Source organism: Oncorhynchus mykiss, chromosome 2 (assembly GCF_057628025.1).
Source record: "Oncorhynchus mykiss isolate SJ-2025 chromosome 2, ASM5762802v1, whole genome shotgun sequence".
NCBI lineage: Eukaryota > Metazoa > Chordata > Actinopteri > Salmoniformes > Salmonidae > Oncorhynchus > Oncorhynchus mykiss.
In genome coordinates, this window is record NC_143023.1 from 104,000,079 (window position 1) to 104,068,159 (window position 68,081).

At 49.2% G+C, this 68,081-nt stretch overlaps 1 protein-coding gene across 1 annotated transcript; it reads right to left on the reverse strand.

The window, feature by feature from the left end:
• Positions 1-24,336: 24,336 nt before the first annotated feature.
• Positions 24,337-42,320, reverse strand: LOC110501429 (kunitz-type serine protease inhibitor bitisilin-3). The gene is made up of 6 exons (XM_021578996.3): positions 42,126-42,320; positions 37,529-37,735; positions 27,158-27,334; positions 26,824-26,868; positions 25,273-25,351; positions 24,337-25,118 (listed from the first exon to the last, which is right to left on the reverse strand). The coding sequence occupies exons 1-6, from the start codon at positions 42,193-42,195 to the stop codon at positions 25,034-25,036; spliced, it is 663 nt and encodes a 220-aa protein (XP_021434671.3). The 5' UTR covers positions 42,196-42,320; the 3' UTR covers positions 24,337-25,033.
• Positions 42,321-68,081: the final 25,761 nt, after the last annotated feature.

A 68,081-nucleotide genomic window follows, 5' to 3' on the forward strand; every position in this document is an offset into this window, starting at 1 on the left:
CCCCTGTTTGGACAGTAACACACCACTGTTGGATAGGAACACCCCCTGGTTGGACAGTAACACATCACCGTTTGATAGGAACACCCACTGGTTGGACAGTAATACACCACCCTTAGATAGGACCACCCCCTGGTTGGACAGTAACACACCACCGTTGGATAGGAAGACCCCCTGGCTGGACAGTAACACACCACCCTTGGATAGGAACACCCCCTGGTTGGAAAGGAACACCCCCTGGTTGGACAGTAACACATAACTTTTGAATAGGAACACCCCTTGGTTGAATTGGAACACCCCCTGGTTGGACAGTAACACACGCCGTGGTTGGCCAGTAACACAACACCGTTGGATAGGAACACCCCCTGGTTGGACAGTAACACACCACCGTTGGATAGGAACACCCCCTGGATGGATAGGAACACCCCCTGGTTGGATCGTAACACACCACCGTTGGATATGAACACCCCCTTGCTGGACAGTAACATATCACAGTTGGATAGGAACACCCCCTGGTTGGATAGGAACACCCCCTGGTTGGACAGTAATAGACCACCCTTAGATAGGAACACACTCTGGTTGGACAGTAACACACCACTGTTGGATAGGAACACCCCCTGGTTGGACAGTAACATACCACTGTTGGATAGGAACACCCCCTGGTTGGACAGTTACACATCACTGTTGGATAGGAACACCCCCTGGTTGGACAGTAACATACCACTGTTGGATAGGAACACCCCCTGGTTGGACAGTAACACATCACTGTTGGATAGGAACACCCCCTGGTTGGACAGTAACACACAGCGGTTGGATAGGAAAAACCCCTGGATGGACAGTAACACACCACTGTTGGATAGGAACACCCCCTGGTTGGATAGGAACACCCCCTTGTTGGATAGGAACACCCCCTTGTTGGATAGGAACAACCCCTTGTTGGATAGGAACACCCCCTGGTTGGACAATAACACACCCCATGGTTGGATAGGAACACCCCCTGGTTGGACAGTAACACACCACCGTTGGATAGGAACACCCCCTGGTTGGACAGTAACACAACACCATTGGATAGGAACACCCACCTTGCTGAACAGTAACACACCACAGTTGGACAGGAACACCCCCTGGTTGGACAGTAACACACCACCGTTGGATAGGAACACCCCCTGGTTGGACAGTAACACAACACCATTGGATAGGAACACCCCCTGGTTGGATAGGAACACCCCCTGGTTGGACAGTAATACACCACCCTTAGATAGGAACACACTCTGATTGGACAGTAACACACCACCGTTGGATAGGAACACCCCCTGGTTGGACAGTAACACACCCCGTGATTGGATAGGAACAACCCCTGGTTGGATCGGAACACACCACTGTTGGATAGGAAATCTCCCTTGCTGGACAGTAACACATCACTGTTGGATAGGAACACCCCCTGGTTGGATAGGAACACCCCCTGGTTGGACAGTAACACACCACTGTTGGATAGGAACACCCCCTGGTTGGACAGTAACACATCACCGTTTGATAGGAACACACCCTGGTTGGACAGTAACACACCACTGTTGGATAGGAACACCCCCTGGTTGGACAGTAACACACCACCCATGGATAGGAACACCCCCTGGTTGGACAGTAACAAACCACCCTTAGATAGGAACACCCCCTGGTTGGACAGTAACAAACCACCGTTGGATAGGAAGAACCCCTGGCTGGACAGTAACACACCACCCATGGATAGGAACACCCCTTGGTAGAATTGGAACACCCCCTGGTTGGACAGTAACACACGCCGTGGTTGGATAGGAACACCCCCGGTTGGATCGGAACACACCACCGTTGGATAGGAACACCCCCTGGTTGGACAGTAACACACGCCGTGGTTGGATAGGATCAACCCCTGGTTGGACAGTAATACAACACCATTGGATAGGAAATCCCCCTGGTTAGACAGTAACACACCACCTTTGGATAGGAACACCCCTGGTTGGACAGTAACACACCACTGTTGGAAAGGAACACCCCCTGTAAGGACAATAACACACACCCTGGTTGGATAGGAACACCCCCGGTTGGATCGGAACACACCACCGTTGGATAGGAACACCCCCTGGTTGGACAGTAACACACGCCGTGGTTGGATAGGATCAACCCCTGGTTGGACAGTAATACAACACCATTGGATAGGAAATCCCCCTGGTTAGACAGTAACACACCACCTTTGGATAGGAACAGCCCCTGGTTGGACAGTAACATACCACCGTTGGATAGGAACACCCCCTGGTTGGATAGGAACACCCCCTTGTTGGATAGGAATACACCACCGTTGGACAGTAACACACCACCGTTGGATTGGAAGACCCCCTGGTTGGACAGTAACACACCTCATGGTTGGATAGGAACACCCCCTGGTTCGACAGTAACACCCAATGGTTCGACAGTAACACACCCCATGGTTGGACAGTAACACACCACCGTTGGATAGGAACACCCCCTGGTTGGACAGTAACACACCACCGTTGGATAGGAACACCCCCTGGATGGATAGGAACACCCCCTGGTTGGACAGTAACACACCACCGTTGGATAGGAACACCGCCTTGCTGGACAGTAACACATCACAGTTGGATAGGAACACCCCCTGGTTGGATAGGAACACCCCCTGGTTGGACAGTAATACACCACCCTTAGATAGGAACACACTCTGGTTGGACAGTAACACACCACTGTTGGATAGGAACACCCCCTAGTTGGAGAGTAACATACCACTGTTGGATAGGAACACCCCCTGGTTGGACAGTAACACATCACTGTTGGATAGGAACACCCCCTGGTTGGACAGTAACACACAGCGGTTGGATAGGAAAAACCCCTGGATGGACAGTAACACACCACTGTTGGATAGGAACACCCCCTGGTTGGATAGGAACACCCCCTTGTTGGATAGGAAAAACCCCCTTGTTGGATAGGAACACCTCCTTGTTGGATAAGAACACCCCCTGGTTGGACAATAACACACCCCATGGTTGGATAGGAACACCCCCTGGTTGGACAGTAACACACCACCGTTGGATAGGAACACCCCCTGGTTGGACAGTAACACAACACCATTGGATAGGAACACCCACCTTGCTGGACAGTAACACAGCACAGTTGGACAGGAACACCCCCTGTTTGGACAGTAATACACCACTGTTGGATAGGAACACCCCCTGGTTGGACAGTAACACAACACCATTGGATAGGAACACCCCCTTGCTGGACAGTAACACATCACAGTTGGAAAGGAACACCCCCTGTAAGGACAATAACACACACCCTGGTTGGATAGGAACACCCCCGGTTGGATCGGAACACACCACCGTTGGATAGGAACACCCCCTGGTTGGACAGTAACACACGCCGTGGTTGGATAGGATCAACCCCTGGTTGGACAGTAATACATCACCATTGGATAGGAAATCCCCCTGGTTAGACAGTAACACACCACCTTTGGATAGGAACAGCCCCTGGTTGGACAGTAACATACCACCGTTGGATAGGAACACCCCCTGGTTGGATAGGAACACCCCCTTGTTGATAGGAATACACCACCGTTGGACAGTAACACACCACCGTTGGATTGGAAGACCCCCTGGTTGGACAGTAACACACATCATGGTTGGATAGAAACACCCCCTGGTTCGACAGTAACACCCAATGGTTCGACAGTAACACAACCCATGGTTGGACAGTAACACACCACCGTTGGATAGGAACACCCCCTGGTTGGACAGTAACACACCACCGTTGGATAGGAACACCCCCTGGATTGATAGGAACACCCCCTGGTTGGACAGTAACACACCACCGTTGGATAGGAACACCCCCTGGTTGGACAGTAACACACCACCGTTGGATAGGAACACCCCCTGGATGGATAGGAACACCCCCTGGTTGGACAGTAACACACCACCGTTGGATAGGAACACCCCCTGGATGGATAGGAACACCCCCTGGTTGGACAGTAACATACCACTGTTGGATAGGAACACCCCCTGGTTGGACAGTAACACACCACTGTTGGATAGGAACACCCCCTGGTTGGACAGTAACATACCACTGTTGGATAGGAACACCCCCTGGTTTGACAATAACACATCACTGTTGGATAGGAACACCCCCTGGTTGGACAGTAACATACCACTGTTGGATAGGAACACCCCCTGGTTGGACAGTAACACATCACTGTTGGATAGGAACACCCCCTGGTTGGACAGTAACACACAGCGGTTGGATAGGAAAAACCCCTGGATGGACAGTAACACACCACTGTTGGATAGGAACACCCCCTGGTTGGATAGGAACACCCCCTTGTTGGATAGGAACACCCCCTGGTTGGACAATAACACACCCCATGGTTGGATAGGAACACCCCCTGGTTGGACAGTAACACAACACCATTGGATAGGAACACCCACCTTGCTGTACAGTAACACACCACAGTTGGACAGGAACACCCCCTGGTTGGACAGTAATACACCACTGTTGGATAGGAACACCCCCTGGTTGGACAGTAACACAACACCATTGGATAGGAACACCCCCTTGCTGGACAGTAACACATCACAGTTGGACAGGAACACCCCCTGGTTGGATAGGAACACCCCCTGGTTGGACAGTAATACACCACCCTTAGATAGGACCACACTCTGATTGGACAGTAACACACCACCTTTGGATAGGAACACCCCCTGGTTGGACAGTAACACACCCCGTGATTGGATAGGAACAACCCCTGGTTGGACAGTAATACACCACTGTTGGATAGGAACACCACCTGGTAGGACAGTAACACACACCCTGGTTGGATAGGAACACCCCCGGTTGGATCGGAACACACCACCGTTGGATAGGAACACCCCCTTGCTGGATCGTAACACATCACCGTTGAATAGGAACACCCCTGGTTGGACATTAATACACAACTGTTGGACAGGAACACCCCCTGGTTGGATAGGAACACCCCCTTGTTGGATAGAAATACACCACCGTTGGACAGTAACACACCACCATTGGATAGGAACAACCCCTGTTTGGACAGTAACATACCACTGTTGGATAGGAACACCCCCTGGTTGGACAGTAACACATCACTGTTGGATAGGAACACCCCCTGGTTGGACAGTAACATACCACTGTTGGATAGGAACACCCCCTGGTTGGACAGTAACACATCACTGTTGGATAGTAACATCCCCTGGTTGGACAGTAACACACCCCGTGATTGGATAGGAACAACCCCTGGTTGGACAGTAATACACGATGGTTGGATAGGAACACCCCCTGTTTGGACAGTAACACACCACCGTTGGATAGGAACACCCCCTGGTTGGACAGTAACACAACACCATTGGATTGGAACACCCACCTTGCTGGACAGTAACACACCACAGTTGGACAGGAACACCCCCTGGTTGGACAGTAATACACCACTGTTGGATAGGAACACCCCCTGGTTGGACAGTAACACAACACCCTTGGATAGGAACACCCCCTTGCTGGACAGTAACACATCACAGTTGGACAGGAACACCCCCTGGTTGGATAGGAACACACTCTGATTGGACAGTAACACACCACCGTTGGATAGGAACACCCCCTGGTTGGACAGTAACACACCCCGTGATTGGATAGGAACAACCCCTGGTTGGACAGTAATACACCACTGTTGGATAGGAACACCACCTGGATGGACAGTAACACACACCCTGGTTGGATAGGAACACCCCCGGTTGGATCGGAACACACCACCGTTGGATAGGAACACCCCTGGTTGGAAATTAATACACAACTGTTGGATAGGAAATCCCCCTGGTTGGACAGTAACACACCACCTTTGGATAGGAACACCCCCTGGTTGGATAGGAACACCCCCTTGTTGGATAGAAATACACCACCGTTGGATAGGAACACCACCTGGTTGGATAGGAACACTACCTGGTTGGACAGTAACACACCACGGTTGGATAGGAACACCCCCTGGATGGACAGTAACACACCACTGTTGGATAGGAACACCCCCTGGTTGGATAGGAACACCCCCTGGTTCGACAGTAACAAACCCCATGGTTGGATAGGAATACCCCCTGGTTGGACAGTAACACACCACCATTGGATAGGAACAACCCCTGGCTGGACAGTAACACATCACTGTTGGATAGGAACACCCCCTGGTTGGACAGTAACATACCACTGTTGGATAGGAACACCCCCTGGTTGGACAGTAACACATCATTGTTGGATAGGAACACCCCCTGGTTGGACAGTAACATACCACTGTTGGATAGGAACACCCCCTGGTTGGACAGTAACACACCACTGTTGGATAGGAACACCCCCTGGTTGGATAGGAACACCCCCTTGTTGGATCGGAACACCCCCTTGTTGGATAGGAACACCCCCTTGTTGGATAGGAACACACCCCGTGATTGGATAGGAACAACCCCTGGTTGGACAGTAATACACCACTGTTGGATAGGAACACCACCTGGTAGGACAGTAACACACACCCTGGTTGGATAGGAACACCCCCGGTTGGATCGGAACACACCTCCGTTGGATAGGAACACCCCCTTGCTGGATAGTAACACATCACCGTTGAATAGGAACACCCCTGGTTGGACATTAATACACAACTGTTGGATAGGAACACCCCCTGGTTGGATAGGAACACCCCCTTGTTGGATAGAAATACACCACCGTTGGACAGTAACACACCACCGTTGGATAGGAACACCACCTGGTTGGATAGGAACACCCCCTGGTTGGATAGGAACACCCCCTGGTTGGACAGTAATACACCACCCTTAGATAGGAACACACTCTGATTGGACAGTAACACACCACCGTTGGATAGGAACACCCCCTGGTTGGACAGTAACACACCCCGTGATTGGATAGGAACAACCCCTGGTTGGACAGTAATACACCACTGTTGGATAGGAACACCACCTGGTAGGACAGGACCCACCCTGGTTGGATAGGAACACCCCCGGTTGGATCGGAACACACCACCGTTGGATAGAAACACCCCCTTGCTGGATAGTAACACATCACCGTTGAATAGGAACACCCCTGGTTGGACATTAATACACAACTGTTGGATAGGAAATCCCCCTGGTTGGACAGTAACACACCACCTTTGGATAGGAACACCCCCTGGTTTGATAGTAACACCCCCTTGTTGGATAGAAATACACCACCGTTGGATAGGAACACCACCTGGTTGGATAGGAACACTACCTGGTTGGACAGTAACACACCACGGTTGGATAGGAACACCCCCTGGATGGACAGTAACACACCACTGTTGGATAGGAACACCCCCTGGTTGGATAGGAACACCCCCTGGTTCGACAGTAACACCCCCTGGTTCGACAGTAACACACCCCATGGTTGGATAGGAATACCCCCTGGTTGGACAGTAACACACCACCATTGGATAGAAACAACCCCTGGCTGGACAGTAACACATCACTGTTGGATAGGAACACCCCCTGATTGGACAGTAACATACCACTGTTGGATAGGAACACCCCCTGGTTGGACAGTAACACACCACTGTTGGATAGGAACACCCCCTGGTTGGATAGGAACACCCCCTTGTTGGATAGGAACACCCCCTTGTTGGATAGGAACACCCCCTTGTTGGATAGGAACACACCCCATGGTTGGATAGGAACACCCCATGGTTGGACAGTAACACACCACCGTTGGATAGGAACACCCCCTGGTTGGACAGTAACAAAACACCATTGGTTAGGAACACCCCCTTGCTGGACATTAACACACCACAGTTGGACAGGAACACCCCCTGGTTGGACAGTAATACACCACTGTTGGATAGGAAATCCCCCTGGTTGGACAGTAACACACCACCTTTGGATAGGAACACCCCCTTGTTGGATAGGAACACACCCCGTGATTGGATAGGAACAACCCCTGGTTGGACAGTAATACACCACTGTTGGATAGGAACACCACCTGGTAGGACAGTAACACACACCCTGGTTGGATAGGAACACCCCCGGTTGGATCGGAACACACCACCGTTGGATAGGAACACCCCCTTGCTGGATAGTAACACATCACCGTTGAATAGGAACACCCCTGGTTGGACATTAATACACAACTGTTGGATAGGAACACCCCCTGGTTGGATAGGAACACCCCCTTGTTGGATAGAAATACACCACCGTTGGACAGTAACACACCACCGTTGGATAGGAACACCACCTGGTTGGATAGGAACACCCCCTGGTTGGATAGGAACACCCCCTGGTTGGACAGTAATACACCATCCTTAGATAGGAACACACTCTGATTGGACAGTAACACACCACCGTTGGATAGGAACACCCCCTGGTTGGACAGTAACACACCCCGTGATTGGATAGGAACAACCCCTGGTTGGACAGTAATACACCACTGTTGGATAGGAACACCACCTGGTAGGACAGGACCCACCCTGGTTGGATAGGAACACCCCCGGTTGGATCGGAACACACCACCGTTGGATAGAAACACCCCCTTGCTGGATAGTAACACATCACCGTTGAATAGGAACACCCCTGGTTGGACATTAATACACAACTGTTGGATAGGAAATCCCCCTGGTTGGACAGTAACACACCACCTTTGGATAGGAACACCCCCTGGTTGGATAGGAACACCCCCTTGTTGGATAGAAATACACCACCGTTGGATAGGAACACCACCTGGTTGGATAGGAACACTACCTGGTTGGACAGTAACACACCACGGTTGGATAGGAACACCCCCTGGATGGACAGTAACACACCACTGTTGGATAGGAACACCCCCTGGTTGGATAGGAACACCCCCTGGTTCGACAGTAACACCCCCTGGTTCGACAGTAACACACCCCATGGTTGGATAGGAATACCCCCTGGTTGGACAGTAACACACCACCATTGGATAGAAACAACCCCTGGCTGGACAGTAACACATCACTGTTGGATAGGAACACCCCCTGGTTGGACAGTAACATACCACTGTTGGATAGGAACACCACCTGGTAGGACAGGACCCACCCTGGTTGGATAGGAACACCCCCGGTTGGATCGGAACACACCACCGTTGGATAGAAACACCCCCTTGCTGGATAGTAACACATCACCGTTGAATAGGAACACCCCTGGTTGGACATTAATACACAACTGTTGGATAGGAAATCCCCCTGGTTGGACAGTAACACACCACCTTTGGATAGGAACACCCCCTGGTTGGATAGGAACACCCCCTTGTTGGATAGAAATACACCACCGTTGGATAGGAACACCACCTGGTTGGATAGGAACACTACCTGGTTGGACAGTAACACACCACGGTTGGATAGGAACACCCCCTGGATGGACAGTAACACACCACTGTTGATAGGAACACCCCCTGGTTCGACAGTAACACCCCCTGGTTCGACAGTAACACACCCCATGGTTGGATAGGAATACCCCCTGGTTGGACAGTAACACACCACCATTGGATAGAAACAACCCCTGGCTGGACAGTAACACATCACTGTTGGATAGGAACACCCCCTGGTTGGACAGTAACATACCACTGTTGGATAGGAACACCCCCTGGTTGGACAGTAACACACCACTGTTGGATAGGAACACCCCCTGGTTGGATAGGAACACCCCCTTGTTGGATAGGAACACCCCCTTGTTGGATAGGAACACCCCCTTGTTGGATAGGAACACACCCCATGGTTGGATAGGAACACCCCCTTGTTGGATAGGAACACACCCCGTGATTGGATAGGAACAACCCACAACTGTTGGATAGGAACACCCCCTGGTTGGATAGGAACACCCCCTTGTTGGATAGAAATACACCACCGTTGGACAGTAACACACCACCGTTGGATAGGAACACCACCTGGTTGGATAGGAACACCCCCTGGTTGGATAGGAACACCCCCTGGTTGGACAGTAATACACCATCCTTAGATAGGAACACACTCTGATTGGACAGTAACACACCACCGTTGGATAGGAACACCCCCTGGTTGGACAGTAACACACCCCGTGATTGGATAGGAACAACCCCTGGTTGGACAGTAATACACCACTGTTGGATAGGAACACCACCTGGTAGGACAGGACCCACCCTGGTTGGATAGGAACACCCCCGGTTGGATAGGAACACCCCCGGTTGGATCGGAACACACCACCGTTGGATAGGAACACCCCCTTGCTGGATAGTAACACATCACCGTTGAATAGGAACACCCCTGGTTGGACATTAATACACAACTGTTGGATAGGAACACCCCCTGGTTGGATAGGAACACCCCCTTGTTGGATAGAAATACACCACCGTTGGACAGTAACACACCACCGTTGGATAGGAACACCACCTGGTTGGATAGGAACACCCCCTGGTTGGATAGGAACACCCCCTGGTTGGACAGTAATACACCATCCTTAGATAGGAACACACTCTGATTGGACAGTAACACACCACCGTTGGATAGGAACACCCCCTGGTTGGACAGTAACACACCCCGTGATTGGATAGGAACAACCCCTGGTTGGACAGTAATACACCACTGTTGGATAGGAACACCACCTGGTAGGACAGGACCCACCCTGGTTGGATAGGAACACCCCCGGTTGGATAGGAACACTACCTGGTTGGACAGTAACACACCACGGTTGGATAGGAACACCCCCTGGATGGACAGTAACACACCACTGTTGGATAGGAACACCCCCTGGTTGGATAGGAACACCCCCTGGTTCGACAGTAACACCCCCTGGTTCGACAGTAACACACCCCATGGTTGGATAGGAATACCCCCTGGTTGGACAGTAACACACCACCATTGGATAGAAACAACCCCTGGCTGGACAGTAACACATCACTGTTGGATAGGAACACCCCCTGGTTGGACAGTAACATACCACTGTTGGATAGGAACACCCCCTGGTTGGACAGTAACACACCACTGTTGGATAGGAACACCCCCTGGTTGGATAGGAACACCCCCTTGTTGGATAGGAACACCCCCTTGTTGGATAGGAACACCCCCTTGTTGGATAGGAACACACCCCATGGTTGGATAGGAACACCCCCTTGTTGGATAGGAACACACCCCGTGATTGGATAGGAACAACCCCTGGTTGGACAGTAATACACCACTGTTGGATAGGAACACCACCTGGTAGGACAGTAACACACACCCTGGTTGGATAGGAACACCCCCGGTTGGATCGGAACACACCACCGTTGGATAGGAACACCCCCTTGCTGGATAGTAACACATCACCGTTGAATAGGAACACCCCTGGTTGGACATTAATACACAACTGTTGGATAGGAACACCCCCTGGTTGGATAGGAACACCCCCTTGTTGGATAGAAATACACCACCGTTGGACAGTAACACACCACCGTTGGATAGGAACACCACCTGGTTGGATAGGAACACCCCCTGGTTGGATAGGAACACCCCCTGGTTGGACAGTAATACACCATCCTTAGATAGGAACACACTCTGATTGGACAGTAACACACCACCGTTGGATAGGAACACCCCCTGGTTGGACAGTAACACACCCCGTGATTGGATAGGAACAACCCCTGGTTGGACAGTAATACACCACTGTTGGATAGGAACACCACCTGGTAGGACAGGACCCACCCTGGTTGGATAGGAACACCCCCGGTTGGATAGGAACACTACCTGGTTGGACAGTAACACACCACGGTTGGATAGGAACACCCCCTGGATGGACAGTAACACACCACTGTTGGATAGGAACACCCCCTGGTTGGATAGGAACACCCCCTGGTTCGACAGTAACACCCCCTGGTTCGACAGTAACACACCCCATGGTTGGATAGGAATACCCCCTGGTTGGACAGTAACACACCACCATTGGATAGAAACAACCCCTGGCTGGACAGTAACACATCACTGTTGGATAGGAACACCCCCTGGTTGGACAGTAACATACCACTGTTGGATAGGAACACCCCCTGGTTGGACAGTAACACACCACTGTTGGATAGGAACACCCCCTGGTTGGATAGGAACACCCCCTTGTTGGATAGGAACACCCCCTTGTTGGATAGGAACACCCCCTTGTTGGATAGGAACACACCCCATGGTTGGATAGGAACACCCCATGGTTGGACAGTAACACACCACCGTTGGATAGGAACACCCCCTGGTTGGACAGTAACAAAACACCATTGGTTAGGAACACCCCCTTGCTGGACATTAACACACCACAGTTGGACAGGAACACCCCCTGGTTGGACAGTAATACACCACTGTTGGATAGGAAATCCCCCTGGTTGGACAGTAACACACCACCTTTGGATAGGAACACCCCCTTGTTGGATAGGAACACACCCCGTGATTGGATAGGAACAACCCCTGGTTGGACAGTAATACACCACTGTTGGATAGGAACACCACCTGGTAGGACAGTAACACACACCCTGGTTGGATAGGAACACCCCCGGTTGGATCGGAACACACCACCGTTGGATAGGAACACCCCCTTGCTGGATAGTAACACATCACCGTTGAATAGGAACACCCCTGGTTGGACATTAATACACAACTGTTGGATAGGAACACCCCCTGGTTGGATAGGAACACCCCCTTGTTGGATAGAAATACACCACCGTTGGACAGTAACACACCACCGTTGGATAGGAACACCACCTGGTTGGATAGGAACACCCCCTGGTTGGATAGGAACACCCCCTGGTTGGACAGTAATACACCATCCTTAGATAGGAACACACTCTGATTGGACAGTAACACACCACCGTTGGATAGGAACACCCCCTGGTTGGACAGTAACACACCCCGTGATTGGATAGGAACAACCCCTGGTTGGACAGTAATACACCACTGTTGGATAGGAACACCACCTGGTAGGACAGGACCCACCCTGGTTGGATAGGAACACCCCCGGTTGGATCGGAACACACCACCGTTGGATAGAAACACCCCCTTGCTGGATAGTAACACATCACCGTTGAATAGGAACACCCCTGGTTGGACATTAATACACAACTGTTGGATAGGAAATCCCCCTGGTTGGACAGTAACACACCACCTTTGGATAGGAACACCCCCTGGTTGGATAGGAACACCCCCTTGTTGGATAGAAATACACCACCGTTGGATAGGAACACCACCTGGTTGGATAGGAACACTACCTGGTTGGACAGTAACACACCACGGTTGGATAGGAACACCCCCTGGATGGACAGTAACACACCACTGTTGGATAGGAACACCCCCTGGTTGGATAGGAACACCCCCTGGTTCGACAGTAACACCCCCTGGTTCGACAGTAACACACCCCATGGTTGGATAGGAATACCCCCTGGTTGGACAGTAACACACCACCATTGGATAGAAACAACCCCTGGCTGGACAGTAACACATCACTGTTGGATAGGAACACCCCCTGGTTGGACAGTAACATACCACTGTTGGATAGGAACACCACCTGGTAGGACAGGACCCACCCTGGTTGGATAGGAACACCCCCGGTTGGATCGGAACACAGCACCGTTGGATAGAAACACCCCCTTGCTGGATAGTAACACATCACCGTTGAATAGGAACACCCCTGGTTGGACATTAATACACAACTGTTGGATAGGAAATCCCCCTGGTTGGACAGTAACACACCACCTTTGGATAGGAACACCCCCTGGTTGGATAGGAACACCCCCTTGTTGGATAGAAATACACCACCGTTGGATAGGAACACCACCTGGTTGGATAGGAACACTACCTGGTTGGACAGTAACACACCACGGTTGGATAGGAACACCCCCTGGATGGACAGTAACACACCACTGTTGGATAGGAACACCCCCTGGTTGGATAGGAACACCCCCTGGTTCGACAGTAACACCCCCTGGTTCGACAGTAACACACCCCATGGTTGGATAGGAATACCCCCTGGTTGGACAGTAATACACCACCATTGGATAGGAACAACCCCTGGCTGGACAGTAACACATCACTGTTGGATAGGAACACACCCTGGTTGGACAGTAACATACCACTGTTGGATAGGAACACCCCCTGGTTGGACAGTAACACACCACGGTTGGATAGGAACACCCCCTGGTTGGACAGTAACACACCACTGTTGGATAGGAACACCCCCTGGTTGGATAGGAACACCCCCTTGTTGGATAGGAACACCCCCTTGTTGGATAGGAACACCCCCTTGTTGGATAGGAACACACCCCATGGTTGGATAGGAACACCCCCTGGTTGGACAGTAACACACCACCGTTGGATAGGAACACCCCCTGGTTGGACAGTAACACAACACCATTGGTTAGGAACACCCCCTTGCTGGACATTAACACACCACAGTTGGACAGGAACACCCCCTGGTTGGACAGTAATACACCACTGTTGGATAGGAAATCCCCCTGGTTGGACAGTAACACACCACCTTTGGATAGGAACACCCCCTTGTTGGATAGGAACACACCCCGTGATTGGATAGGAACAACCCCTGGTTGGACAGTAATACACCACTGTTGGATAGGAACACCACCTGGTAGGACAGTAACACACACCCTGGTTGGATAGGAACACCCCCGGTTGGATCGGAACACACCACCGTTGGATAGGAACACCCCCTTGCTGGATAGTAACACATCACCGTTGAATAGGAACACCCCTGGTTGGACATTAATACACAACTGTTGGATAGGAACACCCCCTGGTTGGATAGGAACACCCCCTTGTTGGATAGAAATACACCACCGTTGGACAGTAACACACCACCGTTGGATAGGAACACCACCTGGTTGGATAGGAACACCCCCTGGTTGGATAGGAACACCCCCTGGTTGGACAGTAATACACCATCCTTAGATAGGAACACACTCTGATTGGACAGTAACACACCACCGTTGGATAGGAACACCCCCTGGTTGGACAGTAACACACCCCGTGATTGGATAGGAACAACCCCTGGTTGGACAGTAATACACCACTGTTGGATAGGAACACCACCTGGTAGGACAGGACCCACCCTGGTTGGATAGGAACACCCCCGGTTGGATCGGAACACACCACCGTTGGATAGAAACACCCCCTTGCTGGATAGTAACACATCACCGTTGAATAGGAACACCCCTGGTTGGACATTAATACACAACTGTTGGATAGGAAATCCCCCTGGTTGGACAGTAACACACCACCTTTGGATAGGAACACCCCCTGGTTGGATAGGAACACCCCCTTGTTGGATAGAAATACACCACCGTTGGATAGGAACACCACCTGGTTGGATAGGAACACTACCTGGTTGGACAGTAACACACCACGGTTGGATAGGAACACCCCCTGGATGGACAGTAACACACCACTGTTGGATAGGAACACCCCCTGGTTGGATAGGAACACCCCCTGGTTCGACAGTAACACCCCCTGGTTCGACAGTAACACCCCCTGGTTCGACAGTAACACACCCCATGGTTGGATAGGAATACCCCCTGGTTGGACAGTAACACACCACCATTGGATAGAAACAACCCCTGGCTGGACAGTAACACATCACTGTTGGATAGGAACACCCCCTGGTTGGACAGTAACATACCACTGTTGGATAGGAACACCACCTGGTAGGACAGGACCCACCCTGGTTGGATAGGAACACCCCCGGTTGGATCGGAACACACCACCGTTGGATAGAAACACCCCCTTGCTGGATAGTAACACATCACCGTTGAATAGGAACACCCCTGGTTGGACATTAATACACAACTGTTGGATAGGAAATCCCCCTGGTTGGACAGTAACACACCACCTTTGGATAGGAACACCCCCTGGTTGGATAGGAACACCCCCTTGTTGGATAGAAATACACCACCGTTGGATAGGAACACCACCTGGTTGGATAGGAACACTACCTGGTTGGACAGTAACACACCACGGTTGGATAGGAACACCCCCTGGATGGACAGTAACACACCACTGTTGGATAGGAACACCCCCTGGTTGGATAGGAACACCCCCTGGTTCGACAGTAACACCCCCTGGTTCGACAGTAACACACCCCATGGTTGGATAGGAATACCCCCTGGTTGGACAGTAATACACCACCATTGGATAGGAACAACCCCTGGCTGGACAGTAACACATCACTGTTGGATAGGAACACACCCTGGTTGGACAGTAACATACCACTGTTGGATAGGAACACCCCCTGGTTGGACAGTAACACACCACGGTTGGATAGGAACACCCCCTGGTTGGACAGTAACACACCACTGTTGGATAGGAACACCCCCTGGTTGGATAGGAACACCCCCTTGTTGGATAGGAACACCCCCTTGTTGGATAGGAACACCCCCTTGTTGGATAGGAACACACCCCATGGTTGGATAGGAACACCCCCTGGTTGGACAGTAACACACCACCGTTGGATAGGAACACCCCCTGGTTGGACAGTAACACAACACCATTGGTTAGGAACACCCCCTCGCTGGACATTAACACACCACAGTTGGACAGGAACACCCCCTGGTTGGACAGTAATACACCACTGTTGGATAGGAAATCCCCCTGGTTGGACAGTAACACACCACCTTTGGATAGGAACACCCCCTTGTTGGATAGGAACACACCCCGTGATTGGATAGGAACAACCCCTGGTTGGACAGTAATACACCACTGTTGGATAGGAACACCACCTGGTAGGACAGTAACACACACCCTGGTTGGATAGGAACACCCCCGGTTGGATCGGAACACACCACCGTTGGATAGGAACACCCCCTTGCTGGATAGTAACACATCACCGTTGAATAGGAACACCCCTGGTTGTACATTAATACACAACTGTTGGATAGGAACACCCCCTGGTTGGATAGGAACACCCCCTTGTTGGATAGAAATACACCACCGTTGGAGAGTAACACACCACCGTTGGATAGGAACACCACCTGGTTGAATAGGAACACCCCCTGGTTGGACAGTAATACACCATCCTTAGATAGGAACACACTCTGATTGGACAGTAACACACCACCGTTGGATAGGAACACCCCCTGGTTGGACAGTAACACACCCCGTGATTGGATAGGAACAACCCCTGGTTGGACAGTAATACACCACTGTTGGATAGGAACACCACCTGGTAGGACAGGACCCACCCTGGTTGGATAGGAACACCCCCGGTTGGATCGGAACACACCACCGTTGGATAGAAACACCCCCTTGCTGGATAGTAACACATCACCGTTGAATAGGAACACCCCTGGTTGGACATTAATACACAACTGTTGGATAGGAAATCCCCCTGGTTGGACAGTAACACACCACCTTTGGATAGGAACACCCCCTGGTTGGATAGGAACACCCCCTTGTTGGATAGAAATACACCACCGTTGGATAGGAACACCACCTGGTTGGATAGGAACACTACCTGGTTGGACAGTAACACACCACGGTTGGATAGGAACACCCCCTGGATGGACAGTAACACACCACTGTTGGATAGGAACACCCCCTGGTTGGATAGGAACACCCCCTGGTTCGACAGTAACACCCCCTGGTTCGACAGTAACACACCCCATGGTTGGATAGGAATACCCCCTGGTTGGACAGTAACACACCACCATTGGATAGAAACAACCCCTGGCTGGACAGTAACACATCACTGTTGGATAGGAACACCCCCTGGTTGGACAGTAACATACCACTGTTGGATAGGAACACCACCTGGTAGGACAGGACCCACCCTGGTTGGATAGGAACACCCCCGGTTGGATCGGAACACACCACCGTTGGATAGAAACACCCCCTTGCTGGATAGTAACACATCACCGTTGAATAGGAACACCCCTGGTTGGACATTAATACACAACTGTTGGATAGGAAATCCCCCTGGTTGGACAGTAACACACCACCTTTGGATAGGAACACCCCCTGGTTGGATAGGAACACCCCCTTGTTGGATAGAAATACACCACCGTTGGATAGGAACACCACCTGGTTGGATAGGAACACTACCTGGTTGGACAGTAACACACCACGGTTGGATAGGAACACCCCCTGGATGGACAGTAACACACCACTGTTGGATAGGAACACCCCCTGGTTGGATAGGAACACCCCCTGGTTCGACAGTAACACCCCCTGGTTCGACAGTAACACACCCCATGGTTGGATAGGAATACCCCCTGGTTGGACAGTAATACACCACCATTGGATAGGAACAACCCCTGGCTGGACAGTAACACATCACTGTTGGATAGGAACACACCCTGGTTGGACAGTAACATACCACTGTTGGATAGGAACACCCACTGGTTGGACAGTAACACACCACGGTTGGATAGGAACACCCCCTGGTTGGACAGTAACACACCACTGTTGGATAGGAACACCCCCTGGTTGGATAGGAACACCCCCTTGTTGGATAGGAACACCCCCTTGTTGGATAGGAACACCCCCTTGTTGGATAGGAACACACCCCATGGTTGGATAGGAACACCCCCTGGTTGGACAGTAACACACCACCGTTGGATAGGAACACCCCCTGGTTGGACAGTAACACAACACCATTGGTTAGGAACACCCCCTTGCTGGACATTAACACACCACAGTTGGACAGGAACACCCCCTGGTTGGACAGTAATACACCACTGTTGGATAGGAAATCCCCCTGGTTGGACAGTAACACACCACCTTTGGATAGGAACACCCCCTTGTTGGATAGGAACACACCCCGTGATTGGATAGGAACAACCCCTGGTTGGACAGTAATACACCACTGTTGGATAGGAACACCACCTGGTAGGACAGTAACACACACCCTGGTTGGATAGGAACACCCCCGGTTGGATCGGAACACACCACCGTTGGATAGGAACACCCCCTTGCTGGATAGTAACACATCACCGTTGAATAGGAACACCCCTGGTTGGACATTAATACACAACTGTTGGATAGGAACACCCCCTGGTTGGATAGGAACACCCCCTTGTTGGATAGAAATACACCACCGTTGGACAGTAACACACCACCGTTGGATAGGAACACCACCTGGTTGGATAGGAACACCCCCTGGTTGGATAGGAACACCCCCTGGTTGGACAGTAATACACCATCCTTAGATAGGAACACACTCTGATTGGACAGTAACACACCACCGTTGGATAGGAACACCCCCTGGTTGGACAGTAACACACCCCGTGATTGGATAGGAACAACCCCTGGTTGGACAGTAATACACCACTGTTGGATAGGAACACCACCTGGTAGGACAGGACCCACCCTGGTTGGATAGGAACACCCCCGGTTGGATCGGAACACACCACCGTTGGATAGAAACACCCCCTTGCTGGATAGTAACACATCACCGTTGAATAGGAACACCCCTGGTTGGACATTAATACACAACTGTTGGATAGGAAATCCCCCTGGTTGGACAGTAACACACCACCTTTGGATAGGAACACCCCCTGGTTGGATAGGAACACCCCCTTGTTGGATAGAAATACACCACCGTTGGATAGGAACACCACCTGGTTGGATAGGAACACTACCTGGTTGGACAGTAACACACCACGGTTGGATAGGAACACCCCCTGGATGGACAGTAACACACCACTGTTGGATAGGAACACCCCCTGGTTGGATAGGAACACCCCCTGGTTCGACAGTAACACCCCCTGGTTCGACAGTAACACCCCCTGGTTCGACAGTAACACACCCCATGGTTGGATAGGAATACCCCCTGGTTGGACAGTAACACACCACCATTGGATAGAAACAACCCCTGGCTGGACAGTAACACATCACTGTTGGATAGGAACACCCCCTGGTTGGACAGTAACATACCACTGTTGGATAGGAACACCACCTGGTAGGACAGGACCCACCCTGGTTGGATAGGAACACCCCCGGTTGGATCGGAACACACCACCGTTGGATAGAAACACCCCCTTGCTGGATAGTAACACATCACCGTTGAATAGGAACACCCCTGGTTGGACATTAATACACAACTGTTGGATAGGAAATCCCCCTGGTTGGACAGTAACACACCACCTTTGGATAGGAACACCCCCTGGTTGGATAGGAACACCCCCTTGTTGGATAGAAATACACCACCGTTGGATAGGAACACCACCTGGTTGGATAGGAACACTACCTGGTTGGACAGTAACACACCACGGTTGGATAGGAACACCCCCTGGATGGACAGTAACACACCACTGTTGGATAGGAACACCCCCTGGTTGGATAGGAACACCCCCTGGTTCGACAGTAACACCCCCTGGTTCGACAGTAACACACCCCATGGTTGGATAGGAATACCCCCTGGTTGGACAGTAATACACCACCATTGGATAGGAACAACCCCTGGCTGGACAGTAACACATCACTGTTGGATAGGAACACACCCTGGTTGGACAGTAACATACCACTGTTGGATAGGAACACCCCCTGGTTGGACAGTAACACACCACGGTTGGATAGGAACACCCCCTGGTTGGACAGTAACACACCACTGTTGGATAGGAACACCCCCTGGTTGGATAGGAACACCCCCTTGTTGGATAGGAACACCCCCTTGTTGGATAGGAACACCCCCTTGTTGGATAGGAACACACCCCATGGTTGGATAGGAACACCCCCTGGTTGGACAGTAACACACCACCGTTGGATAGGAACACCCCCTGGTTGGACAGTAACACAACACCATTGGTTAGGAACACCCCCTCGCTGGACATTAACACACCACAGTTGGACAGGAACACCCCCTGGTTGGACAGTAATACACCACTGTTGGATAGGAAATCCCCCTGGTTGGACAGTAACACACCACCTTTGGATAGGAACACCCCCTTGTTGGATAGGAACACACCCCGTGATTGGATAGGAACAACCCCTGGTTGGACAGTAATACACCACTGTTGGATAGGAACACCACCTGGTAGGACAGTAACACACACCCTGGTTGGATAGGAACACCCCCGGTTGGATCGGAACACACCACCGTTGGATAGGAACACCCCCTTGCTGGATAGTAACACATCACCGTTGAATAGGAACACCCCTGGTTGTACATTAATACACAACTGTTGGATAGGAACACCCCCTGGTTGGATAGGAACACCCCCTTGTTGGATAGAAATACACCACCGTTGGAGAGTAACACACCACCGTTGGATAGGAACACCACCTGGTTGAATAGGAACACCCCCTGGTTGGACAGTAATACACCATCCTTAGATAGGAACACACTCTGATTGGACAGTAACACACCACCGTTGGATAGGAACACCCCCTGGTTGGACAGTAACACACCCCGTGATTGGATAGGAACAACCCCTGGTTGGACAGTAATACACCACTGTTGGATAGGAACACCACCTGGTAGGACAGGACCCACCCTGGTTGGATAGGAACACCCCCGGTTGGATCGGAACACACCACCGTTGGATAGAAACACCCCCTTGCTGGATAGTAACACATCACCGTTGAATAGGAACACCCCTGGTTGGACATTAATACACAACTGTTGGATAGGAAATCCCCCTGGTTGGACAGTAACACACCACCTTTGGATAGGAACACCCCCTGGTTGGATAGGAACACCCCCTTGTTGGATAGAAATACACCACCGTTGGATAGGAACACCACCTGGTTGGATAGGAACACTACCTGGTTGGACAGTAACACACCACGGTTGGATAGGAACACCCCCTGGATGGACAGTAACACACCACTGTTGGATAGGAACACCCCCTGGTTGGATAGGAACACCCCCTGGTTCGACAGTAACACCCCCTGGTTCGACAGTAACACACCCCATGGTTGGATAGGAATACCCCCTGGTTGGACAGTAACACACCACCATTGGATAGAAACAACCCCTGGCTGGACAGTAACACATCACTGTTGAAAAGGAACACCCCCTGGTTGGACAGTAACATACCACTGTTGGATAGGAACACCCCCTGGTTGGACAGTAACACACCACTGTTGGATAGGAACACCCCCTGGTTGGACAGTAACACACCACTGTTGGATAGGAACACCCCCTGGTTGGATAGGAACACCCCCTTGTTGGATAGGAACACCCCCTTGTTGGATAGGAACACCCCCTTGTTGGATAGGAACACCCCCTGGTTGGACAGTAACACACCACCGTTGGATAGGAACACCCCCTGGTTGGACAGTAACACAACACCATTGGTTAGGAACACCCCCTTGCTGGACAGTAACACACCACAGTTGGACAGGAACACCCCCTGGTTGGACAGTAACACACCACTGTTGGATAGGAAATCCCCCTGGTTGGACAGTAACACACCACCTTTGGATAGGAACACCCCCTGGTTGGATAGGAACACCCCCTTGTTGGATAGAAATACACCACCGTTGGACAGTAACACACCACCGTTGGATAGGAACACCACCTGGTTGGATAGGAACACCCCCTGGTTGGACAGTAACAAACCACGGTTGGATAGGAACACCCCCTGGATGGACAGTAACACACCACTGTTGGATAGGTACACCCCCTGGTTGGATAGGAACACCCGCTGGTTCAACTGTAACACCCCCCTGGTTCGACAGTAACACACCCCATGGTTGGATAGGAATAACCCCTGGCTGGACAGTAACACATCACTGTTGGATAGGAACACCCCCTGGTTGGACAGTAACATACCACTGTTGTATAGGAACACCCCCTGGCTGGACAGTAACACATCACTGTTGGATAGGAACACCCCCTGGTTGGACAGTAACACATCACTGTTGGATAGGAACACCCCCTGGTTGGACAGTAACATACCACTGTTGGATAGGAACACCCCCTGGTTGGACAGTAACACATCACTGTTGGATAGGAACACCCCCTGGTTGGACAGTAACATACCACTGTTGGATAGGAACACCCCCTGGTTGGACAGTAACACACCACCATTGGATAGGAACAACCCCTGGCTGGACAGTAACACATCACTGTTGGATAGGAACACCCCCTGGTTGGACAGTAACATACCACTGTTGGATAGGAAAACCCCCTGGTTGAACAGTAACACATCACTGTTGGATAGGAACACCCCCTGGTTGGACAGTAACATACCACTGTTGGATAGGAACACCCCCTTGTTGGACAGTAACACATCACTGTTGGATAGGAACACCCCCTGGTTGGACAGTAACATACCACTGTTGGATAGGAACACCCCCTTGTTGGACAGTAACACATCACTGTTGGATAGGAAAACCCCCTGGTTGGACAGTAACACACCACCTTTGGATAGGAAAACCCCCTGGTTGGACAGTAACACACCACCTTTGGATAGGAACACCCCCTTGCTGGACAGTAACACACCACAGTTGGACAGGAACACCCCCTGGTTGGACAGTAGTACACCACTGTTGGATAGGAACACCCCCTGGTTGGACAGTAACACAACACCATTGGATTGGAACACCCCCTTGCTGGACAGTAACAAACCACAGTTGGACAGGAACACCCCCTGGTTGGATAGGAACACCCCCTTGTTGGATAGGAACACCCCCTGGTTCGACAGTAACACCCCCTGGTTGGACAGTAACACACCCCATGGTTGGATAGGAATACCCCCTGGTTGGACAGTAACACAACACCATTGGATAGGAACACCCCCTTGCTGGACAGTAACACACCACAGTTGGACAGGAACACCCCCTGGTTGGATAGGAACACCCTTTTGTTGGATAGGAACACCCCCTGGTTGGACAGTAACACACCACCTTTGGATAGGAACACCCCCTTGCTGGACAGTAACACACCACAGTTGGACAGGAACACCCCCTGGTTGGACAGTAACACAACACCATTGGATAGGAACACCCCCTTGCTGGACAGTAACACACCACAGTTGGACAGGAACAGCCCCTGGTTGGATAGGAACACCCCCTTGTTGGATAGGAACACCCCCTGGTTGGACAGTAATACACCACTGTTGGATAGGAACATCCCCTTTGTCGGACAGGACAATCCCCCCTGTTGGACAATAACACCACGTTGTTTGACAGGAACAACCCCCTTGTTGGACAGGAACAACCCCCTTGTTGGACAGGAACAACCCCCTTGTTGGACAGGAACAACCCCCTTGTTGGACAGGAACACCTTGTTGGGCAGGAAAACCTTGTTGGGCAGGAAAACCTCCCTTGTTGGACACCCTCGCTATCGGTGGTGATAACCTGGTCCAGAACGATGTCATAGCAGTCCCGTGAAAGACTAAATGTTTTCAAACTGTGTATTGGTTTATTCTCATATCATGTCCTTCAAAAACATACCATTTAGTATTTTCTACAAAACCTATGTGAATGTTAATATTATTATTAGAATGTTGATACAGACCAAACACAAACCTTTCGTAGCACATAAAACACATTAAAAACGATTAAAATATCAGATAAATCTTGTTGCACACTCAGTAGTTCAATAACAAACTTTAATCTAACTGCTTATTCTTTCAAATCTGTGGAGAAGATTTGAGTAGTTACCAAATTTACTTGAAATAAACATACATTCTTATTGTAAAAGACGAGAGTGTATAAAAAATACATTATAAAATAACTGAGATGTCAAACATAACCATGAGGAAAATAGCCTGGCGTACATTTGTGATGGGGAAGTCAGATACGATATTGTCAACACAGAAACAAATGATTTTTGAATAGTCTGATAACAACAAATGAGGTAAACATTATATGGAATTTGAAGTTTGTTAGTTGCAACTGTAGGCCTATGTTACTCTATGATATCACCCTGAGAGGGGCCATTCAGATGAGGGCCAGAGCTGGTTTTTCCCCTACAATTAGAATGACTGGCATGTGTACACTCAATATGGCTTCCCGTCAACTCATCATGGACGCTGACATGAATGAAATCATGCGTTCTAGTTATTCTAATTTCCTTTCATGGTTGTCTTCTCTTCTCTACGCCATCTCAATTGGTTCTTCTTGCAGTTGTGTCTCCAGCTTGACATCTTTCACTTTCTTTGTATCACTTTTGTGATTCTTCCTGATATTTGATATAAAAGAACAGTTCGTTATTTGTAGCATAAATATGCTAAAAAAATACTAAAATAGAACAAACTGAGTAATTCTAATTGTCCTGTTCAACTAGTTTCCTAACAGAAGAGATTACAGAAGAGAATGATGAATAGTGTATTTACTTGCTCTGCATGGCCAGGACAACAATGACTATGATGAGTATTGCTCCAGTGATCCCAAACACCACTCCTAGAATCAGGGCTGCAGGAAACAGAATAACAGGTCAGTGTTTAATTAACAGAAGATAATAAATGAATATTAAGTCCAAACTGTTGAACAGGCCTACAGTATTTTGTTTTTTTAACAGACCTACACTACACAGTGCCTTTGGAACATATTCATAACCCTTGGCTTTTTCCACATTTTGTTACTTAACAGCATTATTCTAAAATGGATTAAATTATTTATTTTTCTCATTAATCATTAATACCCCATAATGACAAAGTGAAAAAGTGTTTTTAGAATTTTTGCAAATGTTAAACAATTATATATGAGACACAAACATGAGACTCGAAATTGAGCTCAGGTGCATCCTGTTTCCATTGATGATCCTTGAGATGTTTCTATAACTTGATTGGAGTCCATCTGTGGTAAATTCAACTGATTGGACATGATTTGGAAAGGCACACACCTGTCTATATAAGGTCCCACAGTTTGGAAACATCAAGACTCTTCCTAGAGCTGCCCCCCGGCCAAACTAAGCAATCGGGGGACAAGGGCCTTGGTCAGGGAGGTGACCAAAAACCTAATGGTCCCTGGGACAGAGCTCCAGAGTTCCTCTGTGGAGATGGGAGAAACTTCCAGAAGGACAACCATCTCTGCAGCACTCCACCAAGCAGGCCTTTATGGTAGAGTGGCCAGACGGAAGCCACTCCTCAGTAAAAGGCACATGATAGCCCTCTTGAAGTTTGCCAAAAGGCACCTAAAGGACTCTCAGACCATGAGAAAAAAAGATTCTCTGGTCTGATGAAACCAAAATTTAACTGAATGCCAAGCGCCAGGTCTGGAGGAAACCTGGCACCATCATCCCTACGGTGAAGCATGGTGGTGGAGGCATCATGCTTTGGGGATGTTTTTCATAGGCAGAGACTGGGAGACTAGTCAGGATCGAGGGAAAGATAAACGGAGCAAAGTACGGAGAGACCCTTGATGAACCCTGTGAAAGGTCTGAATACTTATATAAATGTGATATTTGTTTTTTATTTTTAATAGATTAGCACAGATTTCTAAAGAACGGTTTTGATTCGTCATTATGGGGTATTGTGTGTTGACTGGTGAGGAAAAAAAAGATTTAATCAATTTTAGAATAAGGCTGTAACGTAACAAATGTGGAAAAAATTAAGGGGTCTGAATACTTCCGAATGCACTGTACAATACAAAAGTATGTGGACACCACTTCAAATGATTGGATTTGGCTATTTCAGCCACATTCGTTTGCTGACAGGTGTATAACATCGAGCACACTGCTCGACCTCACTAATGCTCTTGTGGCTGAATGGAAGCAAGTCCCCGCAGCAATAATCCAACATCTAGTGGAAAGCCTTCCCAGAAGAGTGGAGGCTGTTATAGCAGCAAAGGGTAGACCAACTCCATATTAATGCCCATGATTTTGGAATGGGATGTTCGACAGGTGTCCACATTAATTTGGTCATGTAGTGTATTTCTCTACTCACCAACAGGAGTATCGGGCTCATCCTCCTCCTCTTCAGTACCCTCATCTGATGACAGAACATGTCAGAAATATTATAGACAACATAATATTAGATTATTATAATATCAGATTATTATAGACATAACATCAGATTGTTATAGAAATTATAATCAGATTAATATAGATATTATAATATCAGATTGTTATAGATATTATAATATCAGATTGTTATTCAACATGACATTCATCTGTAGTTAGTTTTCAGTTTCATTGAACACTACAAGAATAATTGATATTTCATCATTGATTAATACATTTTTTGCTCTGCTATGTAATTTTATGTAATGTCATTTTACCATGAATCCCAGCACAGGTGGCATTACAGGCATGATGGTCGATGAACCTGTTCCCGTTCCCCACACAGCCAGTCCAGTGAAACTTCTTACACTTCTCATGGATGGGGTCGTAGAAATAACGCAGGTAGGTGCCAAAGCATTCACCCAGAGCCTTCTTGAAGTGGCAGGCTTTTGACTCTGGGGAAGGACAAGGGTTGGGTATGGAGAGATGGCATTAATTACACACTAAGATGTGTGATTAATTACACACTAGGACACATTGCTCTTACAATGGAAAGCATAGGGTCATATGCAATCCCAGATTGCAATTCCTATGGCTTCCACTAGATGTCAGCAGTCTTTGTTCATTGAAAAATGAAGAATAAATATGAGTTTTAGTACAATGACACAAGTTCGGAAATCCGTGTTTGAGTTCGCAGCGAAGCGAACCTGCTAATTTTGCTTTCCTATTGAACATACTTCTTTAATTATAGTGTAATTACATTTTAGGGTACGTGAGGAATAAATAGAAACGTATTTTTACTTGTTAAAACAAAGTTTAAGTGTAGAATTCGGATTCCATTCTTTCCATGTTAAACGAGTGGATTACTCAAATCGATGGCGCCAACTAAATTGACTTTGGGATATAAAGAAGGATTTTATCTAACAAAACGACACTACATGTTGTAGCTGGGACCCTTTGGATTGCAAATCAGAGGAAGATTTTCAAAAAGTAAGTGAATATTTAATCGCTATTTGTGAATTTATGAAACCTGTGCTGGTTGGAAAATATTTTGATGTGGGGTGCCGTCCTCAAACAATCGCATGGCATGTTTTGCTGTAAAGCCTATTGTAAATCGGACAATTCAGTTAGATTAACAATCATTTAAGCTTTTAACAGATATAAGACATGTACCTAAATGTTTAATATCCATACATTTTATGATTATTTATTTGAATTTGATCGCACTCCAATTTCACCGGAAATTGTCAACAGGTGTCCCGCTGGCAGGATGCCTAGCTCATGTGTACATATTTGTATGAACATAGCAACATTCAACAACTGAGACATAAACTGAACAAGTTCCACAGACATGTGACTAACAGAAATTGAATAATGTGTTCCTGAACAAAGGGGGAGACAAAATCAAAAGTAAGTCATTATCTGGTGTGGCCACCAGCTGCATTAAGTACTGCAGTGCATCTCCTCCTCATGGACTGCACCAGATTTGCCAGTTCTTGCTGTGAGATGTTACCCCACTCTTCCACCAAGGTACCTGCAAGTTCCTAGACATTTCTGGGGGAATGGCCTCCTCCTCCGATCCAACAGGTCCCAGATGTGCTCAATCAGTGGGATTGAGATCTGGGCTTTTTGCTGGCCATGGCAGAACACTGACATTCCTGTCTTGCAGGAAATCACGCACAGAATGAGCAGTATGGCTGGTGGCAGTCATGCTGGAGGGTCATGTCAGGATGAGCCTGCGGGAAGGGTACCACATGAGGGAGGAGGATGTCTTTCCTGTAACGCACAGCGTTGAGATTGCCTGCAATGACAACAAGCTCAGTCCGATGACGCTGTGACACACCGGCCCAGACCATGACGGACCATCCACCTCCGAATTGATCCCGCTCAAGAGTACAGTTCTCGGTATAATGCTCATTCCTTCGATGATAAACGCAAATCCGACCATCATCCCTGGTGAGACAAAACCGTGACATGTCAGTGAAGAGCTCTTTATGAGCTAAACGACTACCGCCCTGTAGTACTCACTTCCGTCATGATGAAGTCAAGTCAAGTCAAGGACCATATCTCCTCCACCCTACCTGACACCCTACCTGACCCACTCCAATTTGCTTACCGCCCAAATAGGTCCACAGACGACGCAATCGCAACCACACTGCCCTAACCCATCTGGAAAAGAGGAATACCTATGTGAGAATGCTGTTCATCGACCACAGCTCAGCATTTAACACCATAGTACCCTCCAAGCTCGTCATCAAGCTCGAGACCCTGGGTCTCAACCCCACCCTGTGCAACTGGGTACTGGACTTCCTGACGGGCCGCCCCCAGGTGGTGAGGGTAGGCAACAACATCTCCTCCCCGCTGATCCTCAACACTGGGGCCCCACAAGGGTGCGTTCTGAGCCCTCTCCTGTACTCCCTGTTCACCCACGACTGCGTGGCCACGCACGCCTCCAACTCAATCATTAAGTTTGCGGACGACACAACAGTGGTAGGCTTGATTACCAACAACGACGAGACGGCCTACAGGGAGGAGGTGAGGGCCCTCGGAGTGTGGTGTCAGGAAAATAACCTCACACTCAACGTCAACAAAACTAAGGAGATGATTGTGGACTTCAGGAAACAGCAGAGGGAACACCCCCCTATCCACATCGATGGAACAGCAGTGGAGAGGGTAGTATGTTTTAAGTTCCTCGGCGTACACATCACAGACAAACTGAATTGGTCCACTCACACAGACAGCATTGTGAAGAAGGCGCAGCAGCGCCTCTTCAACCTCAGGAGGCTGAAGAAATTCAGCTTGACACCAAAAGCACTCACAAACTTCTACAGATGCACAATCGAGAGCATCCTGGCGGGCTGTATCACCGCCTGGTACGGCAACTGCTCCGCCCTCAACCGTAAGGCTCTCCAGAGGGTAGTGAGGTCTGCACAACGCATCACCGGGGGCAAACTACCTGCCCTCCAGGACACCTACACCACCCGATGTCACAGGAAGGCCATAAAGATCATCAAGGACATCAACCACCCGAGCCACTGCCTGTTCACCCCACTATCATCCAGAAGGCGAGGTCAGTACAAGTGCATCAAAGCTGGGACCGAGAGACTGAAAAACAGCTTCTATCTCAAGGCCATCAGACTGTTAAACAGCCACCACTAACATTGAGTGGCTGCTGCCAACACACTGACACTGACTCAACTCCAGCCACTTTAATAATGGGAATTGATGGGAAATTATGTAAATATATCACTAGCCACTTTAAACAATGCTACCTTATTTAATGTTACTTACCCTACATTATTCATCTCATATGCATACGTATATACTGTACTCTATATCATCGACTGTATCCTTATGTAATACATGTATCACTAGCCACTTTAACTATGCCACTTTGTTTACATACTCATCTCATATGTATATACTGTACTCGATACCATCTACTGTATCTTGCCTATGCTGCTCTGTACCATCACTCATTCATATATCCTTATGTACATATTCTTTATCCCCTTACACTGTGTACAAGACAGTAGTTTTGGAATTGTTAGTTAGATTACTTGTTATTACTGCATTGTCGGAACTAGAAGCACAAGCATTTCGCTACGCTCGCATTAAATCATCAAATCAAATCAAATTTATTTATATAGCCCTTCGTACATCAGCTGATATCTCAAAGTGCTGTATAGAAACCCAGCCTAAAACCCCAAACAGCAAGCAATGCAGGTGTAGAAGCACGGTGGCTAGGAAAAACTCCCTAGAAAGGCCAAAACCTAGGAAGAAACCTAGAGAGGAACCAGGCTATGTGGGGTGGCCAGTCCTCTTCTGGCTGTGCCGGGTGGAGATTATAACAAAACATTGTCAAGATGTTCAAATGTTCATAAATGACCAGCATGGTCGAATAATAATAAGGCAGCTGCTAACCATGTGTATGTGACAAATAAAAAATTAAATAAATAAAAATTTGGTAGGCTTGATTACCAACAACGACGAGACGGCCAACTGGGAGGAGATGAGGGCCCTCGGAGTGTGGTGTCAGGAAAATTACCTCACACTCAATGTCAACAAAACAGAGGAGATGATTGTGGACTTCAGGAAACAGCAGAGGGAGCACCCCCCTATCCACACACAACGCACACGACGGGACAGTAGTGGAGAGGGAAGTAAGTTTTAAGTTCCTCGGCGTACACATCACGGACAAACTCCGCCCACAACCGTAAGGCTCTCCAGAGGGTAGTGAGGTCTGCACAACGCATCACCGGGGGCAAACTACCTGCCACCACTAACATTGAGTGGCTGCTGCCAACAGACTGACTCAACTCCAGCCACTTTAATAATGAAAATTCATCAATATTGATGTAAAAATGTATCACTGGCCACTTTAAACAATGCCACTTAATATAATGTTTACATACCCTACATTACTCATCTCATATGTATATACTGTACTCGATACCATCTACTACATCTTGCCTATGCCGTTCTGTAACATCACTCATTCATATATCTTTATGTACATATTCTTTATCCCTTTACACTTGTGTGTATAAGGAAGTAGTTGTGGAATTGTTAGATTACTCATTGGTTATTACTGCATTGTCAGAACTAGAAGCACAAGCATTTCGCTACACTCGCATTAACATCTGCTAACCATGTGTATGTGACCAATAACATCTGCTAACCATGTGTATGTGACCAATAACATCTGCTGACCATGTGTATGTGACATATAAAATTTGATTTGATTTATGCCAGTCCTGTCTGGTCCAGCAACGGTGGGTTTGTGCCCATAAGCGACATTGTTGCCGGTGATGTCTGATGAGGAACTGCCTTACAACAGGCCTACAAGCCCTCAGTCCAGCCTCTCTCAGCCTATTGCGGACAGTCTAACCACTGATGGAGGGATTGTACATTCCCGGTGTAACTCTGCAGTTGTTCTTGCCATCCTGCACCTGTCCCACAGGTGTGATGTTCGGATGTACCGATCCTGTGAAGGTGTTGTTACACGGGGTCTGCCATTACGAGGACGATCAGCTTGTCCGTCCTGTCTCCCTGTAGCGCTGTCTTAGGTGTCTCACAGTACGGACATTGCAACTTATTGCCCCGGCCACATCTGCAGTCCTCATGCCTCCTTGCAGCATGCCTAAAGCACATTCACACAGATGAGCAGGGACCCTGGGAATTTTTATTTTGGTGTTTTTCAGAGTCAGTAGAAAGGCCTCTTTAGTGTCCTAAGTTTATAGTTGGGAAAGCTGTCAATGTTTTGGTCCTTAAATGAAACTGGTACACTTTTTTTTAAATCACAATTTTCTTTAACCAATTATGGTCTTTAAGTTGTGACTAGGGAGCAGTATTTTCATTTTTGGAAAAAAAAAACGTTCCCGTAGTAAACGGGATATTTTGTCAGGACAAGATGCTAGAATATGCATATAATTGACAGTTTAGGATAGAAAACACTCTATAGTTTCCAAAACCGTAAAAAATATTGTCTGTGAGTATAACAGAACTGATGTTGCAAGCGAAAGCCTGAGAAAAATCCAATCCGGAAGTGCCTCATGTTTTGAAAGCGCTACATCCTATGCTTTCATATTGAGCAGTGAATGGGCTATCAACCAGATTACGCTTTCTACGTATTCCCCAAGGTGTCTACAGCATTGTGACGTAGTTTTTTACGCATTTATGTTGAAGAATACCCGTAAGCGGCTACATTGCGCAAGTGGTCACCTGATGCTCCCAGAGAGATTCTCGTGTAAAATACAGTGGTAGCCATTACTCCAATCGGTCCTACTGAAAAACGAATTGTCCCGATGGATATATTATCGAATAGATATTTGAAAAACACCTTGAGGATTGATTATAAACAACGTTTGCCATGTTTCTGTCTATATTATGGAGCTAATTTGGAATATTTTTCGACGTTTTCGTGACTGCAATTTCCGGGCGATTTCTCAGCCAAATGTGAAGAACAAACGGAGCTATTTCGCCTACAAAAATAATATTTTTGGAAAAAAGGAACATTTGCTATCTAACTGGGAGTCTCGTGAGTGAAAACATCCGAAGCTCGTCAAAGGTAAACGATTTAATTTGATTGCTTTTCTGATTTCCGTGACCAAGTTACCTGCTGCTAGCTGGACAAAATGCTATGCTAGGCTATTGATGAACATACACAAATGCTTGTCTAGCTTTGGCTGTAAAGCATATTTTGAAAATCTGAGATGACAGGGTGATTAACAAAAGGCTAAGCTGTGTCTCAATATATTTCATTTGTGATTTTCATGAATAGGAATATTTTCTAGGAATATTTATGTCCGTTGCGTTATGCTAATTAGTGTCAGTCGATGATTACGCTCCCTCATGCGGGATGGGGAGTCAGTAGAGGTTATTAATGCAGCGCCGACAGACAAGTTCCTTACTTTCCCCCTGCCTCTTCCATTTGTTCTGTAATGCTGCAATTAGTTGGTTGTAATGTTGGGTAGAGCATTTCCATATATTTTTGTTAGCTGTATGTGTGACATATCATAAATAGGACTGGTGGAGTTATCATTTACAAAGATTATACATTTTTATTTTAATCAATTAGTTTGAGTTTAACCATAATATTTGTTGGATTATTTGTTCTGGCTTTTCTGGTGGATTAAACTGAAATTGTAACTAACTTTCTATGGCTTATTTTAAAAATAGAGATATTTGGAGAATATTTCCTTTTCAAATAACCGAAGTGTGATGTTGTAATCTAAATAAAAAGGCTGTTCTTGAACATGGGGTGAGACGTTATTACTAATCTGCTGAAGAACCAGTTTGGATTTAGTGAGGTCTAATGCTTTAATATTTAATATCTGTCCTCCGAATTAATATTTATTATATAAATAGTCTAGTTTAATTTTATCTGGCTTGCCATTCCAAATACAATGGAATACTTTTCATTGTTAAAAGGTCGCTAGGTGTAGGCAAGGCCATAAGCAAATTGGTAAACTGGGATAAATGACTAAAGATTTAAATCGGGATTTTCAACAAATAGATAGGGATTTTCCTTTCGATGGTAGCAAGATCTTATTTATTTTCGCTAACTTCTCATTAGAATATATTTTAATAGGATCATCTACTTTATGAAATGACTGCCTGATGCGATCGCATCGGTGAAATCAACTTCAATCGCGCTGCTTTGAGGGAAAGTGTACAGATGCAATCCACATTCCTAGCTAGGCTACCAATGTTGCAGTCTGGCTTTGGTTTTTAAAGCTTTACAATTAATAACCAAAAAACTAAATCGGCAACAAAACACCATGCAAAAGAGAAATGTGTAGACCTATTATAGCAGTAGCCTAGGTTGGTTACTCAACTACAATACATGTGGAACGCACCATACAACAATGCTGCATTCAACCACACTGATAATCCACGCAGTGAAAAAACATGTTCAATTTAAATGTTACAACAACCTAAAGCTAGGTTTGGGTTTTTGAGTTATTAAATCCCTTTTGATTAGGGTTGCAGCATATTATGCACATCTGCAGGCATAGCAGCAAAGGCTGGACTAATATTATTTATCTCTTTTTGTTTTATAAGTTGACATGCTATATACACCGTCCTTTGTACATAAGTGGGCATTATAAAGGCGCACATTTTTTTCCAATAAAACAATGGCCAGTTTGGGTCGCAGTTTCACGTTTAAAAACGACAACAAATGGGCTATGTCTGGCCCGCGAATTCGTTATATTTTTTTCAGTATGGTCCATGCGCTGATTGAGTTTGACACACCTGGGCGTATCTAATTATGAAGCTATATATTTATTTATAAAGCTAAAAACATGAGGCCTAACGTTAGACTTTGTCTATTTGGTAGGGTGTCATGTCATTGGAGGAGTGGGTGAGGGACCGACTTTTTCCCCTCTTATTGTTTTCGTTGGCTACAGCAAGAGATGCTGCAGTTGGGTCCAGCAAAATGAAGGCAGCTACACAATTGTAAAAACATTACAATACATTCACAACAGTTTTCACAACACACTACGTGCCCTCCCTATTCTAATACCACATACACTATCATTCAAAAGTTTGCGGTCACATAGAAATGTCCTTGTTTTTGAAAGAAAATTATTTTTTGTCCATTAAAATAGCATCAAATTGATCAGAAATACAGTGTAGACATTGTTAATGTTGTAAATGACTATTGTAGCTGGAAACGGCATATTTTTAATGGAATATCTATATAGGCGTACAGAGGCCCATTATCAGCAACCATCACTCCTGTATTCCAATGGCACTTTGTTAGCTAATCCAAGTTTATAATTTCAATAAAAGGCTAATTGATCATTAGAAAACCCTTTTGTAATTATGTTAGCACAGTTAAAAACTGCAATAAAACTGGCCTTCTTTAGACTAGTTGAGTATCTGGAGCATCAACATTTGTGGGTTTGATTACAGGCTCAAAATGGCTAGAAACAAAGACCTTTCTTCTGAAACTCGTCAGTCTTGTTCTGCGAAATGAAGACTATTCCATGCGAGAAATTGCCAAGAATCTGAAGATCTCATACAACGCTATGTATTACTGGAACAGCGCAAACTGGCTCTAGCCAGAATAGAGAGGGGTGGGAGGCCACGGTGCACAACTGAGCAAGAGGACAAGTACATTAGTGTGTCTCGTTTGAGAAACAGACGACTCACAAATCCTCAACTAGCAGCTTCATAAAATAGTACCCGCAAAACACCAGTCCCAACGTCAACAGTGAAGAGGTGACACCGGGATGCTGGCCTTCTAGTCAGAGTTACAAAGAAAAAGACATCTCTGATTGGCCAGTAAAAATAAAAATTAAGATGGGCAAAAGAACACGGACACTGGACAGAAGGCCAGCATCCCGGAGACGCCTCTTCACTGTTGACGTTGAGAGTGCGTATGTTACCATGTGTTTGTATGCATGTGGGTGTTGCTTAACAGTCCCCGCTGTTCCATAAGGTGTATTTTGATCATTTTTTAAAATCTAATTTTATTGCTTGCATGAGTTACTTGATGTGGAATAGAGTTCCACGTGTGCCTCCAATTGTCTGTTCTGGACTTGGGGACTGTAAAGAGACCTCTTGTGGCATGTCTTGTGGGGTATGCATGGGTGTCCGAGCTGTGTGCCAGTAGTTTAGACAGACAGCTCGGTACATTCATCATGTCAATACCTCTCATAAATAAAAGTAGTGATGAAGTCAATCTCTCCTCCACTTTGAGCCAGGAGAGATTTACATGCATATTATTAATGTTAGCTCTCCATGTACTTTTCAGGGCCAGCCATGCTGCCCTGTTCTGAGCCAACTGCAATTTTCCTGAGTCCTTTTTTGTGGCACCTGACCACACGACTGAACAGTAGTCCAGGTGTGACAAATCTAGGGCCTGTAGGACCTGCCTTGTTAATAATGCTGTTAAGAATGGAGAGCAGCACTTTATTATGGACAGACTTCTCCCCATCTTAGCTACTGTTGTATCAATATGTTTTGACCATGACAGTTTCCAATCCAGGGTTACTCCAAGCGGTTTAGTCTCCTCAATTTGCTAAATTTCCACAATATTCATTACAAGATTTAGTATAGGGTTCAGTAAATGATTTGTCCCAAATGCTTTTAGTTTTATAAATATTTAGGACTAACTCATTCCTTGCCAACCATTCTGAAACTAACTGCAGCCCTTTATTAAGTGTTGTCATTTCAATCGCTGAAGTAGCTGACATGTATAGTGTTGAGTCATCCTCATACATAGACACGCTTGCTTTACTGAAAGTCAGTGGCATGTCATTAGTAAACTTTGAAAAAAGTAATGGGCCTAGACAGCTGCCTTGGAGTATTCCTGATTCTGTTGGAGATGCTTCCATTAAGAACACCCTCTGTGTTCTGTTAGACAGAACTCTTTATCCACATTATAGCAAGGGGTGTAAAGCCATAACGCATACGTTTTTACAGCAGCAGACTATGATCGATAATGTCAAAAGCTGCACTGAAGTCTAACAAAACAGCCCACACAATCTTTTTATCATTTTCTCTCAGCCAATCATCAGTCATTTGTGTAAGTGCTCTGTTTGTTGAATGTCCTTCCCCACATGCGTGCTGAAATCCTGTCAATTTGTTTACTGTAAAATAACATTGTATCTGGTCAAGCACCATTTTTTTCCAGAAGTTTACTAAGGGTTGGTAACTGGCTGATTGGTCGGCTATTTGAGCCAGTAAAGGGGGCTTTACTATTCTTAGGTAGTGGAATTACTTTTGCTTCCCTCCAGGCCTGAGGGCACGTACTTTCTAGTAGGCTTAAATTGAAATGTGGAATATCGTCCGTTATTATCCATAGTAATTTTCCATCCAGATTGTCAGACCCCGGTGGCTTGTCATTGTTGATAGATAACGATCATTTTTCACCTCTTCCACACAGACTTTACAGAATTCAAAATTACAACGCTTGTCTTCCACCATTTGGTCAGATATAGTGTCAGCGTTTGTTGACATTCCCAAAATATTCTATGAATTGATGAAAACGTAAAAATGACCATATCTATCTGCTCACTTGTCAGAGAATAATAAAAGGTGTAATATTTTTTGCGGGCTGTATATAAACAGATTTTAAATCAGATGTCATGTTGCTAAAAGGCTATAAGTTCTACTTTAAATGTGTGTTATCTCACCGTCCACGGGATAGATCTCCTCTGCCTTGGCAGAACAGTTCCTCATACAGAGCCTCTCCAGGGTGAAGCGGTTAGCGTTGCCGCCCTCCCCCAGGTACTTGAAGGGGTAGCACAGGTCTTTTGCTGCGTCATAATACAGCAGGATCTGGAAGTCATCTGCTCCTGAGGTTGGAGCTGTACCCTCATCCTGTGGTAGGGAACAGTACTCTGTTGGAACACAGAGAGAAATGGAGAGGGAGGGTTGGACCATAGAAGATAAAAGGAACTTTTACAAAAGACAGGTGGAGAGAAGTGAGAACATCCTGTGTGCTGCTGGACCATGGAGAGATAAATTAGAACAGACAGGTAGAGAGACCTGAGAACATCCTGTGTGCTGCTGGACCATGGAGAGATGGAGATGAATTAGAACAGACAGGTAGAGAGACCTGAGAACATCCTGTGTGCTGCTGGACCATGGAGAGATGGGGATAAATTAGAACAGACAGGTAGAGAGACCTGAGAACATCCGGTGTGCTGCTGGACCATTGAGAGATGGGGATAAATTAGAACAGACAGGTAGAGAGACCTGAGAACATCCGGTGTGCTGCTGGACCATGGAGAGATGAAGATAAATTAGAACAGACAGGTAGAGAGACCTGAGAACATCCTGTGTGCTGCTGGACCATGGAGAGAAATTAGAACAGACAGGTAGAGAGAACTGAGAACATCCTGTGTGCTGCTGGACCATGGAGAGATGGAGATAAATTAGAACAGACAGGTAGAGAGACCCGAGAACATCCTGTGTGCTGCTGGACCATGGAGAGATAAATTAGAACAGACAGGTAGAGAGACCTGAGAACATCCTGTGTGCTGCTGGACCATGGAGAGATGGGGATAAATTAGAACAGACAGGTAGAGAGACGTGAGAACATCCTGTGTGCTGCTGGACCATGGAGAGATAAATTAGAACAGACAGGTAGAGAGACCTGAGAACATCCTGTGTGCTGCTGGACCATGGAGAGAAATTAGAACAGACAGGTAGAGAGAACTGAGAACATCCTGTGTGCTGCTGGACCATGGAGAGATGGAGATAAATTAGAACAGACAGGTAGAGAGACCTGAGAACATCCGGTGTGCTGCTGGACCATTGAGAGATGGGGATAAATTAGAACAGACAGGTAGAGAGACCTGAGAACATCCGGTGTGCTGCTGGACCATGGAGAGATGGAGATAAATTAGAACAGACAGGTAGAGAGACCTGAGAACATCCTGTGTGCTGCTGGACCATGGAGAGAAATTAGAACAGACAGGTAGAGAGAACTGAGAACATCCTGTGTGCTGCTGGACCATGGAGAGATGGAGATAAATTAGAACAGACAGGTAGAGAGACCCGAGAACATCCTGTGTGCTGCTGGACCATGGAGAGATAAATTAGAACAGACAGGTAGAGAGACCTGAGAACATCCTGTGTGCTGCTGGACCATGGAGAGATAAATTAGAACAGACAGGTAGAGAGAACTGAGAACATCCTGTGAGCTTCTCGAACATGGAGAGATAAATTAGAACAGACAGGTAGAGAGACCTGAGAACATCCTGTGTGCTGCTGGACCATGGAGAGATGGAGATAAAGTAGAGAGAACTGAGCAGACAGAACACATTTAGGGGTTGGATGCATTTAGAAAAATAGATTTTAAGATAAATTGCACTTGTATACCACTTGTATTTCTAATGTTGTAATGTCGCAGTATGAGGGGGAGAATTAGACAGACAAAGAATATGCACTACAAACAGTACATGCACTACATACATCCACTACGATTGAGTGCAGATGATTACCGTGCAATATGTTGAATGTAAATGTTTAACTAACTCTGTCACCAGAGAGGCCCACTCCTAGTTTTTATGATGGCTGTAAACATCATAATGTCATCTACAGTTTCACCACTCCCTTCTCAGTCCCACCCTCAACTCCCTCCTCAGTCCCACGTTTTCAATATGGCAGCCTAGAGGCTTTTTGGCTTCTTGTTTTTAAAGCAAGTCAAAGTGAGGGTGTCCATCACAGAGATGTATGTACGGTCTAATTATTTTTCTGGACGTATTAGGACGTATGTATCCAATCCCTTACAATGCAACACAGATTCCATCCAATCCCTTACAATGCAACACAGATTCCATTGGTAGAAAGATGTCCTTTTGCCAAGATGGTCTAGAACTCCAGAGAGAGCTGAAACCAAGACGGTCTAGAACTCCAGAGAGAGCTGAAACCAAGGTGGTCTAGACCTCCAGAGAGAGCTGAAACCAAGATGGTCTAGACCTCCAGAGAGAGAACTGGAACCAAGGTGGTCTAGACCTCCAGAGAGAGAACTGGAACCAAGATGTTCTAGACCTCCAGAGAGAGAACTGGAACCAAGGTGGTCTAGACCTCCAGAGAGAGAACTGGAACCAAGATGGTCTAGACCTCCAGAGAGAGAACTGGAACCAAGATGGTCTTGAACTCCAGAGAGAGCTGAAACCAAGACGGTATCGAACTCCAGAGAGAACTGAAACCAAGACGGTCTAGACCTCCAGAGAGAGAACTGGAACCAAGATGGTCTAGACCTCCAGAGAGAGAACTGAAACCAAGATGGGCTAGACCTCCAGAGAGAACTGAAACCAAGATGGTCTAGACCTCCAGAGAGAGAACTGGAACCAAGATGGTCTAGACCTCCAGAGAGAGAGCTGAAACCAAGATGTTCTAGACCTTCAGAGATGGTCAGAACACCATGCGGAAAACTGAACCAGGTCAAACCATCCAGCCTGCTGCCACAGCACAACTTCCCTGTATCTTATTGACCTTGACCGTAACCCCTCCCCAACCACTAGTCACAGCCCAACTAACTTCTCTGTATCTTATTGACCATAACCCCTTCTCATCCAGCAACCACAGCCCAACTAACTATCCTGATGGTATTAAGGTCTATAACAATTAGCTGTGGTCCCAGTCTGGGGTAGATTTGAGGTTGTTGAGTCCCTTAATGGCAGAAACCCATGTGACCCTCTCAGTTTGCGCAATGTCGATGTCGCAATATCATTGTTGGGCAAATGATTGTTCCTTGCTTTATAGGGTCCTAAAACATTTCAAATACAGGAAGCAGCATTCTCTGTAAACTCTGACTCCTAAACTGTAGGACAACAACATCCAACAACAAACCACCTTCTTTTCATCCTAGCCTTGATTCTCAGATTTACACCATGTGACCTGGACTTAGCACTACGCTGGTGTTGGATATGGCCCACAAGGTCGAAAGGTAAACCTTCAACACCTCATCAACGCCCATCAAAACAGATGAATATGAAGCATTCATATTTCACTGTACAATGTATACTCTATTCAACTGCTTCAGAAAGAAAACCTTTGACACAGAAACAGATGAGAATTAGTGCTTGTATTTTATTACGTCTTGATCTAAAGTAAAGCCTTCAACTGTCAGTGAAACCGCCATGTTGTCAGACTGATACTGCCACGGATCATAAAGGATTTGAAGAGAATAACATTTGACCTCCCTGTTCTATATTAGTTACAGTGTTACCATACATGCATAATCTTAGAATGGATAACATATTGAAACATGAGTAACTTCATTCATTGATTAAATTCATAAATATTGTTGTAAAATATTGTCATATTTTCTATATTGAATGAAAAGTGTGTTGGACTTTTTTGCACTCCCTCCCAAACTCAAGTGAAGTGAACTCAAGTTGAAGAGAAGCACAGACATGCTTCCCTTATTTCAAGTGGCAGAGGAGTAAAACTAATTGAAAAACATTACCAGCGTTTGATGCTAGAACGAAAACATAGTAAAAGAAGAGTTAAGACAACTTTATAAGCAGAGAACGGTTGAGAATCTGATGAAATCATAGTCTCAAAATGCAAATTAATTTCAGATGTACAGACAGAGCACTGACTGAGGTAGTCACATAAATACTAAATGATTGAACAAACCTGGTACTGACTGAGGTAGTCACATAAATACTAAATGATTGAACAAACCTGGTACTGACTGAGGTAGTCACATAAATACTAAATGATTGAACAAACCTGGTACTGACTGAGGTAGTCACATAAATACTAAATGATTGAACAAACCTGGTACTGACTGAGGTAGTCACATAAATACTAAATGATTGAACAAACCTGGTACTAACTGAGGTAGTCACATAAATACTAAATGATTGAACCTACCTGGTACTGACTGAGGTAGTCACATAAATACTAAATGATTGAACAAACCTGGTACTGACTGAGGTAGTCACACAAATACTAAATGGTTGAACCTACCTGGTACTGACTGAGGTAGTCACACATAAATACTAAATGATTGAACCTACCTGGTACTGACTGAGGTAGTCACACATAAATACTAAATGGTTGAACCTACCTGGTACTGACTGAGGTAGTCACACATAAATACTAAATGGTTGAACCTACCTGGTACTGACTGAGGTAGTCACACATAAATACTAAATGATTGAACCTACCTGGTACTGACTGAGGTAGTCACACATAAATACTAAATGATTGAACCTACCTGGTACTGACTGAGGTAGTCACACATAAATACTAAATGATTGAACCTACCTGGTACTTCAGTGTGAACCATGTAGAATGTAGCAAAAGCAAAAACCCCAAATATGACCATTTGTTTCATGATGTTGTCTGTGTGTTCTCTCTAGTCTTCAGCAGAGTGAATGACGATTGTAGTCTCCAGTAAACTACAGGGGAAGTGGAGGATTGGCAGTTAACATCACTGACCTTTGTACTTATAATGGTTCCTCTGATACCAGGGCTGTGTCCCAAACCCTATTCCCTATGGGCCCCAGGTAAAAGGAGTGTACTATAAGGGTATTGGGTGCAAAAAGGATATTAGCCTGTTCCCAGATCTGTTAGCCTGGTCCCAGATCTGTTTGTGCTGTATAGGTTAACATATAGAGAGGACGTCAAAACTCGATCTTTAACCAGAGATCACACTTTTTTTCAAATACTGTAAAAGTATTTGCTCCAATTTGTTTATTGAAGACAAGTTTAATTTGCTTTGAATCTAATGTTCCATGAATACATGTGCACAACAAAAATAAGGCAAACCAAGCAGGGACGGACTGGGACAAAAATTCAGCCCTGGCATTTCAGCCACGCTAGCCCACATCACCCCCATGTCTGTCACTCCTGTTAATCGCTATTACATATAGAGCCAACATATTCTTCCTACCTCCACTGCACTCAAGTCTAGCGTCCTTTACCACAGCACTGGGACCAGAAGACCAGGGGACCACACTGCCTGCACTGGGCCCAGCAACATCCTAGTTGTGAATGAATAATCACATGTCGTGACTTGACTTTAACATTGCTCTCAAATCAAATCAAATTGTATTAGTCACATGTGCCAAATACAGCAGGTGTAGACCTTACAGTGAAATGCTTACTTACGAGCCCCTAACCAACAATGCAGATAAAAAAAATATGAATAAGAATAAGAAATAAAAGTAATTTAAGAGCAGCAGTAAAACCACAATAGCGAGACTATATACAGGGGGTGCCGGTACAGAGTCAATATGCTTGGGCACCGGTTTGTTGAGGTAATATGTACATGTAGGTAGAGTTATTACAGTGACTATGCATAGACGATAACAACAGAGTGTAATAGCGGTGTAAAAGAGGGGGGGGGGGGGACAATCCCTGATGTCCTTACACAGCTCTCTGGTCTTGGCCATTGTGGAGAGGTTGGAGTCTGTCTGATTGAGTGTGTGGACAGGTGTCTTTTATACAGGTAACCAGTTCAAACAGGCGCAGTTAATACAGGTAATGAGTGGAGAACAGGAGGGCTGTAGTGCCGTCTGCAAACTTGATGATTGTGTTGGAGGGGTGCATGGCCACACAATCGTGGGTGAACAGGGAGTACAGGAGAGGGCTCAGAACACACCCTTGTGGGGCCCTAGTGTTGAGGATCAGCGGGGGGGAGATGTTGTTACCTACCCTCACCACCTGGGGGAGGCCCGTCAGTGCCCAGTTCACAGGGCGGGGTCGAGACCCAGGGTGGTCGAGACCCTGTTTTAGTTTCGGTCTATAGGCTGGAAGCAACAAAATGGAGTCATGGTCAGCTTTTCTGAAAGGAGGGCGGGGGAGGGCCTTATATGTGTCGCGGAAGTTGGAATAATAATGATCCAGGGTTTTACCAGCCCTGGTAGCACAATCGATATGCTGATAGAATTTAGGGAGTCTTGTTTTCAGATTAGCCTTGTTAAAATCCCCAGCTACAATGAATGCAGCCTCAGGATATGTGGTTTCCAGTTTACATAGAGTCAAATAAAGTTTGTTCAGGGCCATAGATGTGTCTACTTGGGGGGGAATATACACGACTGTGATTATAATCGAAGAGAATTGCCTTGGTAGATAATGCGGTCGACATTTGATTGTGAGGAATTCTAAGTCAGGTGAACAGAAGTACTTGAGTTCCTGTATGTTGTTATGATCACACCACGTCTCGTTAATCATAAGGCATACCCCCCCGCCCCTCTTCTTACCAGAAAGATGCTTGTTTCTGTCGGCGCGATGCCGACATCAGGTAACTGATGCAAGCAGTTGAATCAGATTTAAAAAGCAGGTAAAAATACACATTATGGAACAGCGGGGACTGTGAAGTAACACAAACATATGCACACATACACATGATAACATACACACTATACACACACGTACACATAGATACAGTGGGGAGAACAAGTATTTGATAACCTGCAAAATCGTCAGTGTTTCCCACTTACAAAGCATGTAGAGAGCCAGAATTCTTATCTTCCAACCAGTAAGAATTCCGGCTCTCACAGACCTGTTAGTTTTTCTTTAAGAAGCCCTCCTGTTCTCCAGTCATTACCTGTATTAACTGCACCTGTTTGAACTCATTACCTGTATAAAAGACACCTGTCCACACACTCAATCAAACAGACTCCAACTCCTCCACAATGGCCAACACCAGAGAGCTGTGTAAGGACATCAGGGTTAAATTGTAGACCTGCAAAAGGCTGGGATGGGATACAGGACAATAGGCAAGCAGCTTGGTGAGAAGGCAACAACTGTTGGCGCAATTATTAGAAAATGGAAGAAGTTCAAGATGACGGTCAATTACCCTCGGTCTGGGGCTCCACCTCGTGGGGCATCAATGATCATGAGGAAGGTGATGAGGTGAGGGATCAGGCCAGAACTACACAGCAGGACCTGGTCAATGACCTGAAGAGAGCTGGGACCACAGTCTCAAAGAAAACTATTAGTAACACACTAAAATCCTGCAGCGCACGCAAGGTCCCCCTGCTCAAGCCAGCGCATGTCCAGGCCTCTCTGAAGTTTGCCAATGACCATCTGGAGGATCCAGAGGAGGAATGGGAGAAGGTCATGTGGTATGATGAGACAAAAATAGAGCTTTTTGGTCTAAACTCCACTCGCCGTGTTTGGAGGAAGAAGGAGGATGAGTACAACCCCAAGAACACCATCCCAACCGTGAAGCATGGAGGTGGAAACATCATTCTTTGGTGATGCTTTTCTGCAAAGGGGAACGGACGACTGCACCGTATTGAGGGGAGGATGGATGGGGCCATGTATTGCGAGATCATGGCCAACAACCTCCTTCCCTCAGTAAGAGCATTGAAGATGGGTCGTGGCTGGGTCTTCCAGCATGACAACGACCCGAAACACACAGCCAGGGCAACTAAGGAGTGGCTCCGTAAGAAGCATCTCAAGGTCCTGGAGTGGCCTAGCCAGTCTCCAGACCTGAACCCAATAGAAAATCTTGTGAGGGAGCTGAAAGTCCGTACTGCCCAGCGACAGCCCCGAAATCTGAAGGATCTGGAGAAGGTCTGTATGGAGGAGTAGGCCAAAATCCCTGCTGCACTGTGTGCAAACCTGGTCAAGAACTACTGGAAACGTATGATCTCTGTAATTGCAAACAAAGGATACTGTACCAAATATTAAGATCTGCTTTTCTGATGTATCAAATTGTAATGGCATTCTTCCTCCTCTTCTGAAGAGGAGTAGCGAGAAGGATCGGAGGACCAATACACAGCGTGGTAAGTGTCCATAACGTTTATAAAGACATAAACTGAAGACTACAAAACAATAAACGTGAAACGAACAAAACCGAAACAGTACCGTGTGGCAACAAACACACACACGGAAAACAAACACCCACAAACCAAAAGTGAAACCCAGGCTACCTAAGTATGATTCTCAATCAGAGACAACTAACGACAGCTGCCTCTGATTGAGAACCATACTAGGCTGAACTCAAAACCCCAACATAGAAAAACACACAGACTGCCCACACCAACTCACGCCCTGACCATACTAAATAAAGACAAAACAAAGGAAATAAAGGTCAGAACGTGACACAAATACTTATGTCATGCAATAAAATGCAAATGAATTACTTAAAAATCATACAATGTGATTTTCTGGATTTTTGTTTTAGATTCCATCTCTCACAGTTGAAGTGTTCCTATGATAAAAATTACAGACCTCTACATGCTTTGTAAGTAGGAAAACCTGCAAAATCGGCAGTGTATCAAATACTTGTTCTCCCCACTGTATATACTGTACTCAATACCATCTACTGCATCTTGCCTATGCCGTTCTGAACCATCACTCATTCATATATCTTTATTTACATATTCTTCATCCATTTACACTTGTGTATATAAGGTTGTTGTTGTGAAATTGTTAGGTTAGATTACTTGTTGGTTATTACTGCATTGTCGAAACTAGAAGCACAAGAATTTCTCTACACTTGGATTAACATCTGCTAACCATGTGTATGGGACAAATAACATTTCATTTGATTTGGAATAGAGTTGGAATAGAGTTCCATGTGGTCATGGCTCTATGTACTGTGCACCTCCCATAGTCTGTTCTGGACTTGGGGACTGTGAGGATACCTCTGGTGGCATGTCTTGTGGGGTATGCATGGGTGTCCGAGCTGTGTGCTAGTATTTTAAACAGACAGCTCGGTACCTTCAGCTTGTCAACACCTCTTACAAAAACAAGTAATGAGGAAGTCAATCTCTCCTCCACTTTGAGCCATGAGAGATTGACATGCACATCATTGTTAGCTCTCCATGTACTTTTCAGGGCCAGCCATGCTGCCCTGTTCTGAGCCAACTGCAATTTTCCTGAGTCCTTTTTTGTGGCACCTGACCACATGACTGAACAGTAGTCCAGGTGTGACAAAACTAAGGCCTGTAAGACCTGCCTTGTTAATAGTGCTGTTAAGAATGCAGAGCTGCTCTTTGTTATGGACAGACTTCTCCCCATTTTGGCTACTGTTTTATCGATATGTTTTGACCGTGACAGTTTACAATCCAGGCAGTTTAGTCACCTCAACTTGCTAAATTTCCACATTATTCATTACAAGATGTAGTTGAGGTTTAGGGTTTAGTGAATGATTTATCCCAAATACAATGTTTTTAGTTTTGGAAATATGTAGGACTAACTTATTCCTTACTACCCATTCTGAAACTAAGTGCAGCTCTTTGTTGAGTGTTGCAGTCATTTCAGTCGCTGTAGTAGCTGACATGTATAGTGTTGAGTCATCCTCATACCTAGACACACTGGCCTTACTCAAAGCCAGTGGAATGTTGTTTGTAAACATTTAAAAAAGAAAGGGGCCAAAACCGCTACCATGGGAATTCCTGCTTCTACCTGGATTATGTTTCTCTCAGCCAATCATCAGTCTAATCGACCTGGCCCGGGTATCCTGGAAGGACATTGACCTCATCCCGTCAGTTGAGGATCCCTGGTCATTCTTTAAAAGTAACTTCCTCACCATTTTAGATAAGCATGCTCCGTTCAAAAAATGCAGAACTAAGAACAGATATAGCCCTTGGTTCACTCCAGACCTGACTGCCCTCGACCAGCACAAAAACATCCTGTGGCGGACTGCAATAGCATCGAATAGTCCCCGCGATATGCAACTGTTCAGGGAAGTCAGGAACCAATACACGCAGTCAGTCAGGAAAGCTAAGGCCAGCTTCTTCAGGCAGAAGAAGCTCCAACTCCAAAAAGTTCTGGGACACTGTGAAGTCCATGGAGAACAAGAGCACCTTCTCCCAGCTGCCCACTGCTCTGAGGCTAGGTAGCACGGTCACCACCGATAAATCCATGATTATCGAAAACTTCAACAAGCATTTCTCAACGGCTGGCCATGCCTTCCGCCTGGCTACTCCAACCTCGGCCAACAGCTCCGCCCCCCCCGCAGCTACTCGCCCAAGCCTCCCCAGGTTCTCCTTTACCCAAATCCAGATAGCAGATGTTCTGAAAGAGTTGCAAAACCTGGACCCGTACAAATCAGCAGGGCTTGACAATCTGGACCCTCTATTTCTGAAACTATCCGTCGCCATTGTCGCAACCCCTATTACCAGCCTGTTCAACCTCTCTTTCATATCGTCTGAGATCCCCAAGGATTGGAAAGCTGCCGCAGTCATCCCCCTCTTCAAAGGGTGAGACACCCTGGACCCAAACTGTTACAGACCTATATCCATCCTGCCCTGCCTATCTAAGGTCTTCGAAAGCCAAGTCAACAAACAGGTCACTGACCATCTCGAATCCCACCGTACCTTCTCCGCTGTGCAATCTGGTTTCCGAGCCGGTCACGGGTGCACCTCAGCTACGCTCAAGGTACTAAACGATATCATAACCGCCATCGATAAAAGACAGTACTGTGCAGCCGTCTTCATCGACCTTGCCAAGGCTTGAGACTGTGTCAATCACCATATTCTTATCGGCAGACTCAGTAGCCTTGGTTTTTATGATGACTGCCGTGCCTGGTTCACCAACTACTTTGCAGACAGAGTTCAGTGTGTCAAATCGGAGGGCATGCTGTCCGGTCCTCTGGCAGTCTCTATGGGGGTGCCACAGGGTTCAATTCTCGGGCTGACTCTTTTCTCTGTATATATCAATGATGTTGCTCTTGCTGCGGGCGATTCCCTGATCCACCTCTACGCAGACGACACCATTCTATATACTCCCGGCCTGTCCTTGGACACTGTGCTATCTAACCTCCAAACGAGCTTCAATGCCATACAACACTCCTTCCGTGGCCTCCAACTGCTCTTAAACGCTAATAAAACCAAATGCATGCTTTTCAACCGTTCGCTGCCTGCACCCGCACGCCTGACTAGCATCACCACCCTGGATGGTTCCGACCTTGAATATGTGGACATCTGTAAGTACCTAGTTGTCTGGCTAGACTGTAAACTCTCCTTCCAGACTCATATCAAACATCTCCAATCGAAAATCAAATCTAGAGTCGGCTTTCTATTCCGCAACAAAGCCTCCTTCACTCACGCCGCCAAACTTACCCTAGTAAAACTGACTATCCTACCGATCCTCGACTTCGGCGATGTCATCTACAAAATAGCTTCCAACACTCTACTCAGCAAACTGGATGCAGTTTATCACAGTGCCATCCGTTTTGTTACTAAAGCACCTTATACCACCCACCACTGCGACCTGTATGCTCTAGTCGGCTGGCCCTCGCTACATATTCGTCGCCAGACCCACTGGCTCCAGGTCATCTACAAGTCCATGCTAGGTAAAGCTCCGCCTTATCTCAGTTCACTGGTCACGATGGCAACACCCACCCGTAGCACGCGCTCCAGCAGGTGTATCTCACTGATCATCCCTAAAGCCAACACCTCATTTGGCCGCCTTTCGTTCCAGTTCTCTGTTGCCTGTGACTGGAACGAATTGCAAAAATCGCTGAAGTTGGAGACTTTTATCTCCCTCACCAACTTCAAACATCTGCTATCTGAGCAGCTAACCGATCGCTGCAGCTGTACATAGGCTATCGGTAAATAGCCCACCCAATTTTACCTACCTCATCCCCATACTGTATATATTTATTTACTTTTCTGCTCTTTTGCACACCAGTATCTCTACCTGCACATGACCATCTGATCATTTATCACTCCAGTGTTAATCTGCAAAATTGTAATTATTCGCCTACCTCCTCATGCCTTTTGCACACAATGTATATAGACTATTTTTTTCTACTGTGTTATTGACTTGTTAATTGTTTACTCCATGTGTAACTCTGTGTTGTCTGTTCACACTGCTATGCTTTATCTTTGCCAGGTCACAGTTGCAAATGAGAACTTGTTCTCAACTAGCCTACCTGGTTAAATAAAGGTGAAATAAAAAATAAAATAAAAAATAAGTCATTTGTGTAAGTGCCATGCCGTGCTTGTCGAGCGTCCTTCCCTGTAAGCATGTTGAAAGTCTGTTGTCAATTTGTTTACACCCTCGACAACTACTGTGATGATTATTATTTGACCATGCTGGTCATTTATGAACATTTAAACATCTTGGCCATGTTCTGTTATAATCTCCACCCCTCATAGCCTGGTTCTTCTCATGGTTTCTTCCTAGGTTTTGGCCTTTCTAGGGAATTTTTTCCTAGCCACCGTGCTTCGACAACTGCATTGCTTGCTGTTTGGCTTTTAGGCTGGGTTTCTGTACAGCACTGATCAAATTAAATGTATTTATATAGCCCTTCTTACATCAGCTGCTATATCAAAGTGCTGTACAAAAACCCAGCCTAAAACCCCAAACATATTGCACATACAGGCACAAATCTAAATTACACCTGTGCTGGAATAATACATTATGGCATTTCAAACATGATAGTACAAAAAAACGCATTTCATATTTCCACAAACTTCTGTGTTTCCTTTCAAATTGTATCAAAAATAGGTCCTGAGCTACAGGCAGTTAGATTTGGGTCCTGAGCTACAGGCAGTTAGATTTGGGTCCTGAGCTACAGGCAGTTAGATTTGGGTATGTCATTTTGGGTGAAAATTGAAAAAAAGGGGCGGATCCTTTTAATGGGTTTGTGCTTATTAGTAATTGGAATAAGCAATTATATAAATGTGTCAAGTGCAGCGTCTGGTTGCTCCTCATTACACACCCCAGACCAGCAGCGTCTGGTTGCTCCTCATTACACACCACAGACCAGCAGCGTCTGGTTGCTCCTCATTCATTACACACCACAGACCAGCAGCGTCTGGTTGCTCCTCATTACACACCACAGACCAGCAAATATTATTTACATCATCAACATATTAATCAATAAAAAACGTATTGTATGACCTCTCATACACCATATTAGGCCCAGACATTGGAACTTTGGTTTTCCTAGATAAATAAATGAAATCAAAGTTTATTTGTCACGTGCGCTGAATACAACAGGTGTAGTAGACCTTACTTGCTTAAAATGGCTATTATATTGTGATCAGTACATCCTATGGATTTGGATACTGCTTGAAAGCAAATTCTGCAGCAGTAGTGATGATTAATACATGTTGATGATTTAATTCCTGTGCTGTTTGTAACTACCTGGTAGGTTGACCAACAACCTGATCCAGGTTACAGGCACTGGTTACAGTTTGAAGCTTTCCTGATTGGGCAGCTTGATGATGTCCAGTCAATATTTAAATCACCCAGAAAATATACTTCTGTTGATATCACATACATTATCAAGCATTTCACACGTTATCCAGATACTGACTGTTACCACTTGGTGGTCTATAGCAGCTTCCCACCAGAATGGGCTTTAGGTGAGGCAGATGAACCTGTAGCCATATTACTTCAACATTATTTAGCATAAGATCCTCTCTAAGCTTTACAGGAATGTGGTTCTTTATATTTCCACGCCTAGTCATGGCGACGTATATTTTCTCATTGTACATTTTTGGGGCTTTAGTACTTCTCTTAGCAGAACTTTTAGAGTGTCACAACTCCCGCCGAAGTTGGCTCCCCCGCCTGTTCGGGCGGTGTTCGGCGGTCGTCGTCACCGGACTACTAGAAGTTGGCTCCCCCGCCTGTTCGGGCGGTGTTCGGCGGTCGTCGTCACCGGACTACTAGCCGCCACCGATCCCTTTTTCTTTTCGGTTAGTTTTGTCTCATTTGTTACACCTGTTCCTATTTTGTGTGTGTGTGATTTTCTTCCCTATTCAGCGTATGGAACCCGCCCATTTGTTGTGCGGGATTATTTTGATGTTCACGTTGTATCGTTGGTGTTGTTAGTGCTCTGGACCTTGTTACCCGTTATTTGGGTTGGTCAGTGTTTGCGCCCTGCGTGTTGGGCATTTCATTTTGGTGTCGTATTAAAGTGCACTTTTCCCCTGGACCTCTCTGCTCTCTGCACCTGATTCCTCGCTACACATCTAGCCAGCCCTGACATAGAGAGCATTGGTTAACATTTTGATTGTCATTGAACCATTTGTTATCTTTCTTACTTGTGTGGGTTAGGTACAGGAACTTAGCGAGCTGGTTGATTGTAGCGCTAGTCGTTTCGCTGGCAACGTACTTTATAGTTATTTTAATCACGGCGGTTATTGGTTTCATGGTTTCGGGGAGGATACCATGCTTGTGCGTTTTCTCTTACCGCTCCCTGATGCTGCACCCTCTAACTGGAGTGAGTGTGCCTGCTCCTGATACCCGAGATGTCAGGGTTCTTAGCGCGGCTCACTTTTGATGCCTCAAAAGCTGTGCTCGCAAGCTCTGACTTCTGAGATTGGCAAACAAACGTGGGATGTAGGTCCCAAGTAGTAAATTAAGTTGTTTTAGTGAGTAGGGCAAAGTAAGCTGAACAAAGTCTATGATAGTATAATGGTGGGTGTTTAATCCGAGCTTGTTTGACAGTTTTAGTCAGCAAAATGCCGTGTTTGCGAGTCGCAGAACTACTATTCTATTTTCAAAGCCGTGGCAAGTTTCGCGTAGTAGTTTTGCACGTGTAGCTGTTGTAGACGAATTAACCTTGTCACGTGTCTATTTGACGTTCGCTTCAACAGGTGAAGCCTGTCAGAACCCGTAGTGTTTGAATAGCTATCCTCTATGTCTGCTAAGAATGTTTCAGTGTTGTTTGGCTGACCTGGAACGGGGTCAAAGGTGAGGAAGTTTAACGATTTTGTCAAGGTGTTCGGAGCTAAGAATGTGGAGAAGGTTGGCTTCATCCTGTCAGGAATTATGGGCAGTTTAGCCATGAGGAGAAGCTTTGTTGGCAAGGAGGCGCCATATTACACTGTGTAAAATGGCCAAGAGGAAAAGACTGAGGGACCCCTGAGAGAGGTAAAGTCTGAAACCTTCTGCCGTGTTCCCGCCTTTCTGTACCGAGCTCCGGTTGTGAGCTTGGTTGTTTGGTTGGGTGACTGTTCTGGAGTTCCTCCAGGTGGTATCAGCTCCTACTGCTGCTAGCGTGGGGGTGAGACTGGTAGGGAGCACTACAGGGTTAAAGATCATCTCCTACTGCTGCTAGCGTTGGGGTGAGACTGGTAGGGAGCACCACAGGGTTAAAGATCATCTCCTACAGCTGCTAGCGTGGGGGTGGTAGGGAGCACCACAGGGTTAAATATCATCTCCTACTGCTGCTGGCGTGGGGGTGATGGGGAGACTGGTAGGGAGCACCATAGGGTTAAAGATCATCTCCTACTGCTGCTGGCGTGGGGATGAGGGGGAGACTGGTAGGGAGCACCACAGGGTTAAAGATCAGCTCCTACTGCTGCTAGCGTGGGGGTGAGGGGGAGACTGGTAGGGAGCAGCACAGGGTTAAAGATCATCTCTTACTGCTGCTAGCGTGGGGGTGAGGGGGAGACTGGTAGGGAGCACTACAGGGTTAAAGATCATCTCCTACTGCTGCTAGCGTGGGGGTGAGGGGGAGACTGGTAGGGAGCACCACAGGGTTAAAGATCATCTCCTACTGCTGCTGGTGTGGGGATGAGGGGGAGACTGGTAGGGAGCACCACAGGGTTAAAGATCAGCTCCTACTGCTGCTGGCATGGGGATGAGGGGGAGACTGGTAGGGAGCACCACAGGGTTAAAGATCAGCTCCTACTGCTGCTGGCGTGGGGATGAGGGGGAGACTGGTAGGGAGCACCACAGGGTTAAAGATCATCTCCTACTGCTGCTAGCGTGGGGGTGAGACTGGTAGGGAGCACTACAGGGTTAAAGATCAGCTCCTACTGCTGCTAGCGTGGGGGTGAGACTGGTAGGGAGCACCACAGGGTTAAAGATCAGCTCCTACTGCTGCTGGCGTGGGGATGAGGGGGAGACTGATAGGGAGCACCACAGGGTTAAAGATCAGCTCCTACTGCTGCTGGCGTGGGGATGAGGGGGAGACTGGTAGGGAGCACCACAGGGTTAAAGATCAGCTCCTACTGCTGCTGGCGTGGGGATGAGGGGGAGACTGGTAGGGAGCACCACAGGGTTAAAGATCAGCTCCTACTGCTGCTGGCGTGGGGATGAGGGGGAGACTGGTAGGGAGCACCACAGGGTTAAAGATCAGCTCCTACTGCTGCTAGCGTGGGGGTGAGACTGGTAGGGAGCACCACAGGCTTAAAGATCAGCTCCTACTGCTGCTGGCGTGGGGATGAGGGGGAGACTGGTAGGGAGCACCACAGCGTTAAAGATCAGCTCCTACTGCTGCTAGCGTGGGGGTGAGACTGGTAGGGAGCACTACAGGGTTAAAGATCATCTCCTACTGCTGCTGGCGTGGGGATGAGGGGGAGACTGGTAGGGAGCACCACAGGGTTAAAGATCAGCTCCTACTGCTGCTGGCGTGGGGATGAGGGGGAGACTGGTAGGGAGCACCACAGGGTTAAAGATCAGCTCCTACTGCTGCTAGCGTGGGGATGAGGGGGAGACTGGTAGGGAGCACTACAGGGTTAAAGATCAGCTCCTACTGCTGCTAGCGTGGGGGTGAGACTGGTAGGGAGCACTACAGGGTTAAAGATCATCTCCTACTGCTGCTGGCGTGGGATGAGGGGGAGACTGGTAGGGAGCACCACAGGGTTAAAGATCAGCTCCTACTGCTGCTAGCGTGGGGATGAGGGGGAGACTGGTAGGGAGCACTACAGGGTTAAAGATAATCTCCTACTGCTGCTAGTGTGGGGGTGAGACTGGTAGGGAGCACCACAGGGTTAAAGATCAGCTCCTACTGCTGCTGGCGTGGGGATGAGGGGGAGACTGGTAGGGAGCACCACAGGGTTAAAGACCAGCTCCTACTGCTGCCAGCGTGGGGGTTGAGACTGGTAGGGAGCACCACAGGGTTAAAGATCAGCTCTTACTGCTGCTAGCGCGGGGGTGAGGGGGAGACTGGTAGGGAGCACCATAGGGTTAAAGATCATCTCCTACTGCTGCTGGCGTGGGGATGAGGGGGAGACTGGTAGGGAGCACCACAGGGTTAAAGATCAGCTCCTACTGCTGCTAGCGTGGGGGTGAGGGGGAGACTGGTAGGGAGCACCACAGGGTTAAAGATCATCTCCTACTGCTGCTAGCGTGGGGGTGAGGGGGAGACTGGTAGGGAGCACTACAGGGTTAAAGATCAGCTCCTACTGCTGCTGGCGTGGGGATGAGGGGGAGACTGGTAGGGAGCACCACAGGGTTAAAGATCAGCTCCTACTGCTGCTGGCGTGGGGATGAGGGGGAGACTGGTAGGGAGCACCACAGGGTTAAAGATCATCTCCTACTGCTGCTAGCGTGGGGGTGAGGGGGAGACTGGTAGGGAGCACTACAGGGTTAAAGATCAGCTCCTACTGCTGCTAGCGTGGGGGTGAGACTGGTAGGGAGCACCACAGGCTTAAAGATCAGCTCCTACTGCTGCTGGCGTGGGGATGAGGGGGAGACTGGTAGGGAGCACCACAGCGTTAAAGATCAGCTCCTACTGCTGCTAGCGTGGGGGTGAGACTGGTAGGGAGCACTACAGGGTTAAAGATCATCTCCTACTGCTGCTGGCGTGGGGATGAGGGGGAGACTGGTAGGGAGCACCACAGGGTTAAAGATCAGCTCCTACTGCTGCTGGCGTGGGGATGAGGGGGAGACTGGTAGGGAGCACCACAGGGTTAAAGATCAGCTCCTACTGCTGCTAGCGTGGGGATGAGGGGGAGACTGGTAGGGAGCACTACAGGGTTAAAGATCAGCTCCTACTGCTGCTAGCGTGGGGGTGAGACTGGTAGGGAGCACTACAGGGTTAAAGATCATCTCCTACTGCTGCTGGCGTGGGATGAGGGGGAGACTGGTAGGGAGCACCACAGGGTTAAAGATCAGCTCCTACTGCTGCTAGCGTGGGGATGAGGGGGAGACTGGTAGGGAGCACTACAGGGTTAAAGATAATCTCCTACTGCTGCTAGTGTGGGGGTGAGACTGGTAGGGAGCACCACAGGGTTAAAGATCAGCTCCTACTGCTGCTGGCGTGGGGATGAGGGGGAGACTGGTAGGGAGCACCACAGGGTTAAAGACCAGCTCCTACTGCTGCCAGCGTGGGGGTTGAGACTGGTAGGGAGCACCACAGGGTTAAAGATCAGCTCTTACTGCTGCTAGCGCGGGGGTGAGGGGGAGACTGGTAGGGAGCACCATAGGGTTAAAGATCATCTCCTACTGCTGCTGGCGTGGGGATGAGGGGGAGACTGGTAGGGAGCACCACAGGGTTAAAGATCAGCTCCTACTGCTGCTAGCGTGGGGGTGAGGGGGAGACTGGTAGGGAGCACCACAGGGTTAAAGATCATCTCCTACTGCTGCTAGCGTGGGGGTGAGGGGGAGACTGGTAGGGAGCACTACAGGGTTAAAGATCAGCTCCTACTGCTGCTGGCGTGGGGATGAGGGGGAGACTGGTAGGGAGCACCACAGGGTTAAAGATCAGCTCCTACTGCTGCTGGCGTGGGGATGAGGGGGAGACTGGTAGGGAGCACCACAGGGTTAAAGATCATCTCCTACTGCTGCTAGCGTGGGGGTGAGGGGGAGACTGGTAGGGAGCACTACAGGGTTAAAGATCAGCTCCTACTGCTGCTAGCGTGGGGGTGAGACTGGTAGGGAGCACCACAGGCTTAAAGATCAGCTCCTACTGCTGCTGGCGTGGGGATGAGGGGGAGACTGGTAGGGAGCACCACAGCGTTAAAGATCAGCTCCTACTGCTGCTAGCGTGGGGGTGAGACTGGTAGGGAGCACTACAGGGTTAAAGATCATCTCCTACTGCTGCTGGCGTGGGGATGAGGGGGAGACTGGTAGGGAGCACCACAGGGTTAAAGATCAGCTCCTACTGCTGCTGGCGTGGGGATGAGGGGGAGACTGGTAGGGAGCACCACAGGGTTAAAGATCAGCTCCTACTGCTGCTAGCGTGGGGATGAGGGGGAGACTGGTAGGGAGCACTACAGGGTTAAAGATCAGCTCCTACTGCTGCTAGCGTGGGGGTGAGACTGGTAGGGAGCACTACAGGGTTAAAGATCATCTCCTACTGCTGCTGGCGTGGGATGAGGGGGAGACTGGTAGGGAGCACCACAGGGTTAAAGATCAGCTCCTACTGCTGCTAGCGTGGGGATGAGGGGGAGACTGGTAGGGAGCACTACAGGGTTAAAGATAATCTCCTACTGCTGCTAGTGTGGGGGTGAGACTGGTAGGGAGCACCACAGGGTTAAAGATCAGCTCCTACTGCTGCTGGCGTGGGGATGAGGGGGAGACTGGTAGGGAGCACCACAGGGTTAAAGACCAGCTCCTACTGCTGCCAGCGTGGGGGTTGAGACTGGTAGGGAGCACCACAGGGTTAAAGATCAGCTCTTACTGCTGCTAGCGCGGGGGTGAGGGGGAGACTGGTAGGGAGCACCATAGGGTTAAAGATCATCTCCTACTGCTGCTGGCGTGGGGATGAGGGGGAGACTGGTAGGGAGCACCACAGGGTTAAAGATCAGCTCCTACTGCTGCTAGCGTGGGGGTGAGGGGGAGACTGGTAGGGAGCACCACAGGGTTAAAGATCATCTCCTACTGCTGCTAGCGTGGGGGTGAGGGGGAGACTGGTAGGGAGCACTACAGGGTTAAAGATCAGCTCCTACTGCTGCTGGCGTGGGGATGAGGGGGAGACTGGTAGGGAGCACCACAGGGTTAAAGATCAGCTCCTACTGCTGCTGGCGTGGGGATGAGGGGGAGACTGGTAGGGAGCACCACAGGGTTAAAGATCATCTCCTACTGCTGCTAGCGTGGGGGTGAGGGGGAGACTGGTAGGGAGCACTACAGGGTTAAAGATCAGCTCCTACTGCTGCTGGCGTGGGGATGAGGGGGAGACTGGTAGGGAGCACCACAGGGTTAAAGATCAGCTCCTACTGCTGCTGGCGTGGGGATGAGGGGGAGACTGGTAGGGAGCACCACAGGGTTAAAGATCATCTCCTACTACTGCTAGCGTGGGGGTGAGACTGGTAGGGAGTACTACAGGGTTAAAGATCAGCTCCTACTGCTGCTGGCGTGGGGATGAGGGGGAGACTGGTAGGGAGCACCACAGGGTTAAAGATCATCTCCTACTGCTGCTGGCGTGGGGATGAGGGGAGACTGGTAGGGAGCACCACAGGGTTAAAGATCAGCTCCTACTGCTGCTAGCGTGGGGATGAAGGGGAGACTGGTAGGGAGCACTACAGGGTTAAAGATCAGCTCCTACTGCTGCTAGCGTGGGGGTGAGACTGGTAGGGAGCACTACAGGGTTAAAGATCATCTCCTACTGCTGCTGGCGTGGGATGAGGGGGAGACTGGTAGGGAGCACCACAGGGTTAAAGATCAGCTCCTAATGCTGCTAGCGTGGGGATGAGGGGGAGACTGGTAGGGAGCACTACAGGGTTAAAGATCATCTCCTACTGCTGCTAGCGTGGGGGTGAGACTGGTAGGGAGCACCACAGGGTTAAAGATCAGCTCCTACTGCTGCTGGCGTGGGGATGAGGGGGAGACTGGTAGGGAGCACCACAGGGTTAAAGATCAGCTCCTACTGCTGCTAGCGTGGGGGTGAGACTGGTAGGGAGCACCACAGGGTTAAAGATCAGCTCTTACTGCTGCTAGCGCGGGGGTGAGGGGGAGACTGGTAGGGAGCACCATAGGGTTAAAGATCATCTCCTACTGCTGCTGGCGTGGGGATGAGGGGGAGACTGGTAGGGAGCACCACAGGGTTAAAGATCAGCTCCTACTGCTGCTGGCGTGGGGATGAGGGGGAGACTGGTAGGGAGCACCACAGGGTTAAAGATCAGCTCCTACTGCTGCTGGCGTGGGGATGAGGGGAGACTGGTAGGGAGCACCACAGGGTTAAAGATCAGCTCCTACTGCTGCTAGCGTGGGGGTGAGACTGGTAGGGAGCACCACAGGCTTAAAGATCAGCTCCTACTGCTGCTGGCGTGGGGATGAGGGGGAGACTGGTATGGAGCACCACAGCGTTAAAGATCAGCTCCTACTGCTGCTAGCGTGGGGGTGAGACTGGTAGGGAGCACTACAGGGTTAAAGATCATCTCCTACTGCTGCTGGCGTGGGGATGAGGGGGAGACTGGTAGGGAGCACCACAGGGTTAAAGATCAGCTCCTACTGCTGCTGGCGTGGGGATGAGGGGGAGACTGGTAGGGAGCACCACAGGGTTAAAGATCAGCTCCTACTGCTGCTAGCGTGGGGATGAGGGGGAGACTGGTAGGGAGCACTACAGGGTTAAAGATCAGCTCCTACTGCTGCTAGCGTGGGGGTGAGACTGGTAGGGAGCACTACAGGGTTAAAGATCATCTCCTACTGCTGCTGGCGTGGGATGAGGGGGAGACTGGTAGGGAGCACCACAGGGTTAAAGATCAGCTCCTACTGCTGCTAGCGTGGGGATGAGGGGGAGACTGGTAGGGAGCACTACAGGGTTAAAGATCATCTCCTACTGCTGCTAGCGTGGGGGTGAGACTGGTAGGGAGCACCACAGGGTTAAAGATCAGCTCCTACTGCTGCTGGCGTGGGGATGAGGGGGAGACTGGTAGGGAGCACCACAGGGTTAAAGACCAGCTCCTACTGCTGCCAGCGTGGGGGTTGAGACTGGTAGGGAGCACCACAGGGTTAAAGATCAGCTCTTACTGCTGCTAGCGCGGGGGTGAGGGGGAGACTGGTAGGGAGCACCATAGGGTTAAAGATCATCTCCTACTGCTGCTGGCGTGGGGATGAGGGGGAGACTGGTAGGGAGCACCACAGGGTTAAAGATCAGCTCTTACTGCTGCTAGCGTGGGGGTGAGGGGGAGACTGGTAGGGAGCACCACAGGGTTAAAGATCATCTCCTACTGCTGCTAGTGTGGGGGTGAGGGGGAGACTGGTAGGGAGCACTACAGGGTTAAAGATCAGCTCCTACTGCTGCTGGCGTGGGGATGAGGGGGAGACTGGTAGGGAGCACCACAGGGTTAAAGATCAGCTCCTACTGCTGCTGGCGTGGGGATGAGGGGGAGACTGGTAGGGAGCACCACAGGGTTAAAGATCATCTCCTACTGCTGCTAGCGTGGGGGTGAGGGGGAGACTGGTAGGGAGCACTACAGGGTTAAAGATCAGCTCCTACTGCTGCTGGCGTGGGGATGAGGGGGAGACTGGTAGGGAGCACCACAGGGTTAAAGATCAGCTCCTACTGCTGCTGGCGTGGGGATGAGGGGGAGACTGGTAGGGAGCACCACAGGGTTAAAGATCATCTCCTACTACTGCTAGCGTGGGGGTGAGACTGGTAGGGAGCACTACAGGGTTAAAGATCAGCTCCTACTGCTGCTGGCGTGGGGATGAGGGGGAGACTGGTAGGGAGCACCACAGGGTTAAAGATCATCTCCTACTGCTGCTGGCGTGGGGATGAGGGGAGACTGGTAGGGAGCACCACAGGGTTAAAGATCAGCTCCTACTGCTGCTGGCGTGGGGATGAGGGGGAGACTGGTAGGGAGCACCACAGGGTTAAAGACCAGCTCCTACTGCTGCCAGCGTGGGGGTTGAGACTGGTAGGGAGCACCACAGGGTTAAAGATCAGCTCTTACTGCTGCTAGCGCGGGGGTGAGGGGGAGACTGGTAGGGAGCACCATGGGGTTAAAGATCATCTCCTACTGCTGCTGGCGTGGGGATGAGGGGGAGACTGGTAGGGAGCACCACAGGGTTAAAGATCAGCTCCTACTGCTGCTAGCGTGGGGGTGAGGGGGAGACTGGTAGGGAGCACCACAGGGTTAAAGATCATCTCCTACTGCTGCTAGCGTGGGGGTGAGGGGGAGACTGGTAGGGAGCACTACAGGGTTAAAGATCAGCTCCTACTGCTGCTGGCGTGGGGATGAGGGGGAGACTGGTAGGGAGCACCACAGGGTTAAAGATCAGCTCCTACTGCTGCTGGCGTGGGGATGAGGGGGAGACTGGTAGGGAGCACCACAGGGTTAAAGATCATCTCCTACTGCTGCTAGCGTGGGGGTGAGGGGGAGACTGGTAGGGAGCACTACAGGGTTAAAGATCAGCTCCTACTGCTGCTGGCGTGGGGATGAGGGGGAGACTGGTAGGGAGCACCACAGGGTTAAAGATCAGCTCCTACTGCTGCTGGCGTGGGGATGAGGGGGAGACTGGTAGGGAGCACCACAGGGTTAAAGATCATCTCCTACTACTGCTAGCGTGGGGGTGAGACTGGTAGGGAGCACTACAGGGTTAAAGATCAGCTCCTACTGCTGCTGGCGTGGGGATGAGGGGGAGACTGGTAGGGAGCACCACAGGGTTAAAGATCATCTCCTACTGCTGCTGGCGTGGGGATGAGGGGAGACTGGTAGGGAGCACCACAGGGTTAAAGATCAGCTCCTACTGCTGCTAGCGTGGGGATGAAGGGGAGACTGGTAGGGAGCACCACAGGGTTAAAGATCAGCTCCTACTGCTGCTGGCGTGGGGATGAGGGGGAGACTGGTAGGGAGCACCACAGGGTTAAAGATCATCTCCTACTACTGCTAGCGTGGGGGTGAGACTGGTAGGGAGCACTACAGGGTTAAAGATCAGCTCCTACTGCTGCTGGCGTGGGGATGAGGGGGAGACTGGTAGGGAGCACCACAGGGTTAAAGATCATCTCCTACTGCTGCTGGCGTGGGGATGAGGGGAGACTGGTAGGGAGCACTACAGGGTTAAAGATCAGCTCCTACTGCTGCTGGCGTGGGGATGAGGGGGAGACTGGTAGGGAGCACCACAGGGTTAAAGATCAGCTCCTACTGCTGCTGGCGTGGGGATGAGGGGGAGACTGGTAGGGAGCACCACAGGGTTAAAGATCATCTCCTACTACTGCTAGCGTGGGGGTGAGACTGGTAGGGAGCACTACAGGGTTAAAGATCAGCTCCTACTGCTGCTGGCGTGGGGATGAGGGGGAGACTGGTAGGGAGCACCACAGGGTTAAAGATCATCTCCTACTGCTGCTGGCGTGGGGATGAGGGGAGACTGGTAGGGAGCACCACAGGGTTAAAGATCAGCTCCTACTGCTGCTGGCGTGGGGATGAGGGGGAGACTGGTAGGGAGCACCACAGGGTTAAAGACCAGCTCCTACTGCTGCCAGCGTGGGGGTTGAGACTGGTAGGGAGCACCACAGGGTTAAAGATCAGCTCTTACTGCTGCTAGCGCGGGGGTGAGGGGGAGACTGGTAGGGAGCACCATGGGGTTAAAGATCATCTCCTACTGCTGCTGGCGTGGGGATGAGGGGGAGACTGGTAGGGAGCACCACAGGGTTAAAGATCAGCTCCTACTGCTGCTAGCGTGGGGGTGAGGGGGAGACTGGTAGGGAGCACCACAGGGTTAAAGATCATCTCCTACTGCTGCTAGCGTGGGGGTGAGGGGGAGACTGGTAGGGAGCACTACAGGGTTAAAGATCAGCTCCTACTGCTGCTGGCGTGGGGATGAGGGGGAGACTGGTAGGGAGCACCACAGGGTTAAAGATCAGCTCCTACTGCTGCTGGCGTGGGGATGAGGGGGAGACTGGTAGGGAGCACCACAGGGTTAAAGATCATCTCCTACTGCTGCTAGCGTGGGGGTGAGGGGGAGACTGGTAGGGAGCACTACAGGGTTAAAGATCAGCTCCTACTGCTGCTGGCGTGGGGATGAGGGGGAGACTGGTAGGGAGCACCACAGGGTTAAAGATCAGCTCCTACTGCTGCTGGCGTGGGGATGAGGGGGAGACTGGTAGGGAGCACCACAGGGTTAAAGATCATCTCCTACTACTGCTAGCGTGGGGGTGAGACTGGTAGGGAGCACTACAGGGTTAAAGATCAGCTCCTACTGCTGCTGGCGTGGGGATGAGGGGGAGACTGGTAGGGAGCACCACAGGGTTAAAGATCATCTCCTACTGCTGCTGGCGTGGGGATGAGGGGAGACTGGTAGGGAGCACCACAGGGTTAAAGATCAGCTCCTACTGCTGCTAGCGTGGGGATGAAGGGGAGACTGGTAGGGAGCACTACAGGGTTAAAGATCAGCTCCTACTGCTGCTAGCGTGGGGGTGAGACTGGTAGGGAGCACTACAGGGTTAAAGATCATCTCCTACTGCTGCTGGCGTGGGATGAGGGGGAGACTGGTAGGGAGCACCACAGGGTTAAAGATCAGCTCCTACTGCTGCTAGCGTGGGGATGAGGGGGAGACTGGTAGGGAGCACTACAGGGTTAAAGATCATCTCCTACTGCTGCTAGCGTGGGGGTGAGACTGGTAGGGAGCACCACAGGGTTAAAGATCAGCTCCTACTGCTGCTGGCGTGGGGATGAGGGGGAGACTGGTAGGGAGCACCACAGGGTTAAAGATCAGCTCCTACTGCTGCTAGCGTGGGGGTGAGACTGGTAGGGAGCACCACAGGGTTAAAGATCAGCTCTTACTGCTGCTAGCGCGGGGGTGAGGGGGAGACTGGTAGGGAGCACCATAGGGTTAAAGATCATCTCCTACTGCTGCTGGCGTGGGGATGAGGGGGAGACTGGTAGGGAGCACCACAGGGTTAAAGATCAGCTCCTACTGCTGCTAGCGTGGGGGTGAGGGGGAGACTGGTAGGGAGCACCACAGGGTTAAAGATCAGCTCCTACTGCTGCTAGCGTGGGGGTGAGGGGGGGACTGGTAGGGAGCACTACAGGGTTAAAGATCATCTCCTACAGCTGCTAGCATGGGGGTGAGGGGGAGAATGGTAGGGAGCACCACAGGGTTAAAGATCATCTCCTACTGCTGCTAGCGTGGGGGTGAGGGGGAGACTGGTAGGGAGCACCACAGGGTTAAAGATCAGCTCCTACTGCTGCTGGCGTGGGGATGAGGGGGAGACTGGTAGGGAGCACCACAGGGTTAAAGATCAGCTCCTACTGCTGCTGGCGTGGGGATGAGGGGGAGACTGGTAGGGAGCACCACAGGGTTAAAGATCATCTCCTACTGCTGCTAGCGTGGGGGTGAGGGGGAGACTGGTAGGGAGCACTACAGGGTTAAAGATCAGCTCCTACTGCTGCTGGCGTGGGGATGAGGGGGAGACTGGTAGGGAGCACCATAGGGTTAAAGATCAGCTCCTACTGCTGCTGGCGTGGGGATGAGGGGGAGACTGGTAGGGAGCACCACAGGGTTAAAGATCATCTCCTACTGCTGCTAGCGTGGGGGTGAGACTGGTAGGGAGCACTACAGGGTTAAAGATCAGCTCCTACTGCTGCTGGCGTGGGGATGAGGGGGAGACTGGTATGGAGCACCACAGCGTTAAAGATCAGCTCCTACTGCTGCTAGCGTGGGGGTGAGACTGGTAGGGAGCACTACAGGGTTAAAGATCATCTCCTACTGCTGCTGGCGTGGGGATGAGGGGGAGACTGGTAGGGAGCACCACAGGGTTAAAGATCAGCTCCTACTGCTGTTGGCGTGGGGATGAGGGGGAGACTGGTAGGGAGCACCACAGGGTTAAAGATCAGCTCCTACTGCTGCTAGCGTGGGGATGAGGGGGAGACTGGTAGGGAGCACTACAGGGTTAAAGATCAGCTCCTACTGCTGCTAGCGTGGGGGTGAGACTGGTAGGGAGCACTACAGGGTTAAAGATCATCTCCTACTGCTGCTGGCGTGGGATGAGGGGGAGACTGGTAGGGAGCACCACAGGGTTAAAGATCAGCTCCTACTGCTGCTAGCGTGGGGATGAGGGGGAGACTGGTAGGGAGCACTACAGGGTTAAAGATCATCTCCTACTGCTGCTAGCGTGGGGGTGAGACTGGTAGGGAGCACCAAAGGGTTAAAGATCAGCTCCTACTGCTGCTGGCGTGGGGATGAGGGGGAGACTGGTAGGGAGCACCACAGGGTTAAAGACCAGCTCCTACTGCTGCCAGCGTGGGGGTTGAGACTGGTAGGGAGCACCACAGGGTTAAAGATCAGCTCTTACTGCTGCTAGCGCGGGGGTGAGGGGGAGACTGGTAGGGAGCACCATAGGGTTAAAGATCATCTCCTACTGCTGCTGGCGTGGGGATGAGGGGGAGACTGGTAGGGAGCACCACAGGGTTAAAGATCAGCTCCTACTGCTGCTAGCGTGGGGGTGAGGGGGAGACTGGTAGGGAGCACCACAGGGTTAAAGATCATCTCCTACTGCTGCTAGTGTGGGGGTGAGGGGGAGACTGGTAGGGAGCACTACAGGGTTAAAGATCAGCTCCTACTGCTGCTGGCGTGGGGATGAGGGGGAGACTGGTAGGGAGCACCACAGGGTTAAAGATCAGCTCCTACTGCTGCTGGCGTGGGGATGAGGGGGAGACTGGTAGGGAGCACCACAGGGTTAAAGATCATCTCCTACTGCTGCTAGCGTGGGGGTGAGGGGGAGACTGGTAGGGAGCACTACAGGCTTAAAGATCAGCTCCTACTGCTGCTGGCGTGGGGATGAGGGGGAGACTGGTAGGGAGCACCACAGGGTTAAAGATCAGCTCCTACTGCTGCTGGCGTGGGGATGAGGGGGAGACTGGTAGGGAGCACCACAGGGTTAAAGATCATCTCCTACTACTGCTAGCGTGGGGGTGAGACTGGTAGGGAGCACTACAGGGTTAAAGATCAGCTCCTACTGCTGCTGGCGTGGGGATGAGGGGGAGACTGGTAGGGAGCACCACAGGGTTAAAGATCATCTCCTACTGCTGCTGGCGTGGGGATGAGGGGAGACTGGTAGGGAGCACCACAGGGTTAAAGATCAGCTCCTACTGCTGCTGGCGTGGGGATGAGGGGGAGACTGGTAGGGAGCACCACAGGGTTAAAGACCAGCTCCTACTGCTGCCAGCGTGGGGGTTGAGACTGGTAGGGAGCACCACAGGGTTAAAGATCAGCTCTTACTGCTGCTAGTGCGGGGGTGAGGGGGAGACTGGTAGGGAGCACCATGGGGTTAAAGATCATCTCCTACTGCTGCTGGCGTGGGGATGAGGGGGAGACTGGTAGGGAGCACCACAGGGTTAAAGATCAGCTCCTACTGCTGCTAGCGTGGGGGTGAGGGGGAGACTGGTAGGGAGCACCAGAGGGTTAAAGATCATCTCCTACTGCTGCTAGCGTGGGGGTGAGGGGGAGACTGGTAGGGAGCACTACAGGGTTAAAGATCAGCTCCTACTGCTGCTGGCGTGGGGATGAGGGGGAGACTGGTAGGGAGCACCACAGGGTTAAAGATCAGCTCCTACTGCTGCTGGCGTGGGGATGAGGGGGAGACTGGTAGGGAGCACCACAGGGTTAAAGATCATCTCCTACTGCTGCTAGCGTGGGGGTGAGGGGGAGACTGGTAGGGAGCACTACAGGGTTAAAGATCAGCTCCTACTGCTGCTTGCGTGGGGATGAGGGGGAGACTGGTAGGGAGCACCACAGGGTTAAAGATCAGCTCCTACTGCTGCTGGCGTGGGGATGAGGGGGAGACTGGTAGGGAGCACCACAGGGTTAAAGATCATCTCCTACTACTGCTAGCGTGGGGGTGAGACTGGTAGGGAGCACTACAGGGTTAAAGATCATCTCCTACTGCTGCTGGCGTGGGGATGAGGGGGAGACTGGTAGGGAGCACCACAGGGTTAAAGATCAGCTCCTACTGCTGCTAGCGTGGGGATGAAGGGGAGACTGGTAGGGAGCACTACAGGGTTAAAGATCAGCTCCTACTGCTGCTAGCGTGGGGGTGAGACTGGTAGGGAGCACTACAGGGTTAAAGATCATCTCCTACTGCTGCTGGCGTGGGATGAGGGGGAGACTGGTAGGGAGCACCACAGGGTTAAAGATCAGCTCCTACTGCTGCTAGCGTGGGGATGAGGGGGAGACTGGTAGGGAGCACTACAGGGTTAAAGATCATCTCCTACTGCTGCTAGCGTGGGGGTGAGACTGGTAGGGAGCACCACAGGGTTAAAGATCAGCTCCTACTGCTGCTGGCGTGGGGATGAGGGGGAGACTGGTAGGGAGCACCACAGGGTTAAAGATCAGCTCCTACTGCTGCTAGCGTGGGGGTGAGACTGGTAGGGAGCACCACAGGGTTAAAGATCAGCTCTTACTGCTGCTAGCGCGGGGGTGAGGGGGAGACTGGTAGGGAGCACCATAGGGTTAAAGATCATCTCCTACTGCTGCTGGCGTGGGGATGAGGGGGAGACTGGTAGGGAGCACCACAGGGTTAAAGATCAGCTCCTACTGCTGCTAGCGTGGGGGTGAGGGGGAGACTGGTAGGGAGCACCACAGGGTTAAAGATCAGCTCCTACTGCTGCTAGCGTGGGGGTGAGGGGGGGACTGGTAGGGAGCACTACAGGGTTAAAGATCATCTCCTACAGCTGCTAGCGTGGGGGTGAGGGGGAGAATGGTAGGGAGCACCACAGGGTTAAAGATCATCTCCTACTGCTGCTAGCGTGGGGGTGAGGGGGAGACTGGTAGGGAGCACCACAGGGTTAAAGATCAGCTCCTACTGCTGCTGGCGTGGGGATGAGGGGGAGACTGGTAGGGAGCACCACAGGGTTAAAGATCAGCTCCTACTGCTGCTGGCGTGGGGATGAGGGGGAGACTGGTAGGGAGCACCACAGGGTTAAAGATCATCTCCTACTGCTGCTAGCGTGGGGGTGAGGGGGAGACTGGTAGGGAGCACTACAGGGTTAAAGATCAGCTCCTACTGCTGCTGGCGTGGGGATGAGGGGGAGACTGGTAGGGAGCACCACAGGGTTAAAGATCAGCTCCTACTGCTGCTGGCGTGGGGATGAGGGGGAGACTGGTAGGGAGCACCACAGGGTTAAAGATCATCTCCTACTGCTGCTAGCGTGGGGGTGAGACTGGTAGGGAGCACTACAGGGTTAAAGATCAGCTCCTACTGCTGCTGGCGTGGGGATGAGGGGGAGACTGGTAGGGAGCACCACAGGGTTAAAGATCATCTCCTACTGCTGCTGGCGTGGGGATGAGGGGAGACTGGTAGGGAGCACCACAGGGTTAAAGATCATCTCCTACTGCTGCTGGCGTGGGGATGAGGGGGAGACTGGTAGGGAGCACCACAGGGTTAAAGATCAGCTCCTACTGCTGCTGGCGTGGGGATGAGGGGGAGACTGGTAGGGAGCACCACAGGGTTAAAGATCATCTCCTACTGCTGCTGGCGTGGGGATGAGGGGGAGACTGGTAGGGAGCATCACAGGGTTAAAGATCAGCTCCTACTGCTGCTGGCGTGGGGATGAGGGGGAGACTGGTAGGGAGCACCACAGGGTTAAAGATCATCTCCTACTGCTGCTAGCGTGGGGGTGAGACTGGTAGGGAGCACCACAGGGTTAAAGGTCATTCACAGTTGAGGGTTCCAGATCAAAGCTGATGGTG

Excerpts from the sequence above, each read along its gene's own strand:
- LOC110501429 (XM_021578996.3), bottom strand. The coding sequence starts at position 42,195 with ATGAAACAAATGGTCATATTTGGGGTTTTTGCTTTTGCTACATTCTAC. Across the intron at positions 27,335-37,528 it reads GGAGATCTATCCCGTGGACG|AGTCAAAAGCCTGCCACTTC; the intron begins GTGAGATAACAC and ends GTCCTTCCCCAG. Across the intron at positions 26,869-27,157 it reads CACCTGTGCTGGGATTCATG|ATGAGGGTACTGAAGAGGAG; the intron begins GTAAAATGACAT and ends TTCTGTCATCAG.